We start from the raw sequence: 72,089 nt of genomic DNA, 5'->3' as shown, positions 1-72,089 counted from the left end.
AAGAACTGTATGTGAACGGCATGCTGTTAAAGAGGGGTGAAAGATATACCAGCAAGAGGATTAAGAGAAAAAATGGTGGATTTAGCTCAAGAAGGCCATCAGGGGATCATGAAGATGAAGCAATGGATAATGAATGACTATTGGTGGTCGGCTGTGAAATGCAAATTGAATGGAGCGTGAGAGAGTGTATTATTTGCAAAGAGGGTAGGAAAGTTTGTGCGGGACATAAATGTCCAATAACAGTGATTGAGATTCCTAATATGTCATGGCAAAAGTTTGGCCATGGTATACTTGGCCAAATACATACAGAGGGTTGTATCATGTTTTGCATTGTGATTATTGTACCGCTGACAAGATGGGCAGAAGTGTTAATAACCACAGACATAAGTACGACAAATATCATAAGATTTTCGGATGAGACATTTCAGAGGAAGAGGAACCCTGGTGGGAAATTTTCAAACAATGGGGTACAATTCACATCAAAAGAAATGGAGAGTTACCTGAAGTGTAATACTGTTGAACATTGCACCAATGCAATATACCACCCTCAGACCAATGGGATGGTGGAAAGAATCAATAGGATTATAATGGAGACTATAAGATGGGCAATGGCCAACCAGAGAGAACGGAATACAGCAGTGCAAGAGGTGGTTGTAGGACGTGGATTTAAGCCACACACGATGACAGGGCTTTCACCATTATAATTCATCAAGGGAATGAAGCCCAATACTAAATGAACACCTCCATAGCTGCAAAGAGCTAGACTGGTGGACGCCAATAAGGAAAGGGTAACTAGCAAAATAAGAGAAATAAGAAGGCATATGACAGGACAGGAGTACAACAGCTCTCATATCCGGAGATGGGGGGATGGCTGCGAATTAGGCTACCAGCGCACTTAGGAAGGATATGTTGAAATGGTCAGAACCAACACAAGTAGTGAAGGTGTTGCACAATGCTGTGGGATTGTCAGATGGCAGGATACGGAACACGGAGAGGGTGATGACATGCAAAAGTAGACATATGACAGGTATGGGCAGAAGAGATGAGCCTGTGCCATTATCCTTAATGAATGCAACATCATTGGAAGGAGATGCTGAATGGAGTAACGTGAGACCAGATGGATGTAAGAAGAGAGGATCAGATGACATAGCTGTGCAGGAGCGAAGGATCATAATGAGGTCAGGGAGGCAACTAAGCAGACCAGGCTATTTGCAGGACTATGTGAAGTGATGAGATGAAGTAGCTGGTTGAAGGAAGAGAGATGTGTGAGATCTGGTGGAATTGCATGACAGAAAAGGATCATGAAAGGTGTCCAGGGGTTCGAGGAACAGCGGTTGGTGGATAGAATAGAGCAGTAGGTGGTGGCAAAGCCATAAAGTACAAGTAGCCCTCAACAAACCGAAGGCCCTTTTGATCTTGTTCAATCTCTCTCCTCTCCTGAGAACAGTAGGGCCCTGGTCCCTCCGTCGCAGGGTCTATGTGACTCTCTTTCGGTATTCTTTATGGAAAAAAATCTCTCTTATTCGCGACCACATAAAGGATGGCTTGCCACTGCTCACAGCTGCTACAATTGCTACTGTCTGCTCTCTGTCAAACTCCTCCTGGTCCTCTTTCCCACAGTTCTATAATTCTGATGAATTGCTGGCTATTTCGAAATTGAAATCTGCATCTCCTGATGATGCTATACCCCTTGCCCTTTAAAAGGAGGCATCTGTCGATCTGATTAAGCATATTACCACTGCTGCTAATATCTCTTTCTCTAGTGGAGTCATTCCCCCTTCTCCTAAGCATGCTCTGGTAGTTCCTCTTCTTAAGAAGCCTTCTCTTGACCCCAATGTACTGTCCAACTATCGTCCTATCTCTCTTCTCCCCTTCCTCATGAAGCTGATGGAAGCACTGGTGTCCCCCCGTCTCTCTAACTTTCTCGAGTCCTCCCACTTCTTTGATTCATTTCAGTCTGGTAGGGGCACTGAATCTATCCTTCATTCGGTACTCGACGACTTGGCATGTCTGGTAGACAAGGGTGGTGTTGGAGCAGTCCTATTTTTAGATCTGTCGGCTGCTTTCAACACGGTTGATCACTCCATCCTGCTCTCTCGTCTTTCTGATGATGGCCTCTCCGGCCTAGTTCTCGACTGGTTCACTTCTTTCCTGTCCGACTGCTCCCAGTCTATTTCTCTTCCTCCTTTTCATTCAGGCTTGGTCACACTTCTTTGTGGTGTCCCCCAGGGTTCTGCACTGTACCCTATTTTATTTAATGTCTGTATCAACCCCTTCTGTTTCTTATGCAGGTGCATGGGTTCCGTTACTATTCCTATGTGGACGATACACAGATCCTCGTTCGCCTCGACCTTACTCAAGCCAACACTGCGGCTCGGCTCAAGCGCTGCCTGGGGGATCTGGGGCGATGGATGATGAGCAACTGGCTAAAGCTTAACAGCAGTAAGACCGAGTTCCTGGTTGTGGGCACTACATCTCCCTAACTATTATGTACCTCACAATTCTGGCCATCAAGTTTGGGCCCTCTCCCCCTCCCGGTCCAATCGGTCCGGAATCTGGGCGTAAAAATCTCTGCCTCTCTTGCCTTTGATGACCAGGTGGCCAGTGTATGCAGGGCCGGGCATTTCAAACTCTTCATTCTGCGGAAAGTCCTGCGCTTCATTCCCGCCGAATGCCAGGCACCGGTGGTGACAGCTCTGGTTCTAAGCACTCTTGATTATTGTAATTCCCTTTATTTGGCTCAACTACTCTACTTGATTAATAGGCTTCAACCACTGCAGAATGCGGCCGCTCGCTCAATACTTCACCCTCCTTTTGGATCCCACCTTTCCCCTCTGCTAAATAAACAGCACTGGCTTCCTGTTGCCAGCCGGATCTTGATTAAATCCTTGTGTTTGGTGCACCATGCCTTTTATGGCATGGCTGCCGAGTACCTTCAAACCAAGTTTGCTCACTACATCCCGACCCGTTTGTTGAGATCTCAATCTGCGCTTCTTGTCGCAGTCCCCCGCTACCGTCTGTCGCGTAAGGGAAGTTGAGCCTTTTCTGTGGTTGCTGCAACAGCTTGGAATGATCTTCCTATTGTTCTTCGTGCTACTGAAGATCACCTCACCTTCCGCAGTCTTTTGAAAACTACTCTCTTTTAGCTGGGTTTTCTGACGTGGTTATGTTACTTGTACGTGCGCTTTATTAAGTTTCTATAAATATAACAGAGCTCTATATTCCCAATGGACATAAATAAATAGATAAAGACAAATACTCACGAGTCTGCCCACTCATTACACAAACCCACCCCCTCACTCATGGAGATCCCAAAGCTCCACGAGATGATCCAAATAGCAGTGGAATACAGTGTAAAATTAAATAACATAACACGAAAATGTTATCAAACTATGTTGCAATGATTTTTCACTATATGCTATAGTACTCTATGCTGTGTTTGTTTTGCAATGCTACCGTATGCTATATTGTTTTACTAATCTATTGTTTGCTATTCTAAATCATGCTCTGATATGCCACTCTCTATCAGATTATGTTTTGATACGCTATGCTATTTAGTTAAGCTACACTAGTGTATTGTGTGACTACGACAAATTGGGTTCTGCTCCACGGGTGTACAAGGATACGTAGGGGTAAAATGGCTCACTCAGACCTCACACTTCTACAAACCAAAACATAGCGCAATCATAAAGGTAAAACAGGGACAGTTAAGAGATATACCTCCTTCCCCTTTTGTGGTAACATGGGATGAGGGACGGCTATCCTCTTAAAATGGGTGTGAAGTTGAACCAGTAGTGACCCAACTAACACAGTGGGCCTCTTTATCACCTTGCAGGTCCAGAAACAAGGGTGCCAGTAAGCTTACTGGCACCTTTGTTTCCAGACTGGAAAATTACAGGTTTACCTGCTGGAGCCTCTGTGCCTGACAGGTTTTACCCTGCCGGGCGCAGCGGTCATGGTAAGCAGACTAATCACTGAAGCACTAGCACTGTTAATAACAGTGCCAATGCTTCCGTGAACCCAATTCCAATGGAGTGGGGACTCCACGGGAATGGGGAACAACATTTACCAGCACCTAGCTTGCCGGTTCGACGGGACTTGTAATGTCCCAGTGGCACTGGCAAACTAGTTTCTGGTAAAATGTCGCAAGTCTGGTGGCAACCCGCCGGAAGCACCGGTAGGGTTACCGCTGGACTCGTAATGAGGTCCAGTATCACAGTCCAAAATAAAGGAAATGCCCAATCAGGTTCTATACAGATATAAACACTTTAATTAAACACACCATCTGCACATAGAATGAATAGGAAATACTGTACAAAAATTCACCCCAAAGGAAGAACAGAGAATGAAAGGGTCTCCTAGAGGACCCTGACGTCTATGGAAACAAGGCGGGTCACTACACACGATAGAGAAGCCAGGCACAAGGTTGTATTCCTAAAGCTAGGGTTTTATTGCAAAGCAAAAGTCTCAGTTGGCCAACTCGGTCTCACGCCACGCGACGTGTATCTCTATACCTCGAGGGACGCAAGAGAGTGAATTACGTACATCAGTTACATATATACAAAATGCATATCAAACAATCAGCTATGACATGTTTAACACCCCCCTTTATTGGGTTTCTTTGAACTTGGTGTGATGGTGGACATCTCCGACCACTATGGCACCTTCAAACATCTATTCTAGTAACAATTTGCAATTTGTGAGTGCAAAGGCATCTTTCGGTTATTGAATAGAACACGGCGCTTCTATTCTTGGAAGCGAACTACATACAGGGGGGAGTTGCATTCCGGACCTTGCTATCTATCAGGTGCTATTTGCGTCCTGGGAGCCGACATGCTCTAGCGGGCTCAGCAAAGGGGGGGCCATTAGAAAAGCATAATTCAAGCCTTTAGCGTTATTATGCTAACATATTCTACCATATAACGATACTGGCTGGCAGCTGTGAAATGATTAAATGCCCTGAAGCTCTGCTTCAAGGCTACATTAAGGAGGGAGCCGGGTATTCTTCCTGGCGCTGCCTACGTTTGTGTTTCAGCGAACTCTTGTTATCCTCATGGCCCTGCGGCCTTGTCCTTTTCACATACAGACAACAATGTTCCACAGTCGAGCAGTGTAAGTGGAAAATATACTGCGAAGCAATAGGAACAGAAAGCAATGAGCAATGGTTAGAAAACAAAATGGCGATTCTTGTTACATCAAAATGGTCGTTCATTGGCAAACTCGAAAACCTATATTCTATCATATCGTGCATGAGCTGGTTGGCCCACGGCCACCGAAATGCGTTTGCGGTCTCAAAGTAGAGGTATCCGTATTTCTAGACTGACAAACCCTCCTTTGGCCGTATGCCAAACGTCTCATCTATTTATTAAAACCTCCTCTAGTGATGATGAATCTGAAGTACTTATGTCTGAGTCTTGCATGCTAATGTGGACATCATTGTTGTCTTCATCAATATCTATTGCCATCAACTCTTTTACTGCTCTCATCTCATTTGGGTCTGGGCTAGTTCGATCATGAGGTTGTTTTTTCTTTGTTATCATATGCATGCATCCTTCCGTACATCCCTCAGTTACCTCTGCGCAAACTATGGGTAAACAATGTATACAACAACAGCATGTTAGGAATATTCCGAACACCACTACTAATATTGAGATCAACTTCCATCCCCAAGATCGTCGTATTCCCCAACACCAAGATCCTATTCCCCAGCTCCCTTCTCCAGTGGGTAGTTCCGAACTTAGAATGTGCATTTTCTTTTTTTTTTTTTATTTATTTATTTATTGTTTGGCTGTATGAAACAACCTTTCAATAATTACAAAGATGAATAAAAACATATCATAACATATTACAATTCAATTCATCAATATATAACACGTTTCAATATTTTACGCCTGGCACCCAATGTATATAAAACCTTAATAGCAGCATTTTTTTTCTTCTTTTTTCCTTCCTTTTTCTTTCTTTCCTTCCCTTCCATCACCGTCCCCTCATAAAAGCATTCACAATTACTTTGGGTATAATTCATTTAAAAAACCTGTTGTTGCTAATCTAATTGACATTCTCTTTGCACCAAAAATCAGTAGCCATAATTCTTCCATATCGGTTACAACTTGCGATTTAAAGCAATGGAGATAGTATTTACGACGTATAGCATATAATGCAGGACAGTAGGCGATGACATGTTTCAACGTTTCTGCGGTTTCAGGATCCTTACAAAATCGACAGATGTTCTCACTGGCATCTATTAGTTTTCGCCTAAATAAAATATCCTTTGTATGCCACAAATTTAGACGAAAACGAATATAGTCATCTCTAAATTTTGGAGATGGATATTTTAAGATATAAGATTCTACAACTCTAAATTTTTTGTGGCCAAACTGGGCAGTGTTCCAGTCTTTAGATTGGGAACATTTTTCCAAGGTATATATCCAATCTTGCCGATACAGTTTAATTTTAGCTTGCGTTGGATTATGGATTAAAGTATCTAAAGAGATGTCCGCATCAGAAAGGATATTTATAGCTGTATTTAACCAGCATTTTGGGTATTGATGATCTGAATATAGTAAATATTTACCCAAGATACAGGATATATCTACACATTGTAATGACAGGATGCATTTTCTCAACAGAGCTATCAATTTCCATGCAATAGTACTGTATAACGATAGCAGCCCTAATTCAAAACGAATCATTGCAATGGGGACACAGGTAGGCAAATTAAGAATTGAGCGCCAGTATTTACCCTCTAATCGATCCCACACTAAACGGGGCAACATCGATACAGCTTCAGAGCCATACGAGATAATGGGTTTTGCTTTCATGGAATAAAATGATATTATATGATTGCACGTAAACTTTCCAAACTTATATAAAATAACCCTAGATTGGGAGATTAGGGTTTGCAGTTTCAATTCAAGTTCTTTTTGAAACACTTTATCACTGTTACCCTGGCTGATCATAATACCCAAGTATCTATATATTGAAGTTGAGAAAATGTGCTCCTTTTTTATATACCACTTGAATTGAGAGTATTTTGTCATTTTACGATTTTGGCACATCATAATTTGAGTTTTCGTTAAGTTTATAGTCATGGCATTTTCTACAGTATACTCCGATAACCCATTAATCAAACGTTGCAAACCTGCTGGAGTTTTTGACAATAGAACAAGATCGTCTGCATAAAGGATCCATGGTATCTGTTCTTGGTCTAGTTTGGGAGCATCAGAGTTAACATTCTGAAATGTTTCACCCATATCAAGGATAAATAGGTTAAATAGAGTAGCTGCCAGGATGCATCCCTGCTTCAGTCCTCGATATGTTAAGATGGGAGGAGTTAGCATCCCATCGCGAGTAAAACGGATCTGAACTGATGTATTTTCATGAAAGATAGAGATTAACTTGACCAATGAATAAGGGCAGCCCAATAGCAGCATTTTTTGCAGCATTAGATTGCGGTCTATAGAATCGAATGCTTCCTTGAAGTCTACAAAGGCAATGAATAACGGTTGCCTTTGCTGACAGCAGAGAGCCTTGATTGCAGTCAAGGAGACGATATTTATAGCCGTTCCCTTACCAGCCACAAATCCTGTCTGAAACCTATCTCTCATGTTCGATGAGTTGATCCATTGTTGGAGATCTCTTAGAATTAGTGAAGCAAAGATTTTCCCTGGAACATCTAATAAGGCGATTGGCCTATAATTTGCGGGGTTTTGTCTATCGCCTTTTTTATAAATGGGTACGATCAATGAAGTACACCACGATTTAGGGATCTTTTGGGTAATTAAAACTTGAGAGAAGATTTCAAACAGGATGGGAGCCCATAAATCCAGAAATTCTTTTAGCATGGCATTAGAAAGCCCATCAGGGCCTGGAGCGCGGGATCTACTAGCTTTGTGGATAAGATAAAGAATATCGTCCATTGTAAAATCTATTGAGAAGGATCCCTCAAGTTTTACAGAAGGTACGCAATTAGTAGAAGGGAGAAGAGCATAAAGACCAGCAAAATGGGAAATCCATATGGAAGAAGCAACATCATTAGTCTGCATTTGACATTGAGTGGTGTTATATGTGTCTGTTATTAATGACCAACATCCTGCAGAGTTTTTTGTCAACACTTTAACCAACATTGCCTCACCATCTTTTTGATATAATAGTGAACGATAAGTTCTTCTCCAATTCCTATGTTTGGTTTTAATTGCTTTAAGAGCAGCCCAGCGCTGATCAACTGGTAGAGATTGGACCGCTTTCTTATTTTTTCGAAATAGAGCTTTCGCTTTCTGCACATCTTGATTATAAGAATGTGCTGCAACTGAAGATCTTGTTATCTTAGTAGAACCGGCAAATTGATACATTAGTTTTGTGTAATCAATGTCAGAATTCCAATAATTTAGCGAGGTTTTACATGATATTTTAAGACAATCTGTAAAATGCAATGGTTTGGTACTGGTCCATCGTAAGCGGTTTCGACCAGGATTTACATCAATAGTACCTTCCATTGTTATAGAAGACACAAGTGGAGCAGTTCCTTGGTCACCAGAGTTCAGTGGCCAGTGGAGATGTAGCATATTATGATCACTAACCGAAGATGGCAGAACCTGAAACCCCTTTAGGAGATAGAACAATGAGCGGCTAACATAAATGAAGTCAATAGTAGCCACAGAACTACCCCTTTTCCATGTCGGGTGGGGAGGAGAGTCCTCAGGAAATGATCCATTTACCATGAACATATCCTTCGACTGTATAAACGCATTCCAGCTTCGTACTCTATCGTCAGATAATACTTTACTATTATTTAAACAATGGAGATTTAAATCTCCCGCTAAAATTATGTGCATTTGTTTCTTGTATCGGTATATTTTTTCCCATAAGCGCTCAAGAGAGCGCAAGTAGGAATCGGTGGAGAAAGCAGCTGGATTCCAATATGTATTAATCAGAGAATACTGACAATCGTCAATAGATAGTTGAGCTAACTGGATATACGGGGTCAAGATTTCATGTGAGATAACACTCATGGATGGAGTTGTTTTTAACATCATCAACAGACCAGACATTGGGCGACCTTTAATAGCAGAAATAGCAGGATTTAGGATGGGATAATAACCATCCCACGACGGGCAGTTAGTTAGCCATGTTTCCTGTAATAATATAAAGCTGTATTCTCTTAGTTTAATGGCAGCATCAGAAAGAAGATGTTTGAAGCCTCTAGTATTCCAGCTTAATAATGAAAGTTGCTTACTAGGGGAAACGTTAAGCTTGAGAGGTAAAACACCGACATTTACACTGTTGTTTGCATTGTGAACCACTCAAATCCGCTTTAGTGGAGGCGCCCAATGTTACTTGTGCATCTTTACATGGAACTGAGATAGCAGAGCTTCTTTGATGGTCAATAGCTAGCTCAAAACCCAGATCCCACAAGGCTGCACGAGCGGCCCAAAGAGTATTTAAAACCACTCTTGAGCGGAGCCAGAGTCGCACTAAAGACAGGTCGTTATTATTTAAGAATTCAACTTTTTCAATATCACCCGAATTAATACCTTCCAATGCATATATATCACCAAAAATGGCTAAAAGGCTAGCACGATTCAAATCATATGAATGATACGGCAAAGGCCTACATTTAATAATTAGTGAATGGAGATTTTTTTTTGCATCTGGTTTTTTCTGTCTATTTTGAGTACTTTCTGAATTCGTAGTGGGTATCGCATGGGAGCTTACCTGTTCAGTAAGGCCAAACGGAATTTGCTTTACATTAGAAGCAGCAAATACAGTTTGGTTTAGATTCGCAGTACCAATAGATGAAGGTAATTTCTGCCCGCCTTCATCACATGTAACAGCACTATTACCAGAAGTCTGGTGATATTTTAACATGTATTGTTCAATGGCTGAAGCTATGATACAATCTAAGGTTGGAAGCATGGAGGATAAATTACATTGATCCATTTTATTCGCAACTGCCAAGGAAGGAAGGGAAGGCAGCTGTGATACAGATTTTATTGTAGAAGGTAATCTAAGTTGAGATGGCTTATTTGCTCCAATTTGAGAAAGAGAACTATCTTTAATTTTAGATCCATCAATGATATTAGATTCAGCTAGAGGAAGGTTAAGGCTTTTAGCATCTAGATAAAGGTCTATTTCTTTGCGTAGCTCTGAACGTTTTAAACACAATTCAGTATCCAATAGATCCTTCACTCTGGGAGCAGTAATTAATATCGGGTGATTATCAATTACAGCAGATTCATTGTCAATCAAGGCCACAATGTTATTTAAGGGCGAGTGTTCAACTGAAAGTTGTACATTTGCAAGCCCTTTTAGGCTTTTCTCGGCAGCGATTTTTGCATATTTATCCCGTACTACTTTAGCAGCTATGGTCATTTTATTTTTGGCAGGTAGCTTTAGCCCTTTCAAGAATGATTTGGCGATCAAGGAGGGAATATGCTGCTTTGGTCTATTTTTTGTTTTCTTTCTTAAGGGGCTTGTATGAGTCTGTTTAGCAGAGATAACACCCGAAAAAATTGTGAATAGTTCTTTAGAAGATTGTAATACATTCACTGATGGTGAAGGCAACACAGTATTAGTTAATGGACATACAGGAGCACACTTCTCAACAGGGGAATGAAGTTCTCGAATAATATGTGGGAATGTAGGTAGGGTAAATTGGGCAGATGTAGCCGTATTTTCCATGGCCAATTTCGGTTTCTCTAATTGATTAAATGGAGAATCCTTGGTTGCTTTCTGCTGTAATAATTTAGCAGGAGATAACTTTGATTTTTTAGGAGAAATGAGAGCAATGTCATTTAATGATTTCAACTGTTGTAGGCGTAACTGTGATTGCCATCTAATTAATTTAGAAAGTTGTTTATCCTGGATTTTAAGTTTTTCATCCAAGGTCTCACATAGTTTAAACAATGATGATATAGCCAGATTCATAGCATGCAAGGTGGTTTCAATTAGTATTGTGGAAGACAAACATGCAGTAGATGGAGGGGGCAAAGAAGGCAGGGGCATGGAAGGAGAAAGGATGAATTTCGGTATGATATGAGACCGTCTGGGAGTAGGCGCGATATATGAGGATACTGACATATGTTTCTCGTCATCAGAATAAATGTGGGAGATTTCTGGTAATTCGTAGTTTGCCTCAGGCGCCACATTATTATCAATAAAGGATGAATTAGAACAGTGATCAAGTTCGTCTTGATCCTTTTTAAACTCGTCAGCCAATACTATAACCGTAGGATTAAAAGATGTACCACACATAGAAGGAATACACGAAGCAGCAGGAGTAAATAAACAATTTGACCCAGGTATAACTAAAGGCTTGCTAGTGGACATAAAATTATCACTCCGTGGCAACAGTGTGCTCACTTCTTTTGTTACCTGTGTATCTTTGTCACATGGTAATTTTCTCAGATCAGTATTGGAATCCGGCAAAAGGGCCGGTTGTATTGGAATTTCGCTATCCTTCAACATTGTTATATCTGAAATAGAGCACTTGGATTTAGGCTGCATTATGGTAGATGGAATATCAGGCATAGCACAATTACCGGGCAAATCACTGTTACATACCCTTTTGTCTTTGCCCATAGTGGCGAGCATCTCCTGTATATCGCGCGACACTACTGTTGCTTTAGATCTTGCGATTTTAGGAACTCGGGAAGCTGAAGCCGCTTGCGAACGCGGCGTACTGCCCATTACTTTTCTTTTCTGAGGAGCAAGAGGTGGGGAAGTAGATGGAGCTGCCGCCAGTTTGTTTGATCTAAGATAGTAAAAGCGTCGGCGCATTTAATACGCCACCCAAAAAAGCACTTGGATTAATATTTCAGTTAGGAAGGGTGGATTTGTTAATACATTTTTTTTTCTTCCTTTAAAGGAAGATAGAGTGAAAATAAAAAAAAAATAAAAAACTAAAAAAATAAAAAAAGGCAAACTTTGGCGCCACACGCAAAGTGCTACACAGACTAATACCAGATGTATTAAAAGCTTAAATTAATAGTATTCTTTAGTCAATACGCAGTTATGTAAATTCCTTTTTTTTTTTAGAAGTGGTGTCATTCATCCGAATAGTCTAAGACAGCTGTTCAGTTTTCAGGGAAGGGAACGCCCGACAGCTTGTGGAGCTGCCAGAGTCCGACTCTCCACCCCAAACCCTGAGAGCTAATGGAATACGTGTCAGTAAAGTTAGCAGCTGAAGGCTTCAATCCAGATTACTCACAGAACACAGCCAAACAGCATAACAGCGGCTCCAGCCCTTACTTCCTCCAGGGCTTAACGCCGCAAGGGTGGATATACCGGCAATTTATGCTGGGATAGAGTCACGTGACCACTCACGTGTGCACGATAGGCCCCGCCTCCTCGAGGAAGCAGGAAAGGCAGCAAGAGCTCGGCTCGCAGTGCTGCTAGGCTCAGAGTCAATTGCAGGCAAATTCAAACGCTCGGTACATAAAGCGCACCTTCCAGTTAAACAAACACATGCCGCTCGGGCGGATATACCGGCAATTTATGCTGGGATAGAGTCACGTGACCACTCACGTGTGCACCATAGGCCCCGCCTCCTCCAGGAAGCAGGGAAGGCAGCAAGAGCTCGGCTCGCAGTGCTGCTAGGCTCAGACTCAATTGCAGGCAAATTCAAACGCTCGGTACATAAAGCGCACCTTCCAGTTAAACAAACACACGCCGCTCGGGCGGATATACCGGCAATTTATGCTGGGATAGAGTCACGTGACCACTCACGTGTGCACGATAGGCCCCGCCTCCTCCAGGAAGCAGGGAAGGCAGCAAGAGCTCGGCTCGCAGTGCTGCTAGGCTCAGAGTCAATTGCAGGCAAATTCAAACGCTCGGTACATAAAGCGCACCTTCCAGTTAAACAAACACACGCCGCTCGGGCGGATATACCGGCAATTTATGCTAGGATAGAGTCACGTGACCACTCACGTGTGCACGATAGGCCCCGCCTCCTCCAGGAAGCAGGGAAGTCAGCAAGAGCTCGGCTCGCAGTGCTGCTAGGCTCAGAGTCAATTGCAGGCAAATTCAAACGCTCGGTACATAAAGCGCACCTTCCAGTTAAACAAACACACGCCGCTCGGTCGGATATACCAGCAATTTATGCTGGGATAGAGTCACGTGACCACTCACGTGTGCACGATAGGCCCCGCCTCCTCCAGGAAGCAGTGAAGGCAGCAAGAGCTCGGCTCGCAATGCTGCTAGGCTCAGAGTCAATTGCAGGCAAATTCAAACGCTCGGTACATAAAGCGCACCTTCCAGTTAAACAAACACACGCCGCTCGGGCGGATATACCGGCAATTTATGCTGGGATAGAGTCACGTGACCACTCACGTGTGCATGATAGGCCCCGCCTCCTCCAGGAAGCAGGGAAGGCAGCAAGAGCTCGGCTCGCAGTGCTGCTAGGCTCAGAGTCAATTGCAGGCAAATTCAAACGCTCGGTAAATAAAGCGCACCTTCCAGTTAAACAAACACACCACATGCATTTTCTTTATTGCTTCAAAGATCGTGGGGAAATAGTCATCGACATAAACGCAACATGCTGATCCCACTATTTTGCAAATTCCCCCACGGTCAACCAGGATTACATTGAGACCCATTCTTTTTTGCAGCGTCATTAACCTTATTCCTCTTTCTTCCAACGTCATGTTAAATAATATATCTGTTGTTGTGTTTATTGTATTCTTTAGGATTCTGGACAGTTGCCTTATATTATAGGAGTTCACTATCTGTCCTAAGAGTGGAATGGATGATTTTGCTACATCAGTTGCTATTAAATCACCTTCGTCAGTCCTTTTGACTCTAGTTTTGGATAATCTGGCCATGGCTGCTGTTTCTAAGAGGATTACTCCTGGGAACAGTAGCCCTAGGTAACATGTACCTCCCCAGTTTCTGGGCAACCAAGGGTATGCTTTCTCTCCACATATAAAATAAACTGGATCACCTACGTATACTGGTTCTATTTCCCATTTTAGTACCACTGTATTCATACAACCAGTATATGTTCCGACTGAAAAAGAGCCTTTCTTTTTTAGGCAAAGAGGGACAGTTCTTGGGCTATAATTCACCGTGTAAAATGGGGGAATTGCATCTTTGTCCCCTTCTGTTCTTACACGAAACGTTATTACAGATGTTTTTTCTGGCAGGGACAATCTATCTCATCTATTTTGTCGTGTTATCTTCCGTGTACTTTTCCTCGTGGGCTCTGGGGCTATTACTTGTGCTTTATGGAAAATGGAACAACCCACAGGCTTCATTATTATCTCCTCAAACTCATTCATGTTGGTTCTGTCTAATTGACCCGTATTACTCTCATTCCATTTCCCATAGAACATTGCACCTAAAGATGCACTACATGCAGAATTTAATGGTAATGGCTGCACATAGCACCCTATTCCTTTTCCGGCATGCTGTGGTAAATGGGCACATACCCAGCAGTTTGTTTTCTTCAGGATTGCATGTGTCATGTTCATTATCAGCAGTAAGGTGTTATTTCCAAAACCTTCCCTGTGCTTTTCTTCCATTGCGGGTAGGGTATAAGTGATCACCTGAACCGGGCTTTCAGTAGTGGATATATTAATTATTGGTAAAAACATTTCTAATGGGTGTATTGTTTCTACCCACCATAATATTAGGGCTGTCGATATTGGTGCTACCACGCTCATAAAGCACATTATTATCGTTAGTGCCAGCATACAATTTGTTTTACCATGCGTTTTTCTTAAACTTATAGTCTTTATAACTGACTCATTCTCAGCGGTGGTGGTGCAGGAGGAGGCTGGAACTGGTCCCGGCATGTTTCTCGTCGTCCTTCTTCTTCCTTATCACAGTTCGTTGTTGATATCTCTCTTCGTCGCGCTTGCTCTGATGTCTATAAGTTCAATGGAATTCTTTGTCACAGTTCAGTTCTGCCTGTCCTTTTTAGCCTGGATTCGATTATTCGTTTTTAGGCGAGATCACTTGTCCCCTCTTTCACTGCTCAGAGGACCTTTGATCAGTTATCGCCTCAGTATCATGTGCGCCCAGCTTGTCCGCTCTGGTTCCGGACACATGTACTTTTTATGATCGCACCAAGGAGCCGCGAGTCTTGAATTGTCCGATTTGCACAATTGTCACGCTTATCTCCTCTACACCTCTGGTTCCTTCTCCGTCCATGAGCTGAACCAGAGGTTGACATAAACACCAAAAAAGACTGCAGATCACTTTGTCTTCCGAGGCCGCAGGTTGTATCGCCTTGCTCCTGGTATTGTATGATCCGTGAACAGTGCCGGTGCACTTTCAGATTCAGGCTTGAAGTCAGCCTGTGGCGCTACTGCAGGTGCTGGTGTGCGCCGCGCCAATGATGCAGATCCGTATTTTGGCGTGCTGGCAAGTGCTGGTGAGCGCCAAAGGGGTACACGATTTGGTTTTGCTGGTATCGGCAAGGCAGATTTCACGTCGGTCAGCAGTGATGTCGATTCTGCTGGGCTACGTTGGGGCACTCTTTGCCCTTCCCCCTCTTTGGCAATCGTCTCAGGCTTTGTTTCGAGTTTCACTTCTCGTTTTGGCAGATTAGGTGGCTGCTCACTGGCAACAGTTTCTTTCATTTCTGGGAACGCTGTCTCTTTCTGGTCATCAGTGTCAGGCAAGACTTTCAGTGCAGTTGGAATCTTTTTGGCATTGGTGGCATGGATCCACGACTTCCTTCCATCCACCCGTATTGCCATCTGCGTCGCCAAAAGTACTTGATGGGGCCCACGCCAATTGGGTGCTTATGCAAAGTTTTTTAGCAGCACCCAGTCTCCTGGCTCCAGCGCGTGCCCCGGACCGGTGTATCTCACTGGTAATGCCTCCTGCACCTGCTGATGAATCAAACGCAATTTCTGCATTAAAAGGCCACAATAAGTACTAAGCACAGGATGTTCTATCTTACTAAGTCGTTTTGCCTGGGGTGCGCACCAAACATTTGCCGGCCTCCCCATTACGATTTTGTATGGGGAGAGCCCAGTTTTAGCCTGTACAGACGTACGCATGCATAATAGTGCTATTGGTAATGCATCCACCCAACTCAACTTGCTTCCCGCACAAATCTTGCTAATCTTTGATTTAAGAATCCCGTTGTGCCTCTCCACAAGACCGGCAGAACTCGGATGCCTTGAACTATGTAATCTCTTATCAATCTGGGGACCAGCACATATCTGTAATACCACTGCACCCACAAAATGCGGTCCATTATCAGACCATAGGACCCGCGGCAAGCCAAATCTGGAAAAATACTCCTTCAACATTACTTTTGCCGTACTCATTGCTGTGCAATCTTTTAAAGGCTATGCCTCCACCCACTTACTGAATGCACAGATCACCACCAAGACGTATTTTAAGTTTTGACATCTCTCCATCTCTATGAAATCAAAATGAACTACCTCAAACGACATGGAGGGCGGGCCAAAACTGCCTGTTGGAGTCACTGTACCCTTTCCTACATTGTGTTGTAAACATGTGATACAGTTCTGCACCAACCTCTCTGCATTCTTTTTTATGTTTACATTCTGCCATACTGTAGAAAGGTGCTGTATCATTTTCTTTGCACAGATGTGCTTAGGGCTGTGGGCCATTGTGACCATTGCAGTCACATACGAGTTTGGCAACATCCAGTTCCTAGTTCCCTTGTCCACCCAACAACCCTCCAAATCCAACTCAGCAGATCCCTCTGCCCATCCCTGTATTTCATTGGCCGTAGCCTCGGCCTGCATTTCTTTGACAGTCGCAACTCCATCTTCTATCATACAGGGTACTTCCTCTGTCTGAACCGTCATCATCTTGGTATTCAAATCAGTGGCAGTTTGTTTCGCAATTCTGTCTGCAAACGCGTTTCCCTCTCCTATTTTGCATGTTACTTTTTTATGTGCCTCGCATTTCACTATTGCTAGGCGCTTTGGAAACGTGAGTGCAGACAGCAATCGTACAATCAAAGGGCCATGTTGAATTCTGGTACCATGTGATGTCAGAAACCCTCTCTCAGCCCAGAGTCGACCAAAGTTATGAACCACTCCAAAAGTATACTGACTATCAGTATATATATTGTCAAGGGTTTTGACCCATGTTGAATTATTAGACGGGGTAGATGTGGGGATGAGCTGTCGCCACCCATCATTCTATCCAAGAACAAAACTAAATCAATAGACTGGGTGGATGTGGGGATGAGCTGTCGCCGCACATCATTCCATCCCAGAACCAGAAAAACCGCGCGGTTGTGCACACAACAAAATGGTTGTCTAACCTGCCACCCACCAGTGCCAGCATGATGGACCGGAAGCGCCAGGGGTGAAAGGTGGTGTCAAAGGAAAAATAACAGTGTTGTTAGATTAAAAGCGCCTTAAAATCACCTTTGTTTTCCTGAATGCAAGCTCAAAGTGCCTATTTCGAACATTGCAGGATATTCAAAAATCTTACTGAACACCAGCAGACATCTGGCAGAATGAAGTGTTGTGTGCATACAAAATCTGGGAAGATGAAGAGCCCAAAACAATGTTTATAACAAAACTGGCTGAGCTGTGGATATCAGCAGCTTAATTGAAATTGGATTTAAAACCACTAAAATCGAAATGTTTAAATTAAATGCGTAATCAACCTACTCTTGAGTGTCACATAGTTTGCAACTGTTAAATGTCATGGTTTTGAACTTAGAATCAGCATTCTAGCTGCAGGTGTAAACATTGTAAGTTTGATTTAAACTGGGAACAAACAGGACATTTAGCTGAAGCTTGGCTTAAAGAAATTAAATTCTGCCTGACAACTACCCCCGACAGGAGTTGAACTGGCTCAACAACTCTTCCCAGGCCTGGCTGCATCCTGCTGCCCCCACCAAAAGGAGATCACACCTCTCTGATTGAATTAAGGGAGGGGTACCTGCAAACTGCAGGAGGTTGAACAAAGCCCTGTCCTGGGCTCAGGCAAATGTTATATTTGGGGGGGGGGTCGTAAAATGGCTTCCTCTTGGGAGAAACTGGGAGGGGCAGTGCCTGTGAGAGCCAGCTGAGCTTGGGGGAAGTGGATAAACCAGTTATTCCACCATGTGATGTGGGAAGCCACACCCCTTTTTGACCAGGGCATAATTTTAAAAAGATAGATAACTCATAGTGCGGACTGGTCAAAATTATATAAATAATAATATTATTCTTGGGATTTTTCCGTGCACATTTTAAAAGGCAGAACCCCGCTATTTATTGATATTGCAGACACTGTGTTTAAGCTAGACAAATGAAAATTTACTGGTATGTGTGTAGAAGAGGGGTGTACAGTTGTGTCAAATCTGGAAAGGTTTAAAGGTTGTTATCTGGATGAAAAGGGGCAGAATTCTGTCAAAAGTGGACACGACATCGTACAAAGACAGGGATCGGATGGTTTGGTACTACAGTAAATATGTTAACTGGACTTATAATATTAGAAAAATGGTACATAGATAAATGTGTGTTTGGATCAAATATAGATTTGTGTGCAATTTGACAGGGGAAGGATCCTCGGGCCATAAAACCTACAGCATCACTCTGACTCACATTTCCTTCCCCCAATCAAGGGAGAGAGGAGGAATTGGCCAATGATAAGCGAGAGGGGCAGGTTTAGTTATGACCAACGCACACACCCACTTTCTAAAGACATAAAAAGGACCACTGAAAGACAGGCAGAACATTCACTTTCCACTTTCTTGCGGGACGCTTTGCCGGGAGACTCCAGACTTCAAATCCATCAACCTCCAGAGACCAGAGATCCAGAGAGACCAGAACTGTGCAGTGCTGAGAGCAGAACCAGAGACCAGACCGCTGTGAAGAACCGCTAGCAGAAGTCCAGCCAATCCTGACCCGATCGGTGACGAAGCCATTCCTGTCCAAAAGATAGTGTGAGTACTCTAGGACTGTGCCAGACTAATCTCTTAGTTTAAAATAATCTAATTAAAACTATTTTAACCTATTTAGAACTACCTCATAGGAATCGTGTGTGTCATTCTGTCCTTTTTAAAGCTGAAAACTGTCACCTGTCATTTTGAACTTTTAAATTTCAAATCCGAAAAACTACCTTCACAAAATCGTCCGTATCTCCGGAACCATTTGTGCTAGGAGCGAAATTTGCCGCGATTTGACATTTTGCACAATTTCAGCCACGTGTAAAAATCAGCAGCTCCTTGCTTTCCTTTGCTAAAATTCGTTTTAACCTGCTAGTTACTCATAGAGCATTGCTAAAGTGAGCCAGAACTAATATAAACTAGATATCACCCACCCTGAACCTCTAGAGGGAATTAAAAGCATTTTTAGCACATTTCTCACTTCATTGTCATCACATTCAAAGCATTTTGGGCCTGTGTTTCAAACTTCTACCTGTTTTCCTCTAAGCTTGCTGGGGGGAACTGAATTTCGTATTGTATTTGATTGCATTCCTGAGAACTGTGTGCTCCTCTTCCCATCTCCTTATATTGCATAAAGGGGGGGAGTGAATTGTCAAGGAAAAGTGATTACATTGTCTTTTGTTGAAGCCATATCAAGTTATTTTCTGTACTGCATTTCATTCATCATTGCATTTCCTTGAACCATATAAAGTATTCTCTGCCACCTTTTTCTTCTTTCCCTATTCATAAGTAACCAAGAACTGTGCTAATGTAGGGTTACCTATTGCTGATTACTGCTCATATTCACAAGTGTGCTATCCATTATCAATTTATTTATAGAAGTGTGATATATATATATATATATATTGTTTAATTTTTCAAATAAACCTTTTAAATTTGCAAAACAAGCCTACTTCTTGGCTCAGTGGGGTCAAGGGGGATTCTAAAAGAGGGGTGTTATACAAGGGTTCATCATCCAGATTATAACTTGCCATAAAAATACATAAATAAGGGCTTCCCTTGGGCATCCCAGACAAGGCACTGACTTAGTGGGATTGCTTGATTGGAGTCACTTACAAAGTGGGGGCTCGTAGCCGGGGATTCTGGATTAGATTTACCACTTGTGCAGCTTAATACAGTGTGCCAACTGACCGGATACACATATCCGGTTAGATCACCACGCTGTTTTACACTGTGAAAGCACTCCTCAAAGGAACGCTCTAAGGAAATGGTCTGTTTTGCAAAATAAAATACAAACTTCTGTAAGTCAGGAAGGAACTCAAATTCCAGAATGACGACCTTGGTAGATATGAAGATAGCTAGGGAGCACCTCTTACATAAACAGTGAGAGGTGAATGGTCTGAACAGGACCAAAATGTATGGTTGCAGGCGATCACACAACAGGTCACTACAACTGGGGCAGATATGTGGAGAGATCAGGGTCCCTAACATGTGGTCCTGAGTGAACTATATATGGCCCCTAAGGCCAAGGATGAGCACAACAAGATTGCCAGGGTAGCGGCATATTTATATTTACATATGGGAGCCATGCAGGACAAATGTGCTGAAGGCCAAGAACTGGCAAATAGGCAACAGATGGCGTTAGAAAAGGCCCAATCTGAACTGGTCTCTTCTGAGCAGAGGCTGCACAGAAGCCAGGAGTCAGAAAACGAGAGTAGACAATACATCATTAAAATGAAGGAGGATATGGATATCCTGCAACAGGAAAAGGCTGACCAGGATACCAGAATTCTGGCTTTGCAGAAGGAGCACCAAGACAGTTTGGACTCCTTACTGCAGAGCCAGAAAAAGCTGGAGCAACAGACAGATTTCAACAGGGCATGCACAAAGCAGGTAGCCACCCTGCAAAGCCAATTGGATAGAGAAAAAGAGGAGAGCAATAAACTGATTCTGAAAGATATGGACACCCAGACAGAATTTCAGGAAGAGCGCCAGAAAGCTGGTGCCTTTCAAAGGCAGAGGGACGACCTGGCGGCACAGATGCAGGCTCTTAGTCAGGAAAGGGAGGCCTTAGGCCAGGAAGTCTGCCAACTAAAAGAAAAAATTGAAGAAAATCACATGGCCCTCCAGGGGCTGGGTGACCTCCAAAAAGAGCATCACGACTTGCTAGAGCACACCAGGAGGGTGGAAGATGCTCTGGCAAGAAAGGAGCAGGCCAGTAGGGATGGGACTCAGGAGGTAACCCTCCTGCAGCAAAGACTGGCCCAGTTTTCCAGGACCAATCAGGAGGCACAGAGAGAGAATGAGGCTCTCTGTCAGCACAATGATAGGCTCCAGCAACAGGTAGCCATGCAGGAGAGACTGATAGAGTCTAGTAAGGCCTTAACCGAGGAACTGAAAGCGCAGGCTCTTGCATTGCAACAGGGAGCAGAGGCTGACTGAGATGAAGTTCGCTGGGAAAGGGAAACACCTGAGCATAACCTCAGAAGCCCTAGTACCAGAGGCCTTCATCTCTCTCAGTCCCTGGACTCTGCCACCCCCATGTCCCTTGGCGCACATGAGCACAGGGCCACAGGGATGGCAGATTGCTATCCAGCCAAAAGTATGGGGCTCATAGGCCAGTACCACCCAGGAATGGAGGGGAGGGTATCCGGGTATGGGCACCCAAGCACAGTGCAATTTAGTGGGGAACGCCAGGAGAGTAGGCCCATTAAGGGCATCCTGAAAACCTCTGCCCAGTTAGGCAGTGGGGGGGGTACCCATCAAATCCTAGCAGCAAGGAGGGATCTGAAGACTCCTCTGAGCGTTACAGGACACAGGAGACCAGGTCCCCACATTCTGCCAGCCATTCCCAGGCTCGCAGAATCTGGGAAAACCTGGAAGATCAGACGGGCACCTCTGGGAGCAGTGCTTCGGAGTCAGAGGATGAATGGACCAGGGTTACCCGAACCAAAAAGGCCAATAAGGCAAAAAGGGCCTTGCTTAAGGACCCATTGAAACAAATAAAGGCAATAAGGAGTGTCATCACGCCTTATCATAAGAACGCCAAGTATTCTGTTTAAGAACACTTGGAGCTCTATGAGCAAATGATGGAGACTTTCCATTTGAAGGACAGCAGTAGCTGCATCCAGTACGTCAAATGGACATTCTCCCCAGAATACTCCAGTTTCTTTGCAGGGCTGGAGGACCAAAACCATTCAAGATGGTCCGCATATAGGGCGGCCATCTTGAAACATTTTTCTGTTCATAGAAATCCTCAAGAGGCTCGCAAGGCAGCCTACAATTTGCAATGTGGGGAGGATCAGGCCCCACAAGAATTCATGCAAGAATTGAAGCGTGCCTTTGCACAGACCACCAGAAGGGTGCGCACGGACAGCAGAGAATTTGTCAATACTTTTTTCAATGCCTTGCCCAAATACATCATGACCCAGCTAGTGAGAGATTTTCAGGAGAAGAGGTCACTAGACTGGGTCATTGAACAGGCTACCCGGATCTATGAGGTGCAGAAGCCCATAGAAAATAAAAGTAATGCGCAGAAAACCCCCAAAACCAACAGCACCCCTGCTGCTGCCAAGGTGGCGGAGGTAAAGGTTGCCCCCGTTTTAGATTTGGAGATGGGGGGGCCTAAAAACCTGCCTGCACCAAATAATTCACAGCCCAGAAGGCCCTCGGGCCAGTCACAGACAGGGAGTCGAGGAGGTAGTCCCACAAATGGGGTCCCCCGCTCCCCTGATTATGTAAGTCCCCGCTACAAGGGAAACCGACCCATCCTGGGTTATGTGTGGTCTCCTCCAGCCCAAGGGGGGGATCCAGCCAAGCACCTGACCCAGGGAACTTCCCTCCTAACTTCCCCCAGGAGGGCAGAAATTCACCAAATCCTGGGCAGAACTTTTTTCCCAGGTATCCACCCAATTTCCAGCCCCAAAATCATCCATCCTTCTTTCCCCAATTCCCTGACCCCAGGCAATCTAATCCGGGAGAGGGGAGGCCAAGGGTGAGGGGGAACCAAATCTTCCCAATCCGGGGTAATACCAGAGAAGGGTTAGCTACCCTTCCCGGGATCAGCCCAGGGGAGAAAATAGAGCACCGTATCAGCCTGAGCAGGTTTCACAACTTGAGCGCCAGGTCCAAAATATGGCACGGGATCTGGGTCACATACTGAGTGCTCAACAGAACCCTCAGATGAGCATGTCACTGCAGAGTGCCCCAAACTCTGGGCCTGGTGCTCCAGAACAATGACGGGGGCAGCACCCCGATAACCCACCGGTTCCCAGGGAGGAGGCACAAAGGGAAGGGGGGTGTAAAGCCTTGGAGGAAACTTCCTTCCCAACTTGTAAACAGACTGTGGAAAACCAGGAACCGGAAACAAAATCTCCTACCCCTGAAAGTCTGCCACCCAAAGAGCAAAGAGGAGGTAGGAGAAACAAAGGACCCAAACAGACCCATTTTGTGGAGGAGGTACAGGTCTTCCAATTTGAGGGAGAGGGATCCTCAGAGGACGCTGGGAAAAGGATCTTCTCCTTCAAAGATGGGGGAACTCCTCCCAAAGAAAAATGGGTCCCAAGGGATTCCAATCCAGACTGGGGAGATATGGAGACTGAGCTACCGCCGCCCATCATCTCATCCTAGAACCCACAATACCGAAATCCCCTGGTTCAAACCCATCCTGGTGACTGCCTCCAAAAAGGGGGGGTGCCCAGAACTGGAACCAGGGGAACCCACAATGGCTCTGATCTCCAGTTGCCAACTTTTTCTTTCAGATTCCCCAGGCTCTCCACAGAAATCTGCCCAAATCTCTTCGCTAGCAATGTCCAAAACCAGAAAATTAGCCCACCAGTTGTCCAAAAATGTGCATTATTTGTGCCCCCTTGAGGAGAAGGAGGGAAGATACTATGCCCCGGTACGAGTACAGGGGCAGGGTACAATTTTGGCACTGGTGGACACTGGATTCAAAGCGACCCTTCTGTCCAAAAGGGCCTTTGATGATCTAAATGCAGGAAGGGGGGAGAATTACCGTATTCCTCTCACCTCTCTTCCTGGACAACTGCAGAACTTTGACGGGAAGGAAATTCCTGTCGAGGGGACTGCAGATTTGGACATTAAAATTGGGTGACACAAGGTGAAACACCCGGTCATAGTAGTGACTCCAGAGGGCACCCCTTGTTTACTAGGGAACGACCTCCTGAGAAGGTTGTCACCCCTAATAGATTGTGTAAACAAGGTCCTCTGGACCCAGACTAGCCGACCAATAAAATTAAAACAGAGTGTCAACCATGTTAGTTTAAATGGCGCCAGCCGCATGGTTGAACAAAAATCTGACCAAGTAGAATTTCACTTCCAGAACAACCAAATTCCAGACGTGACAGTAATAGCAGTAGGACAACAGACTGGTGATGGGGGGTCCTCTCTATTTCTGAAAATCAACCTTCCTTCCAGTTTAAGGTGGTATTCCACACTGGAAGGAAACACTCTGAAATTCTTTACTAATCCACAATCAGAAACTCCCACTCCTATAGTCCAGAAAGATGTGAAATCAGCTCAGAGCCTGGCTGATATTCAGCAAATGGGAGATCAGTTGTTCATCCCTGTTCAGTTAAATGATGGGAAGGACTCTGTTCTCGCTCGAGTGTGTGTGAACAACGGTAAGAGCTTTATCAGCGAAGCCATGTTCCGCCAACTCACAAAAGATCCAGCCATTCCCACATTCAAACTGATAGACAAATGGGAAATGGACCTGGAAGCACCCAATTCGAAACATCTCCTGCCAAGCAGGTGTATGCTCAAAATCTCCATTGGCAACAAGAGCATAGTCCATAATTGTTGGGTCGTGCGAGACGTCACTGCCGCCTTTTGCTTAGGCAGTGACGTTCTCAATCGCTTCGCCATTAGTTTGGACCTAATAAACTTCAAAGCTTGGTCCTGATTAGCGGATAATCCCATGGGCTTTGATGATCCAGAAAAAGCATTCAGGTCAGCTCAATTGCTACCTTATGCAGTTGAAATTCAGATTAAAGAGGAAGTCACCATCCCGGAAAGGACCCGACAATTCTCCCTGGATGTGAAAGTTAAAAGAGGACAAACATTGAAAAACCCTGATGCTTATATTCATCTAAATGCTTCTCTCCAACAACAAGGGTTAGGGGTAAACCCAACACCATTAGTCAACATAGAACATGACACCATTCCAATAGAGGTGGATAACAGTGACTTACAGAGTATTACTCTAGCCGCAGGCACCATCATTGGAATGGCGGTTGATGACCGACATTTCTCCATTGATTTAGGAAATGAACTGTTAGGACCGATCCCCAAGGACTGTTTTGACAGTGACAGTGAGGACAAAACAACACCAGACAGGATTTTCACCCGGCATGGGGGGAACTTCCTGGTGTACACTTCTTGCCCTTATCGTAAGGAAGATGTGACTTGTGACTTCAGAGGGAATGAGGTGATTTTCCAGGTCCATGAGGGCTGCCTTTCCCACCTGAAGCCTCCGGTCCAAATCAGCACTCTGACCAGGGACTTCTCCACCCAGCTGGAGGAGGCCGCTCAGATAGCAAAACCAGAAGTCTTTCCAGGCTTCAGGCAGATGGTGGAAGAGAGAGTCAACCTAGCTGATGCATGTGTGACTCTGGATCAGAAGCAAAAGTTGAAACAAGTTTTCTTGGATTTCCAAGATCTCTTTGCGGTAGACTCATCTGACTGTGGTCGCACCGACATCCACACAACAACAATTCCTACGGACCCTGGCATGACTCCAGTGTTTGTGAAGCAATATCGTTTGCCTCTTGCATCCATGGAGTCCCTTACTGAAATAATTAAGAACCTTGAGTCCCGGGGAATAATCCGTCCAGTACACAGCACCTTCAATAATCCAGTGCTGGGAATATTGAAGCCAAATGGCCAGTGGAGACTCTGCACCGACCTTAGGGAGCTCAACAAACGGGTCCATACTTCCCGATGGCCTCTTCCCTACATTGACCAAGGGCTGGCCCAGATCCAGGGGTCACAGGTATTCACAGCAATAGACCTGACCAATAGATACTGGACCGTGCCTGTCAGTAGGGAGGACCAATACAAACTGGCTTTCACCTTTGGGGGCCAGCAGTACACATGGAGCCGGACTCCCTTCGGAAACCTCAACTCCGGCAATGAATTCAACATTTTCCTACATAAGGTCATGCCCGACCTGGGTGCGAGGGGTAACCTGGCTTATGTAGATGATGTCCTCATCAAAAGTTAATCTGTGGAGGAACACATAGCAGAGATCTGTTATGTTCTGACACAGTTGAGAGCCACCGGAGCAAAACTTTCCTTTCAGAAAGCACACTGGTGTAGAACCCGTGTTAATTTCTTGGGGCATGAGATTACTCCTCAGGGTCTCTATCCCCAGGAAAAGAAAGTGGAAGCACTACAGAAACTGAAGGATCCCACAACTCTGCGGGAACTAAGGAGCCACCTTGGACTGACTAATTACAGCAGAAAGTTCATTGAAGGCTACGCAGAGATCACTAGACCCCTGATTCATCTCTTGAAGGGGGGGTCAAGTGGGAATGGGGTCCAGAACAATCCGAGGCAGTAAGACAACTCAAAAGAAGCCTCTCACAAGCGCCTTGCCTAGCTTACCCTGTCAGAAACAAGGAGTTCTTCCTGGAGACAGGGTTCTCTAAGACGTGCTTGACGGCAGTATTATACCAAAAGTAATCTCCTATGCGAGCAAAACTTTATCCTCTGTGGAGGAAAAATTCAACGATTGTGACAAGGCACTCCTGGCAACGGTGTGGGCATTGAAGAATTACCGCCCGTTTATCCAGGGGGAACACATCATAGTGGAGACTCCACACCAGCCTCTGCAATATCTCCAAAGTGACAGAATCCGGGCCGGAAATGTGAGTAATTACCGAATTACTTCCTGGATTCTGTCAATGCAAGGTTTTCCTGTGGAGGTCAGATATGGCCAAAACAAGAAGAGTCCCCTCGCGCAAGGCCTGCCTGACTTGCATGATTGTGCCAGAGAAAACTGTCTCGAGGAAGAAAGTCTAAAAATCAAGGACAACATGGAGGCATACCTTAATTCCCCACACAAAGTCTTTGAAGAAGACAAGTGTGAGGGAATGCCCACTGTCTATGTGGATGGATGCTCTTACCATGTTGACAACAACAGGGAAAAAGAACTTGTGGCTGGCGTAGGGAACGCATGGGTGAATGAGTCCCCAGAACCCTCTTCTGGATACAAAATTGGTCCCCGAAGTAGTCAGGTGGCAGAGTTGATGGCTGTGCATCAGGCCATCCTCACTGCTGTCCAACATCAACTCCACGAACTGGTCATAATCACAGATTCAGATTATGTACGGAATGGGTTCATGGAGCACCTGGTTAATTGGAAAACCAGAGGCATGTTATGTGCTAATAACAAACCCCTGAAACATGGGAAGTTAATCCAAAATATTGATGATCTGGTCACATAGAATGGGATGACCATCTACTGGAAAAAGATCAAGGGTTATTCCAAAGTAGAGGGACCAGACAAAACTGGAAATGACTTAGCGGATCAGCTGGCCAAAAACGGGGCCAACCAAGGGGATCTAATCGAAATAGAGTCCCGGTTGGGGGAAATCCAGGTCACTGCTATCACTAGGTCCCAGACAAATGCTGACAATGATCTTTCAACTGCACAATGGAGTAAGGAGACCCCTGATGCTGATTTGATTACAGCTCAGAAGGGGGATCCAATAATTGGTAGGTTTTACCAACACATTGAGGACCCTGAGAACTTTCCCCTGACGGATACCGATTACTTTGGGAAGGAGGACCTAAGAGTGTTGATGAAATGTCCAAAAAGGTTCCGAATCCAAGATGGTTTGTTGGTAAGGAAATCCCAAGCTGGCCATGATCAGTGGGTGGTCCCTACCTCATTCCGAAGCCTGATGTTAAGTCACGCCCATGATGCGGCCACCGCTGGTCATAGGGGGTTTCACACAACACTGGAAATCTTAAGAGAGGTTGCATACTGGCCTCACATGGGGCAGGACCTCGACCAATACTTGAAGGGGTGTCTTGTGTGTGCACAATTTCAGCCAACATCCCTCACACACCGGGCGCCTCTCCAAAAGAGGGGAATGACACTGCCATGGTCAGATTTACAAATCGACTTTGTAGGACCCGTGATTCGCTCCGCTAGGGGGAATAAGTACATGTTGACGGTCACATGCTTGTTTACCAAGTGGGTGGAATGTCTCCCAGCCCTAAATTGCCAGGCAGAAACAGCAGCTTCCCTGATGATTAACCACATCTTTTCCCGTTTTGTTCTACCTCAAAGGATTGAGTCAGACAGGGGTAGCTACTTCACCAGTGAAGTAATGACAAAGATGTGGGAGATACTGGGGATCAAAAGGAAGCTACATATTGCTTACAGGCCAGCTTCTTCGGGGGCAGTAGAACGCTACAACCGGACAATTGTGAGCATATTAAAAAAGTTTGTGGCAGATTCTGGGCCAAGTTGGGATATCCGATTACCTCTGGTCCTAATGGCCATCAGATCTACCCCTTCATCTGCAACTAAAATGTCACCATTTGAGTTGATGACTGGACGCAAGATGGTGCTTCCTCAGCATTTGCTCTACAGGACCCAAGAGCAGACACTGATAAATGCCTCCACAACTCATGAGTATGTGGAAAATGTAAGGAAACACCTCCAACATGCTTTTGCCTATGCTCAGCAGAATCTAGAAAGATCAGCTGATAGCATGAAGACCCACTACAACCTGAAAACCACCAGGAAAGTATACGAGGTGGGGGACCGGGTCTATCTATACAATTTCCAAAGAAACCAGGCCAAACAGCGAAAATGTTTGCCTACGTGGAAGGGACCCTTTGAAATTATAGACAAGATCTCCCCTGTTGCCTACAAAATCCGCATCCCCAAAGGTAATTTGGCAGAAGGGGAAGATAAGTGGGTCCATATTAATCAGCTGAAGTGTTGCCATCCCAGGCACACTCTGCAACAACTGGAGGAATCCACTGGAATCCCAGAGGGGGCCGCTCCAGAGTAATTCAGTTCCAACCCTAAAATATTCCACATATAGCATATAAAATTCTGTGATTCTTGAATATATATGTTCTTGTCTCCTAATTAAAAAAAATAAAATGTATATGTTCATATCTTCTGATTTATAAAATGTATATGTTCGCCACACCATTAATAGTGGTGGAAAAATGTCTAGGAATGTGTATTGCCGCTTTGCTTTATCATCCTAGGAGAGATGAAACCATGGAGACTGACCAAGGAGACCGGGAGCAAAGATCCGAGGGGCCCGAGGTACCGCCCAATATTCCCATCAGGACAGGCGAGGAGAACCGATCGATCCAACCGGATGGAGGAAAAGATGCAGAACTGTGCCATCTACAGAATTGGGAGAAGATGATGCGGACATACCAGCGTGTGGATCAAAACATTCCTTGCACCCGACTCCCCCTCGACTCAAATTCAAAGTGCAGTCAGGCAGGGGGGTTTGTCAAGGGTTTAGACCCATGTTGAATTATTAGACGGGGTAGATGTGGGGATGAGCTGTCGCCGCCCATCATTCTATCCCAGAACAAAACTAAATCAATAGACTGGGTGGATGTGGGGATGAGCTGTCGCCGCCCATCATTCCATCCCAGAACCAGGAAAACCACGCGGTTGTGCGCACACCAAAATGGTTGTCTAACCTGCCACCCACCAGTGCCAGCATGATGGACCAGAAGCGCCAGGGGTGAAAGGTGGTGTCAAAGGAAAAATAACAGTGTTGTTAGATTAAAAGAGCCTTAAAATCACCTTTGTTTTCCTGAATGCAAGCTCAAAGTGCCTATTTCGAACATTGCAGGATATTCAAAAATCTTACTGAACACCAGCAGACATCTGGCAGAATGAAGTGTTGTGTGCATACAAAATCTTGGAAGGTGAAGAGCCCAAAACAATGTTTATAACAAAACTGGCTGAGCTGTGGATGTCAGCAGCTTAATTGAAATTGGATTTAAAACCACTAAAATCGAAATGTTTAAATTAAATGAGTGACCTACTCTTGAGTGTCACATAGTTTGCAACTGTTAAATGTCATGGTTTTGAACTTAGGATCAGCATTCTAGCTGCAGGTGTAAAAATTGTAAGTTTGATTTAAACTGGGAGCAAACAGGACATTTAGCTGAAGCTTGGCTTAAAGAAATCAAATTCTGCCTGACAACTACCCCCGACAGGAGTTGGACTGGCTCAACAACTCTTCCCAGGCCTGGCTGCATCCTGCTGCCCCCACCAAAAGGATATCACACCTCTCTGATTGAATTAAGGGAGGGGTACCTGCAGACTGCAGGAGGTTGAACAAAGCCCTGTCCTGGGCTCAGGCAAATGTGATATTGGGGGGGTCGTAAAATGGCTTCCTCTTGGGAGAAACTGGGAGGGGCAGTGCCTGTGAGAGCCAGCTGAGCTTGGGGGAAGTGGATAAACCAGTTATTCCACCATGTGATGTGGGAAGCCACACCCCTTTTTGACCAGGGCATAATTTTAAAAAGATAGATAACTCATAGTGCGGACTGGTCAAAATTATATAAATAATATCATTATTCTTGGGATTTTTCCGTGCACATTTTAAAAGGCGTTAGGACTCTGTACCATGTTCTGAGGCAGAACCCCGCTATTTATTGATATTGCAGACACTGTGTTTAAGCTAGACAAATGAAAATGTACTGGTATGTGTGTAGAAGGGGGGTGTACAGTTGTGTCAAATCTGGAAAGGTTTAAAGGTCGGTATCTGGATGAAATGGGGCAGAATTCTGTCAAAAGTGGACACGACATCGTACAAAGACAGGGATCGGATGGTTTGGTACTACAGAAAATATGTTAACTGGACCTATAATATTAGAAAAATGGTACATAGATAAATGTGTGTTTGGATCAAATATAGATGTGTGTGCAATTTGACAGGGGAAGGATCCTCGGACCATAAAACCTACAGCATCACTCTGACTCACATTTCCTTCTCCCAATCAAGGGAGAGAGGAGGAATTGGCCAATGATAAGTGAGAGGGGCAGGTTTAGTTATGACCAACGCACACACCCACTTTCTAAAGACATAAAAAGGACGACTGAAAGAGAGGCAGGACATTCACTTTCCACTTTCTTGTGGGACGCTTTGCCGGGAGACTCCAGACTTCAAATCCATCAACCTCCAGAGACCAGAGATCCAGAGAGACCAGAACTGTGCAGTGCTGAGAGCAGAACCAGAGACCAGACCACTGTGAAGAACCGCTAGCAGAAGTCCAGCCAATCCTGACCCGATCGGTGACGAAGCCATTCCTGTCCAAAAGATAGTGTGAGTACTCTAGGACTGTGCCAGACTAATCTCTTAGTTTAAAATAATCTAATTACAACTATTTTAACGTATTTAGAACTACCTCATAGGAATCGTGTGTGTCATTCTGTCCTTTTTAAAGCTGCAAACTGTCACCTGTCATTTTGAACTTTTAAATTTCAAATCCGAAAAACTACCTTCACAAAATCGTCCGTATCTCCGGAACCGTTTGTGCCAGGAGCGAAATTTAACTTTTATCTTAAAGCTAAGATTCTAGGCTTTCCAACCTAGAACCGACCTGCTACTCCTTATAGGGCCTCCATAATTACGCTCGATGCACGCGATTACATTTGCCGCGATTTGACATTTTGCACAATTTCAGCCACGTGTAAAAATCAGCAGCTCCTTGCTTTCCTTTGCTAAAATTCGTTTTAACCTGCTAGTTACTCATAGAGCATTGCTAAAGTGAGCCTGAACTAATATAAACTAGATATCACCCACCCTGAACCTCTAGAGGGAATTAAAAGCATTTTTAGCACATTTCTCACTTCATTGTCATCACATTCAAAGCATTTTGGGCATGTGTTTCAAACTTCTACCTGTTTTCCTCTAAGCTTGCTGGGGGGAACTGAATTTCGTATTGTATTTGATTGCATTCCTGAGAACTGTGTGCTCCTCTTCCCATCTCCTTATATTGCTTAAAGGGGGGGAGTGAATTGTCAAGGAAAAGTGATTACATTGGCCCTCATTACGACCCTGGCGGAAAGTAACTGACCTGACCGCCATAGCGTAAATAGCGTTTCCGCCATTGCACGATGGAGGAAAGTGCGGCTAATTCCGACCCATCGGGCACGAGCATTACGCCATGGCGGAAGTGCAAAGTCCGCGATGGCGGAAATGTCCCCAAAACGCCCCTCACCGCCGTCGTACGGCGCCCTAGGTGCAATTCCGCCACCCATCATAGCGGTCACCGTAATGAGCGGTAATCGCAAAATACGGTGACCGTAAATATACGGAAACGGAAGTAAAAACATGGGGCCGGAACGGGAAACAGCACGCCGTACACCTATAAAATCAGAATCCCAACACAACCATTAAAAATCCGACCCTGAGACACATCCCAACCCGTTAGCCACCCTAGTTAAAACAATCGAAATGGGAAAAGTTGCCAAAAAAGCGTGCGACCGCAAGCGGCAGGTCCACTTCTCCCATGAGGAACTCACCGTGCTCACAGAGACCCTCCAGGAGAATGCTGCCGTCGTCTTCTCAACGCAAATGACCAGGACGGCACTTGCGAACAAGAAGGCCATATGGGCCCTGGTGGCACAGCGGGTAAGTGCGGTGGGGACCGCACCCCGCAACCCACAGCAATGCAGAAAGCGATGGGACGACTTGCGGATACGCGTACGGAGCATACTATCAGCCAACCGTAACATTGCCACAGCTACCGGGGGAGGATCGGAATCACCCATCAAGTTGACCCCCTGGGAAGAAATCTGTGCCTCCACCATTGGAATGGAGAGTATAGAGGGAGTCGGAGGGATGGAGAAAGGAGTGCAGACATCCGAAGAATCAGGTAGGTGGGCCAAATAAAACAATGCTAAATCCACAATGTCCAATCATGTGAAGTACCATGTGTCCACATAGTGCAACAGAAACACATGTCCAGGAGAACGTCCACATACATTGGCCTGATAGCGCACTTTAAAAGTCACATTATATACATAAATAATTAAAAATCCTAAAAATACTCTCTACACGTGCAGCATGCACACCCTAACTGCAGGCTGCAAAACAACTGCATCCTCAATCCACACAAAAATGAAACCACCTCCAAGGCCCTGACCCAAATCACCCTCAGGTACCACCCCAATGCATGTGATACATTGCCATTCCAATTTCCACAGACCCATAAATAACGCTCGCCCTCCTTTACTCCACCACAGGGTCCGATTCAAACGACGAGCTCCAGGACACCCCTACCAGCACACCTGCAAAGAGGGCCAAGACCAACGGCCAAAGACCCTCCACCTCAGCTGCACGGATCAAGACACGGCAGCAGCACAAATCAAGTGGCAGCACACAGGAGGGGACTCCAACAGGCACCCCAGCAGCCAGCATGCCCACAACAGCAGCACCACAGGTCCCCCCAATGGATGCCACAGAAGGCACTGCTTCTGGTGGCAGCAGCACCATAGGTGACACTGCATTAATGGCAGCATGCTCCGACACAGAAAACGGTGCTGTCGATGTAGGACCCATCCATGACCTGTCTCAATCCCCCTGTTTGTTTCATCCCGCACACCATGAGGATACCACGCAGGGGCACCCACAAGACGACGACTGGCCATCCCCCACAAGCCCTGTGGCAAGGCAACATGAGGTCATCAGCCCCTCTGTGACACCACCGCAAATGGCCATGGCCCAGCAGAGGCAACAGTCCCTCGACCAGGTGATCGTGCAACAGCAGCAACTGGCCACGCTCCTCAAGAAACATCTACTGAGACACTTAGGGCACAAATGGAGAGAAGTACAGAGACACTAAGGGTACAAATGGAGAGAAGCACCAAGAGCCTGAGGGTACAAATGGAGAGAAGCACCGGGAGCCTGAGGGGGGAACTGCATGCAACGTCCAAAGACGTATGTGGTGAACTTGCCGCTGTGCGCCGTGTGCTCACTGAGCTCTCACAAACCCTTAGGGACATGCATGGACGTGAGCAGGCAGAGACATCATCCGTTGCAAGTTCCGTCCAGGGCAGCCCCCAACGTAGATCTGGGAGGAACCTGCGCTCCACAGGCAGGGGTGCCCCTGATACCCGGAGAGGGGGCTTGCAATAGCGTCTGCCCACTGACAATGAGCATCTTTGGACACTGGTGTTCGGGGGGGAGGTAGGAGGGTGGAGGGGGGGTGTTGGGCTTTATTGGGTGGCGGGTCGATGGGGTGTGTAATATAATTTCACATATGCTATAAACATTACATAATCACCCAATGAGATGTGTGGACATTGATCTTTGTGTACGAGGCCTTTATAGGCGTACATTCCACATTGTGCATGTTCCAGACACACACAGTGCCACAAGTCCCGTGTCCATGTATCAGCCACCAGGCGTGAGTGCTAGAAGCATGAATCTATGATATTCTGACGAATTTCACGGCCCTCCTGTGCCTCGCGGACTCCTTGAGGTGCTGCCACATCCCCACCCTCATCATGACCATCTTCAGGTGCTTGTAGTTCTGCGTCAGGGGGCATGGGCACATTTCTACGTACGCACATGTTGTGTAGCATGACACATGCCATGACCATCTTTGCAACCTTCTCATGGCGGTACAGGAGTGCCCCGCCAGACCTGCTGAGGCAGCGGAAACGAGCCTTCAGTAGGCCGAATGCCTGTTCAATGACTACACGGGTACGTGAGTGGGCATGGTTGTAGTCCTCCTCATGCTGGTTCTGTGGGTTCCGGAGTGGTGTAAGGAGCCATCTCTTCAGTGGATACCCGGCATCACCTGTATGTGGACAATAAAGGATGTTTGTGGAATGACATTGCTACGTACGCATCCCCCCCCCCACCTGCCAGGTCATTTCCGCATCACATACCCCACATTATCATGCATGAAATGAGACTCACCGAGTAGCCAGGATCTGTTCCCTGCGTGTCGCTCCATGTAGCGTGGTATTGTAGAGTTCCTCAAGACCATAGAATCATGGGTTGATCCAGGAAATCGGGCACAACAATGTGTAAAGATCCTGTTGGAGTCACACACCATCTGTACATTAAGAGAATGATATTGTTTCCGGTTGCGGTACTGGGCCTCCATGGCATGTGGGACAACCAATTCCACATGGGTGCAGTCGATGGCACCAATGCAACCCGGTATGCCGGCCAGTGCATGGAATCCAACTTTTGTGTTAGTAATGTCATGCTCCGAGCGTGGTACAGAGATGTAGTCGTCTGCGTGCTTCAGGAGGGCATCGAGCACTTGCTATAGTGTCCGTGAGAACAGTGGCTGTGAAATGCCATGCAACTGTCCGACTGTGTGCTGGTAGGTGCCTGTGGCCAGGAAGTGGAGTACAGACACCACCTTCAGTAGGGGTGGGATGGCGGTTGGGCTATCTATCATGCTGACAAGGTCAGCGTGTGTCATGTTCACAATGGCGGTTATGGTGTCCCCGTCCAAACGGTAGAGGGTGTGGATCTGCTCAGCAGTGAGGTTGAACGGATGAGCTCGGAGGCGTGGGATTGCGGGCTGCCTGCGTGGTGGTAGTGGCTGTGCTGGTGGCCCTTGCTGGCCCAGCCTTGCCCTCCTCCTCCTCCTGCGTCTCCTCTGTGCGGCTGGTTGTTGTAGTAGTTGGTGTTCGTCTTCTTCTTGAAGTTGGAGTACTTGCAGTGCTATCAGGTCCCCCAGGGCCAACATCGCTAGTCCTGCCGGTAGCATTTTGGAGTGGGTGTGGTTGTGGGAGGGGGTTGGGTGTGCAATTTATGTGTTTTCAGGCTGTATAGCCTCCACCTGTGGTGATTCATTCCACCTGTGCCAGCTGCAATCCCCTTTGGGCGAGCACTGTACCGAGGTTCACCGACGGGCGGGGCGTCCCATTTGTGAGTGAAGCCAGTTGCCATTTTCACACACTGCCGCACTACATGGATGAATTTGTGATTTCAAGCGGTCACAGATGCCTTATCGACGTGATGTTGCAAATGAGGAATTCGAAGGACAGCGCTTTCGGTTTTCAGCTAGCGGCGAGGAGACGCCCACAAGTCTGACTGCAAATATAACGTTCTATTGTTTAATGTCCTTGGGACAGGGGCCATGGCGAGAATGCAATGATTGATATGAATAGTATGGGATGCGCAATAGCGTAGTGGACGATAAGGCAGGACGTTCCCAAATACATGTTACTTCACAACACTAGGATTCCGGGCTGGAGCACAGTGGATTTTGCAGACTGCATTACGCACAGACTCAATGGAAGTTTCAAATGTGATGTGAGTAAATAATCAGGCGTTTTCATACCGGGATGAGGGAATGATGTATGGATGCATGGACAGATGATTTAATTGAGAGTTTGCCATGTACATGGCTTTTCGGGATCTATCCCCTTCCCCTGCGCTATGTGATGCAGAGCTGCCATAGTGGGACCATCGTCTATCTGCCCTTGTTGAACCCTCCCTGTCTCGACGCGCCTTCAAACACTTGTGTCTATGCACGTTACGAATCCCATCTAATGGATTCTGTCTTAACAGACGCATGCACACAAACACTCGTTTGTAATAGTGTTTTCACCTCGATTTATATAGTTATGATTCGCAAGTGATTTTTGGGTGGAAATAATCCTTTTGAGTGGGCTAGCATGCATATGGCTGTGGATTTAGTGTGATCATTGAAGTGAGTAATACAAATGAAGTTCTGATGCCCATGCTATTCTTTTTCATTTCATTTGGGTGACAGGTATCTCCTCCCCTTTTGCCGCTGCCATCTGTATGCCACTCCTGCAAATGGCTTTTACTCCCGACACCTGCTGCTTCGAGTTAATCAGTGGAGCACCATTACGATCTTATGGGACGATCGCCAATGGGCCACATGCCCTTATGCAGTACTAGTGGCTAGGAGCTACATATCAACCTTTCAGCTGGACTAGTGCCTACCTAATGGGACGGCCCTGCGGTTCTCGGCGCTTCCATGTTGCCTTTTTGAACGTGAATGTAGCCCCTGTGTACCATGAAGGAACAGGGCGTCACACAAGGAGAAGCTGGTCATTTATTGCGGATGCAGCCCACAGTAATGAAAAAGATTTTGGAGTTTATGACCTAATAGCTGTATGGGCTTGGTGAATTTGATGTGCATTAAAATTTGATTCTGATTTCAACCGTGTAGCGTTATTCTTTGCAAGTAATGTAGCATATTCCTATTTGTGGAGCGGTGTATTGTGAGGAGATCTGCATTGGGTTCCGGCTTCTGAGTATAGTTGCGTGGTACTGTACTGGCCGCGTTTGCCTACGAAGCACAGTAAGGTCAGGGATGGGGCCTGCCATTATGACTGTTTTAATGATGTCATGCTCAGGGGCGGGGGATTAGCTTTTGTGTAACAGATGCCGGTCAGCCAGGTGGATTGGTGGAATGATGTGATTATCAGAAAATGGCTGGTCACAGGTGCCTGTGTTTGCGTGCGTTTCTTGGAGGGAGACTGAGGTCATGTCCATTGGAATAGCTTCTGTATTCGTGCCATCTGTGCCCTGCAGCTCCCATTGGCCCCTCTTGAGATGAGCCTGGCTGCTCAGTCACTCTGCCAACTTGTGTGGTACATGCTTATGCTGATGGTTGGTTTGTTTACTGGCATGAGTACAGGGCTGGTGCAGTCTCCCTCAGGATACTGCTTTGAATGTTGCCTTACACTGGTGTCAAGCGATGGGGGCCTGTTGTTGTTTTGTCTCATGTTTCAGTTCATATTGCTGTACTTGAACCTTCACGTGCCTGTGCTGCATCAGTACGGCAATGGTGCCATGCCAAATATGGATGGCCACTCACAAGGCACTTGGAGCCCCTACATTCATTTGTTCGTTGGCATGCATGGGTGACTTGTGCATTTCACTGGTTGCATTGTGTAACTTCATTGCACCTACGAGGTGTTGTGCAATGTGGGCAGGGAGTGGTGTACAGGCACTCAGTAGGGCCATTTACGGTTGGTTCGCGATGGCGTAATTCTCACCATGGCGGAATGGTACTTTCCGCCATGCTTGATGGCGTTAAGTGAATGTCCGCTAGGGTCAGCATTCGCGTACCGTTGCGCCATGGTGGTAATTACGGTTTTGCATGGCGCGCGTGCGTGTACTTGGTGCAGTTTGCGTTGGCGTTCACTACGGTGTCGCTGATGGCATCGTACTTTACGGTGACGGGTCATAATCGCACCGAGCGGTATTCGATGGCGGTGTTGCATTTCCGCCATCGTTTTTCGATTTCCGCCAGGGTCGTAATGAGGGCCATTGACTTTTGTTGAAGCCATATCAAGTTATTTTCTGTACTGCATTTCATTCATCATTGCATTTCCTTGAACCATATAAAGCATTCTCTACCACCCTATTCTTCTTTTCCTATTCATAAGTAACCAAGAACTGTGCTACTATAGGGTTACCTATTGCTGATTACTGCTCATATTCACAAGTGTGCTATCCATTATCAATTTATTTATAGAAGTGTGATATATATATATTGTTTAATTTTTCAAATAAACCTTTTAAATTTGCAAAACAAGCCTACTTCTTGGCTCAGTGGGGTCAAGGGGGATTCTAAGAGAGGAGTGGTATACAAGGGTTCATCATCCAGATTATAACTTGCCATAAAAATACATAAATAAGGGCTTCCCTTGGGCATCCCAGACAAGGCACTGACTTAGTGGGATTGCTTGATTGGAGTCACTTACAATATATTCACATTAAAATTTTCAGAAATCTTGAAGGCTCTGGTCAATGCTATTATTTCTGCGGCTTGTGCTGAATTATAGGGGATTCTTTTACTTTCTACAACACTCTCTAGGGTAGTGATAGCGTATGCGGCAGTTGTCGTGCCATCTGGTAATTTAAAACATGAGCCGTCACAAAATAACTCTCCATCCGGCTCTTTCTGTGGAATATCACTTAAATCAACTCTTCCCTTGGTTTCTTCCTCAGTGGCCATTAAGCAATCGTGGGGGGGGGGGGGGTGTGATTCATTCTTCCCAATTTCTTTTAAGGTCAGTGGCATTAATTCTGCAGGATTCAAAGCGCTACACCTCATAATTTGGATATGGGGCGCGAACAAGATAATCTCATGTCTTGTCAATCTAGCAGAGGTGAGGTGTTGCGTCTGTGTCCTATTTAATAGAACGCCTATGGCATGTGGCACCATCAGAATTAAAGTGTGCCCCAATACCATCCCTTCCGTTTGTTTCACTGACGCAGCAGCCGCCGCGACAGATCGCAAACATCGTGGTAGTGCGCGCGCTACAGGGTCCAGCACAGAAGAAAAATAGCCGCATTGCCTATTTCTCCACCTTGTTCCTGTGTCAAAACCGCCAATGCACATCCTTCACTTTGACACACAAATAGTCTAAAAATGTTCTCATAGTTCGGCGTACCCAAAACTGGAGCCGAGCATAATGCAGTTTTACATCCATCAAATGCTCTTTGACATTCCTCATCCCACTGCAAAGGCATAACCACATCCTTTCTTGTTAAATTCACTAATGGTTTCACAATTAACGCAAAATTACCAATCCATTGTCGGCAATATGAAGCCATGCCTATTATGGCTCTGACTCCTTTTTGTGTCTTTGGAATAGGCATACAAGAAATACTTTCTATGTGTTCTGGCGTTAGTCTTCTCCCTCCTTTTGAAAGTAGGTAGCCCAAATAAGCCACCTCCTTTCGATTATAATGACATTTCTTCAAACTAGCTTTATGGCCATGTGCCGCTAGTTGTGACAGTAGTAATACAGTGCTTTCTTTACAAATCTCCTCTGTGTCTGCAGCTAGCAATAAATCGTCTATGTATTGCAAAAGTATCCAACCCATGGGTAATTCCAGCATGTCTAGCTGTTCTTTTAATGCTCTACTGTAAATACTTGGACTTTCCGTATAACCTTGCGGAATCCGCGTAAATGTAAATGATCGTCCTCCTAATGTGAACGCAAACAAATATCTACTGTCCTTGTCCACTGGAATACTAAAGAATGCGTTTTTCAAATCTATTACACTAAAATATTCTGCTGAAACAGGTATCATTGTCAATATTGTAGTGACATCTGGCACTAGAGGAAATTGCGGATCTACTAACTTATTCAATGCGCGTAGATCAATTATGAAACGGTATGGTACCTCATTACCTCCTTTTTTATAAACCGGAAGAATCGGGCTGTTGTACTGCCTGTGATTCCTCTATTACCCCTAATTTCACCAAATCGGTAACAATACTCTTCAATCCTTTCTCACCTTCAACCGAAATTTTATATTGGGGTATTCGCGGTATGGTAACACCTTCTTTCAAAATAATCTTTACTGGCTCTATCTTTAAACATCCACACATCGTTGTCATGCATTGCCCATGTACAGGTTGGTACTTTACTTAGTTCCCCTGGTAACGCTTCAGACATGAATTCTGACACAGGGGCATTGTGTGGCCATATCGTTAAAAACACTCCGTCTGCCGTGCAATGTATAACAGAACCTAGTTTTTTCAACAAATTTAATCCCAACAAATTTTCTCCACAATTTTCTGTTACAAGAAAAGGACAATGTTCGGTAAATGGTCCTATGGTAACTGGGACTGGTTTGGACACTGGGTTTATGACTGGTGTACCTGCGAACCCTACGGAAATATTCTTTTGCCCTGACAGTGGTATATTCGGAACCAAGTGATGGTCTATTGAACACTTCTGTGCTCCTGTATCTACAAGAAAGCGGTGCTCCTCATTCCCGACTCTCATTTCTACGCAGGCTCCTCTTTGATTCACAGGAATAGACACTGGTTCCGACTCCTGTCCTGGGCTGTCCTATTGGGGAAATAACACATCGTCCGATGTGTAATCATTACTATTACTGTAATGCGTGTTTGGCTGTGTATCGAAAACATTTCCACTCTTCCCTCTATTTCCCCCACTCTGATTTCCATATTGTTGATTTTGCTGTCCCTGACTCTGGTTTGGGGCAATTTGGTTTTGGCCTTGGTTTTGATTACCTCCGTTATTATGATGCTGCTGCATACTATTCCTATTTGGTCCATTCGCTCCTGCGTGTCCTCTATGCTGTCTCCTCTGACCAGACCCATTTCTATTCTGTAGATGCGGGCATTGCGCTCGCCAATGTCCTTCCTCTTTGCAATATGCACACTGATTCGGCCCCACTGTTCCCCCATGCATATTGGAACTACTCCTTCCTTGTGCGTTTCCTCGCCCTCTATTATGTCCTACTACTTGCTGCATTAGTACTCCTGTCTTTAGATTTACCCTATCCCTCTCTTCTTTTTCTTTTCCTGCAGTCACTCTGCGCTCATAATATTGGGCCATATGCAGTACTTCGCCCAACGTTTTTGCTTGCCATGCACTCTCTGATGTAATTATTAGATCCTGAATTGGAAGTTTTAACCCCCTCACATATTTGTCAACAAATAACCTCTTTCCTGCTTCTGAACCCACATCCTGCCCGCTGAAGTCTGTGAATACTTCTTCAAATCTATTAAAATAATCTGTAGCCAACTCATCTTTGCCTTGTACACATGCAGTCAATTTGTCCCATTGATTCTTTTCTCTGGGACAATTGTTTTTAACTTCTGTACTATACGTGCTGGTAAACCACCAGGTTCGCTCCTGGTGTCCCTCCAACCGCTTTATTTCTATCTTCTATTATCAAGTCCGCCCATGTGGCGCCAAAGGCTGTTGTGTCATCTACCTTCCTTAATTGTTTCCATATGTCTGCTGGCAGGATCACCGGGAATATTAGGTCTATATCACCCATGGTAAGCACGGATGATTGTAGGCAGGACTCTACTTCTTTGTAAAACCCTGCAGGATTCTTTCTTATATCAGGAATCGTCTGCTTTATATTGTTCACCTCCTGTCTGGAAAAGGGGACATGCACATATTGGGCGGTGTAATGGGCTGGTGTCACCTGCGCCGCTGCACCGCCCACTGCGGGAACCTCCACTTTGGGCACAAAGGTAGGGGGGACCTCTCTCATAGGAAATGCCCCACTTACCATCCCTCCCCCTTCTCTTAGATGTAACAATATTCCCAGATCCAATGATAGGGCTGTTTCTCCTGTCCCTCGCTCTAATGCTCTTCTATATACTGCCATTATTTCGGGCGGGCTGGCCTTATCGTTTTTTATATCTTTATCTAATAAATGTTTAACCATCGATTGTAGCGCTTTTCTTTTCATAGGCATGGAATATTCATCAAATATCTCGTGTATCTCCAGTGTGGGAATACTAGGATCCGACAATCCATCTAAACACTTCGCGCATACATACTTTTAACTTTTCGCCCCTTTGTACTGACGACATCGAATGTCGTTGTTGTATATATGGCTCTACAGTTTCCTTCCTATTTCTCCCGATATCTCTAATCCTGTATCCAGGTGCAGTGAACATTTTGGCATAATCATTATCTAATTCATCTTTAAGCTCAAAAAGTCTATACACATGTTCTCTCACTTCTTCATCCCTCTCCCTACAGCGTGCTAATGCATTCAAATCTAACAATCCCTGCGGTGGTAATTTCCCAATTAGCTGTTTCCATTTCTCCACCAAATATTCACCCATGCATTCCAACACTACCTGTCTTTCGCTGCTTCTACGGAAGTCATATATCGAAGCCAATGTTGCCGTCCCATCATTCCCATCTATATACATCTCTGCCTGTTGCTGCAATTCCACCTTCCTTTCTTTGCTGATTGCGCTGCGGGTTACCCTCGTGCACTCCCTTTGGTCAGTCCCGCCTCTTGCCCCCGCGGTTTCAACTTCAACCCCGGGAGGAACGGACGGTACCGAGTCTGTGTCTAAGGCGGGAGGTGCGGATGGGACAATGGGAACAGGGAGTGTCTCTTGTGGGCCTGGTTGGCTAATAGGAAGTGTTACATGCACGGTCTGTGGCTGTGGGAGGGCTTGAGCTACCGGAGGGGGAGCTTGGGCTACGGGTGGGGTCTGGGCAATAGCTACTGACGTGTCTGGTCTTACTTCTGATCTTGGGCCTTGTTTTGTATGGGTCAATATATTTTCTATCAATTCATCTGCTATGTGTAATTCTCGTTGTGGGTATATCTTTTCTATATTCAACTGGTCACGCCTGCCTGCCCTTCTTAGACTCTCAGTCCACTCCTCCTCTTCTTTTTCTTCCGCTACCTCACCTTTTGATTTATGCCTGCGCGCATGCTTTGCTCTGCTTTTAAATCGGAGCATTGCTTCCTTTCTCCAGTCTTTAATAGTCTCAAATGCTGCAGAACGCGCTTTCTTTCTTATCAACACCCTTTCCAAGTTATCTATCCTCGCCATCTCAAAACTACCATTAATCGGCCACTAATGGTCTTGTTGCTTTCTGGTTTGCCTATGCCAAGTCTCACAGAATATTATCGCACCCACTCCATACTTCACATACATCTCATACGCCGGCGTTCCCCCAGGTGGTACAATTTGGCCATCTTCCAAAGATTGTCTACCACAGCGGAAAAACCCTGCTAGGGTGGACAATACCCCAGGCATGTTTCAACCTTTCCCCTGGTTAATCAACCTTACCTAGGGCGTTTGATTTTGCAAAGTCAACTCTCAACCAATATCAGGATGCTTTGAATCGGGGAATGACTCACCTGATGAATCAAGTCGTCTGTATACCGACGCACCAAAGGACGCTGTGTCTGCGTTTCTTGGCTTCCGCCTCATTTCGGGACCCTCGCCTCCTTGTTCTCTAGCAAGGCACGTCGATCAGGGATCAGATGTGTGCAGATCTGCAAAGGAGTCTCTCATCACTTTTACAGGGTGCCCCGAACACTTCTTCATCCCGGCTCGATTGTCCCGTCCTCGCCGTTCTCAGCTTTTCTCAATTACAACGTTACGCGAAGGAACAAGCGGGGGAGGGTCCCTATTCGGGCGCCATCCTGAAAGGGGCCACTAGGGGACCCTGACGTCTATGGAAACAAGGCGGGTCACCACACACGATAGAGACGCCAGACACAAGGTTGTATTCCCAAAGCTGGGGTTTTATTGCAAAGCAAAAGTCTCAGTTGACCAACTCGGTCTCACGCCCCGCGACATGTATCTCGCGGGACGCAAGAGAGTGAATTACGTACATCAGTTACATATATACAAAATGCATATCAAACAATCAGCTATGACATGTTTAACACCCCCCTTTATTGGGTTTCTTTGAACTTGGTGTGATGATGGACATCTCCGGCCACTATGACACCTTCAAACATCTATTCTAGTAACAATTTGCAATTTGTGAGTGCGAAGGCATCTTTCGGTTATTGAATAGAACACGGCGCTTCTGTTCTTGGAAGCGAACTACATACGGGGGGAGTTGCATTCCGGACCTTGCAATCTATCAGGTGCTATTTGCGTCCTGGGAGCTGACATGCTCTAGCCGGCTCAGCAAAGGGGGGCCGTTAGAAAAGCATAATTCAAGCCTTTAGCGGTATTATTCTAACATATTCTACCATATAACGAGACTGGCTGGCAGCTGTGAAATGATTAAATGCCCTGCAGCTCTGTTTCAAGGCTACATTAAGGAGGGAGCCGGGCATTCTTCCTGGCGCTGCCTACGTTTGTGTTTCAGCGAACTCTTGTTATCCTCACGGCCCTGCGGCCTTGTCCTTTTCACATACAGACAACAATGTTCCACAGTCGAGCAGTGTAAGCGGAAAATATACTGCGAAGCAATAGGAACAGAAAGCAATGAGCAATGGTTAAAAAACAAAATGGCGATTCTTGTTACATCAAAATGGTCGCTCATTGGCAAACTCGAAAACCTATATTCTGTCATATCGTGCATGAGACGGTTGGCCCACGGCCACTGAAATGCGTTTGCGGTCTCAAAGTAGAGGTATCCGTATTTCTAGACTGAAAAGAAGATGCGAAAGACTGGAGAAAGTAGTACTCTGAGCGTGGTTTCAGGGTTGGTAGGTAAAGTACTTACCACAAAAAGGATATCTTGGTGAAAACAGGAGTGATTGTGACCCAATCATTCTCTATGGTCCAAGTGAGCTGTGGGGGCAGTTCAGAGTGAACAGTACCTGGATTAAGTTCTTGGTGGACTGATGCAGTCAAACCTGGAGTTGAATATAGATGCAAACTGATGAGGCTCAGTTCAGGCACATCGGATTGTGGCGGCCCTAGCAGTAAGGGGGCATTGAGTAGGGCCAAATGCAGGTGCTCTGTGAGGTAGAAGGGCAGCTCTCAAAGATGCAGGTCGAGCGGTTGTTACATATCGGCCCCGTCCTGCAGTTCTTCCCGTTTCTTGTGGCCACATACGGGGGCAAGCGTGTTCCAGAACTTTGTTGTAGCTTTGGTATCGGTTGCCATGGCGTCTGGCCGTACAGCAGAGAACGTTGCATCAGCTGAGACGTCCCATGCGCAGAGAACGCATAAGGAGGCTCCGCCCCCCTGCACCATAGCAGACATGGTTCATCCCGGTGAAGCCAACAGTGGTTAAACCGAAAAAAAAGATGTTTCTGGTATGCAGGTACTGCAGGTTATCAACCAGGAAGAAACCTAAGATCGAGCAAAGACGTCCAAATAGAAACAAAACACTACGAGAAAAGGAAATTTGGAGGAACTGCATTCTCCTATTTGATAGCCAAACTATGGAACTCGGCACTGAACAAAATAAGAATGATTGTCAGACCACCTAACTTTCAGAAAACAACTGAAAACCTGGCTATTCAATGCACAGAGACCCCACAAACCATGCTCTGGGACCAATGCAAACATGCGACAATACAAATCGAAGAACCAACAACAAAACAACCACACACCCAGAGCCAATCAGAAGCCAACTAACCACCCCTCCTCTTTTTCACACCGGCATACCTCTCACGTACTTCTACACACCCAAATGGGCCAGCAAAACTACACTCAAAAACACACAAGCTACACACCACAGCTAACCACGCCATAAGACCAAACAGTTGCAAACAACAAACAAGCCAGAAACTGGATGCTTCCCCTCCGGACACAACAAGGCCAGCTTACACAACAACGCAAACCCAAAATGCTGACACGCACAGAAGTCAGATTCTCCTGGTTCTGCAAGTAACCACAGAAGCACAACTTCTAGCCTATCCCTCTTCCCTCACTAACCAACCCCAACACCTTTTCTTACACAGCCATGTGAGTGCCTGGAGACCATGCAAATGGCCACGGTGCATGGTAGAAATCATCAAAACATAACAAAACAGCATTAAAATGGAAGACAGTGCTCTGAGCAGAGTCCCTCTTCTGATTGCATGATCTGAGGACAACGCGCCAGCGTGCCATCGGAGGAAGTTGAGGGTGGCAGGCGTCTGCAACTATGGCTCACTAACCCCCTGGACATGATGGTACAGAGGAGGTAGGCTGAGGGAATAGGGGTGGTCAGGGTCAGTGTCCAGACGAGGTTGGTGGGACAAGGGTGAGAGTAATGCATCAGATTCATGGAGCTCTCAGCTCATTTGGAAAATGGGCTTGGTTTGTTATTTTCAGCCCACGAACCAAGCAAACGTATTGGTTCATGCAACCGCCCAGGAAGCTAATTAAACTATAATACAGCAATGATATAATGAACACATATTTATGATATAAGACTTGATGCCTACCGGGATGTGCTTTCCTTATTGGATTATACTAATCAGGATTATGACATGTAATCTGGGCCTCATTACGATCCTGCCGATCCGGAAACAAGGGTGCTGGTAAGCTTACCGGCACCCTTGTTTTCGGGACCAGCAAATTACAAGTTTGTCTGCCGGAGCCACTGTGCCCGACAGGTCTGATCCTGTCAGGCACAGTGGTCAGGGTAGGCAGACTGATCACGGAAGCACCGGCACCGGTGCTTCCGTGAACCAATTCACATGGAGTTCTATGGGACTCCACGCTAATGGGGAACAACATTTACCGGCACCTAGTTTGCTGGTCCGGTGGGACTTGCAATGTCCTGGTGGCACCGGCAAGCTTGGTGCCGGTAAAATGACACGAGTTCGGCAGCAACCCGCCGGTAGCACCGGCAGGGTTACGGACTCGTAATGAGGCCCAATGTATTTGTTTTAGTGTTCACTTCCATTCTCCCTACAGCATTGAAAACCCTCTGTAACTGTGAACAGCTGTACGCATTATTCCTTCTTTGAATATCAAAGATCTGATCTTTCGTGTGCTGTGAATATGCCGTGAGCGAGCAACGCAATTTCAACGTAGCAGGCATGTGCTCTGCAACGCCATTGCGCAAGGAGAGGGGCACTTGCTTCCCGCCCCCCTGTCTCCTGTCCTTGTCTTACGCCTGCCCACGTCTCTGCACTCGTGTTCTGAGCTCGCTTGCGTGACGTTCACGCTGCTACATCAATTCCAGAGCCTGGCTAAATGCAGCAGACGCTCACAGTTCGCTGGAGCTGTCGATACTGAGAATAATAACATCCGAGCACGGAGGTATGAAAAGGCCCAGCAAGAACAGTAAGAGCCGAGGAGAATAGGAATTAAAAAACAAATAAACGTGCAGTAATAAAAATATATCATTCAATGAAAAAAAAAGTATCCAAGGCCATAAGATTACCAACAAGGGAACAATATGAAGTTGCCCTTACATTTATTTCATATATATTTACAGGCCTCAACGTTTGCATTCCGCCGAGTTTGAGCCAAGCTGTAGAAATGACTCTGTCTCCGCCTCATTACAATATCATTTTAACAGAGCAACGGATCCTCATTTATTACAGGCGCTTTTGGGTGTACTTTCCCATTTAAAAGAAAAAGAAAAAAAGCCTTGCATTTCGTTATTGCCCTGCAGCCATGTGTCCACTGGAAGTAGCTGGCACACTGCAATGAGAAAACATGTAATTTGCTGCTGAAAATGAGATTTTGAGGCTAGGAATGACTTTAATTACTTTTAAGTTGAGTTCTTGCTTGGCAAAGCATGCTCGCTGGCACTAATAGGCATCCATTTCAATCACGGCCTAGCAGTAAAATAGATAACATGATTCCCAGTTGCTCGGATTAGCAGGCAAATTGAATCCACGGAAGGCAAAAAAGGAGACTTACAAATGTTCATGTTTTCCCCTCATTATAGCAGTAGATTTTACAGCTATGTTGCCTGATGCTTCAATCTGTTTATTTCTTCAACAAATAAAATCGTTTACTTCATTGAATAAAAATCACAAAGGTGCAGTGGCACGTGCACAGAAATAAAGGGAGAACCTTAATAACTGAGAGAAAAAGAAGTACATGATTTGTTCAAATTTCATTAACCCCTTAAATGCCAGGCTATTATGCAAGTCTATGCAAAAAGGACGAGCATACTCGTCCTTGGCACTTATATTCATTCCATAATAAGATTTACAGTCGAAAACTTGTTTTGAAGATCTTTAAAAATTCACACATGACAATTGTGGGGGAGATCACACTCTCAATAGGCCCACAATATGCTTTCTGACCACAACCATGGAAATAATATACCTGTTGCGTATAATAGTTCAAACTCGTATAACCCTTGAAGCTCAGCCATCATAAATTGCATTATTCACATAAAGATATCCTACTTTACATCCAATAGCATCCTGAATTTAATCAGATCGGTTAATTGACCGCCAAAGAGTTTGAACACTTTCTGTGACTTTACGGGGTCATCCACAAGTGTATCACTCCCTGCTGGCCACAAACCAACTGGATATGGCGCGCTTCATGAGAATATTCATCAAACCATTCTGAATAATTAATTAAAAAGGCCAACCACTACAGGTAGCATTGACACCCTTCTTGATGGCCTATCACACCACTCTGTTTCAACAAATAAGAAAGGATTCCTTTTGTGCTTACTGCGCGCTCAACGCAAGTCACTACCTCTCCCTAAAAAGAAAGTATCTACTGATCCTCAGTGGCATGTCTATCCCTAGGCAGCGGTGGTGTGCCGCCTATCTAGGAAAGGTGATACCGGGAGAGACTCACCCTGGCTCTTGCTTTTCATCAAGGGTTAAGCAGCCTACTTAATATTGATTCAACAAATCTAAAATGGAAATTGGAAGCTAAGATGAGTCTCCAGACTTTATTCTGACCCAATTTAGTGCAATCCTAAAAAAGGCTAATACCTTACTGTCCCTATCCAAGGCCCCCTTCCCGATGGCATATTACACTTCTCCATGAACCACCACAGGGTTTGACCCAGCAGAAGCTTTCTAGAGTCATGAAGTACACTCTCTGGACCAAGAACACATATTGAGAGAACTCAAAAGAATCTACCAACAAGCACTGTGGCAAAAGCAGCATGCTCACACCCTGCAGGGGAAAGCAGCTTGACAAACCGGCGTTGGCCGTGAAGGAGCCATCTGAAGGGCACACAAAAAAGAAGGAGAGGCCCACACTGTGAGATGGCTGGGCGAGTACACAGCCCTGCCCATTTTCATCCCCATCGTCCCAGTGGCGGTACCACCACGTGACACAACTGCTGGAAGGACACTATCAAAGGAAGAAAATACACAAGAGATACTCTGCAACCACGCTGCCAGTCCAGCAAGAACCATCGGGTGGCCTCTTTTCCAAAAGCCACATACCACACTCGAGGTGAGGAGGAAACCCCAACATGTCGGGGATGAAGGAAATCTCATGGTGCCCATCACACCACCTTCAAATTTGCTGTCTCGACTACAGGACAGCCTGGTCCCCAACTGCGCACGCACTTCGACCTCACTGAGACCAGCAGTCTAGGCACGAGGTGGAAGCGATCGGTGAGGGATTTCAAAGTATACAAGAAGGCCATAGGACCACTAGATGAAGAAAGGATGCACAGCCTGCTTACCCTCTCCATTGGCCACAATGTGAGAGACATAGTGGACGAACTACCCAGCGGGTCCAATGATACCTACACCAATTTGAAAACAGCACTCACCAATTATTTTACGCCTCACACCAATGTGGATTACAAATGCCACATGTTCCACACAACAAAGCAAATCAAGGGCAAATCCATGGACACATATGTGATGCGCCTGCGCATCCGGCTCAAATACTGTGACTTCCACAACTACTCGAATGATGAGGCATTGAGGTCCCAGACCATTGGAGGATGCGAATGTGCAGACTTTAGAAAACAGCAACTCCAGAAACTGCAATAACTAGAAGAGATCCTTTGCCTGGCAAGAACAGACGCGATGGAAGGCTTCAATGACATCAATATTTTACGAGGAAAATCAAAGATTGTCCACAAATAGACGCTATGCCACCACACAAAGGCAATGGGGAACCATTCTGCTATCGCTGCGCCTAACAATTCCCTCACAAAGTCAGTTGCCCTGCCATTGGCCAACAATGCTCAGCCTGCGGGGGGACAACCATTTCAAGGCCATATGCCACCTGTACTGCGGCAAAGGGGGGAGTGGCAGACCAACACAAAGCAGGGATAAACTGACCCAAAGTCCTCCAAGGGCTGCAAGCCAATACTACGAGCCACCTCATCGAAGAGACAGAGAGAGAGGGGAAGAGGGATGTACACCAGAAAGAATGCCAGCAGAATGTTGCTCAAGTAAGAAAACAAGCTTGAAGCCCAGAGGGCGATCCAGAAAGTATGTCCGCTACTTGGTAGAACAATCACAGACAGACAGCAGGTCCAGTGCATCATTGGAAGAAGACTCGAGAAGGAGAGAGCCCAGGCGTGAAAAACCCAAACAAAAGGGCTATATTTATGCACTCAGGGAACCCCACAGCGACTGAACTAAGTCCAACTCTACCCCTCCAAGGGAACAACAAGGCAGCTGAATTCTTAGCCGACACAGGAGCCACAGTAAATGTCATCAGCAAGGAAGTGGACAATAACCTTCCGCAGGCTCCACGACTCCGACCCGCTAAGTGAACATTTATCCCTATGGGTCGAAAACAGTGTTGCCATGTAAAGGATACTTCATGGCACACTGTAAATATTAAATCAAGGAAAAAAGAATACCCATGAATGTGCTGGAAGCCACGAAAGACAGCGGATGCATACTAAGCTTCAAGGCTGCAATAGATATGGTTCTCATACACGTACTTTACTGACTCATGGGGAACAAATACATCGACCAGTCAACCAAAACAGAAAAACTCTTTCCCACCCTGTTCAAAGATCTGGGCAAACTCAAAAATCGGCAGATCAGACTACACATATATACACAGATATCTCCCGTAGCCCAACACTACCGGGGCATCCCAGTGTACATTCAAATGCAAGTGGAGGAAGAACTGCAGAAACTGATGGCCGCAGACATTATCGAACCGGTGAAGGGACCCACTCTATGCGTATCCCCAATTACTCCCATCCCCAAGAGAGACTCACAAGACATCAGGCTATATGTGGACATAGGGTGACCCAATAAAGCCATTCTGAGAGAACGTCATCATGCCCTGCGGATAACGGACATGGTCCACCTACTGAATGGCGCCACCGTATTTTTAATACTAACCTAAAGAAAGGATACCACCAGCTCGAACTGAGTGAGGAGTCAGGTACATAACAACATTTGTTACTTATCTAGGGCTCTACCGTTATAAGCGGCTCAGTTTTAGAGTCTCTTCAGCCGCTGAAACCTTCCAGGCCGAAATACATAACATCATCAAACATATTCCCAACTGCCTAAATTATAGCAACGACATCCTGGTGTTTGGGAAAGATCAAGAACAGCATGATAACAGAGTAACGAAAACTATGCATGGCCGTGGAAGAGCCCCACCTCACCTTCAACAGGGACAAGTGTGAGTTCAGGAAGCACAAGCTCCGGTTCTTTGGTCACGTATTCTCGGCTCAGGGCATGACACCAGACCCCGAGAAGGTAGCTGATCTCACCGAGGCTGATCCACCCACCAATGTATGGGACCTCCGGTCTTTCTTAGGACTCGCCGGCTATTATACCCGGTACATCAAAGACTTTCCATCTGTAAGTGAGCCACTGAGAGCCCTCACGAAACAACAAGCAATGTTTGAATTGTCGGAAATGTGCCAACAAGCATTTGAAATCATTCGACAACAGATAGCCGATGCCAAAAAACATGGCATATTTCAACACCGTGAGAGAGAAACTGAGTTGGTGGTGGACGCCAGCTCTGTAGGTTTGGGAGCCATACTCACACAAATTGACCCAGTGGAGTGTGGAAAGCGTCAGAACAGAGCAAGCCTACCCGCAAGCAGAAAAAGACAGACTAGCGGTGGTATGGGCGTGCAAGCACTTTCACTTATTTCTTTATGGGAAACCATTTACTGTAGTCACAGACCATCATGTTCCTACATGGCAAACCCCCCATGAAATTGTCCCCGAGAATTGCAAGGTGGGGGCCTAAGACTCCAAGACTACAGCTTCTGCATCATTCCCCACTCAGGAAAGGAGGGCAACCCAGACATTTTTTCTGTCTAAGCATCCGTGCAAGAGTTCCATGTCACCACCCGCTATAGCGGATAAATATATACATTACATCATACAAGCAGTCGCACCAACTGGCGTAGACATGACCCGCATTGCGCAAGAGACTGAAAATGATCAAACCATTGAGATCATTTTCAAGTGCATTGAATCGAGCTGATGAAAACAGGCCAGACAGATGGTAGAATGCACAAGTGCAGATACAAAATAGGACCTCAGGAGACTGATGGCAGTAAGGGAGGAGCTGGCCAGGTCAGAAGATGGACTGCTACTCAAGGGCACCAAGCGTCATCCCTAGGATGCTGCAAAGGAAGGTTCTCAAACTCGCACACGAAAGACACAGGGCAATCGTATCCACCAAGAGGATGCTACAGCAGAAGGTCTGGTTTCCGTAGTTGGACATGCAAGTAAAAAGGCTCCTCAAACAGTGTGCCACATGCGCGATTATTGGGCCCCCGACTAGAACTGTTACAAATGACAGACTTACCTGAAAGGGAATGGCATGAGATAGCAATTGACTTCTTCAGGCCCATTGAAGGAGGAGAGTATATACTGGTGGCAATGGATGAGTACTCGAGGTTCTTAGACGTGCAGTTAGTACCCTCCACAGCAGCATAGCACACCATACCAACAATGGACAGAATGTTTGCTGCTTATGAAATACCCAGAGTAGTCAAGTCAAACAATGGGCCTCCTTTCACAGGGCAAGACTTCAAAGCCTTCATAGAATACATGGGGTTCACACAATGACGGATCACCCCGCTGTGGCCTCAGGCCAATGGGATTGTAGAAAGATTCATGAGCAACATAAAAAGGAATGTTCAGATTACACGTCTGACGGGAGAACCCGTAGAAAAGATATTATATCAACTCTTGCAGAACTACTTTTTTTTGCCTGTGAAGCTGTGTGTGCCCCCTAGAACCTCCTTGGTTGCCTGTGATGCTGTGTGTGCCCCCCACACTCCCTGATCGCCTGTGATGCTGCGTGTGCCCCCTACACCCCACTTGTCACCTGTGATGCTGTGTGTGCCCCCAGCATCTTTCTTGCCCCTTTCAGCCCGATAGTGCCCCCTGCTTCTGTCCTGTAACTTGGGGTAGGCACCATGTATTTGCCCATTGCTGGACTTTGGGAACTGTGTGCTGCTGCCACCCTGCACCATGGGGTAGGCACCGTGTATTGGCCCATTGTTGACTTTTGCATCTGTGTGCTGCTGCTACTCTGAAACATGGGGTAGGCACCATGTATTTGCCCATTGCTGACATTCGCATCTCTGTGCAGCTGCTGTCCTGCAACATGGGGTAGGCACCATGTATTTGCCCTTTGTTTGACTTTCGGATTTGTGTGCTGCTGCCACCCTGCAACTTGGGGTAGGCACCATGTATTTGCCCTTTGGTTGACTTTCGGATTTGTGTGCTGCTGCTGTCCTGTAACTTGGGGTAGGCACCATGTATCTGTCCATTGCTGGACCTTCGCATCTGTGTGCTGCTGCCACCCTGCAACATGGGGTGGGCACCATGTGTTTGCTCATTGCTGGACTTTCGCATCTGCATACTGCTGTCTCCCTGTAACTTGGGGTAGGCACCATGTATTTGCCCACTCATTTGACTTTTGCATTTGTGTGCTGTTGCCGCCCTGCAACATGGGGTCAGGCTCAAGGGATATGATCACGATTTACTTCTCTTTGCACTTTGCGTATGATGTATCTCTTTTGCACGTTCTATAATGTTGTAATTCACTTCTTACTCTTCCTTTTTCTGTAACCTGAAGCACTGAAACCAATCTCTTAAGTTTATAAGCGCCTAGATACCTCAGGGTTTTGCGTGCTATATAAGTAAAAAAATAATAAATAAAATAATAAATAAGTCCCAGGAAGCCAAAGGTGAGCGAGACGGGAAGACCTCAAATGGCCAGAATGCGAACACAGAGACTCATAGAAGAAATGGTTAAAGTAACGTTTCGTTAAGAAAGGGGGTGGCTGTGGTTTTGTTGGCTTCGGCCGTGCCACGTGACAGGCGAGTCAAGGGAAGTGACGACAAGAAAGGGTGGGGGCAGAAGGGGCATGGGGTTGAGAGGGTTGGCAGTTGGAGTAACGGTATGGTAGAATAAAGTTCACCGTTCATATCGCTCTGGGTCGGGGAGCCGTGTGGGGGTCAGCGCTGGCAAGCGTATGCTGTCATCCCTTGAGGGACACTAAACGTGGTAACAGTGGAAAAGGGAGAATCCTCGTTAAACTGAAAGTGAAGCTGGTCCCAGAGATTCCATGGCAGCACTCACCAGGCTTCCAGTCACTGAAAGTGAAGAGGACTATGATCATGAAAACACATACACACCTCCATATCTGCCTGAGGTTGCTGAATCATGTGAGAAGTGCCTGGGTTACGAGGAGGTATCAAAGCCGGGAATCCCAGCTCCAGAACAGAGTCCCAGGTATCTTCGCCAAGTGACCAGGAGGCCACCAAGCCATCTGAGAGGAGGAGTCAAGAATCGCGAGAGTTATTCAGCATTCTGTCATGCTGATTAAAAGTTTGGTAAATGCTGACAGGGATGTTGTGGCATAGCATGTCCCGGAGCACTGAAGCGTCCTACTCAAGAGTGCAAAGAAAAGTTAATAATAAGGGAAGCCTTGCATATGCGAGAGCAGTCCCATAATCACATCACAGTGTGGGCGTGGTTATTGATATGAGGTGCAACATGGCCTGAATCCGACTTTATGGCTGACTCTCCTTGCCCCGACAATCCAAGGAGTGGCTCTACATTCGAATCCATGCTCTATGCCTTGTTTGACTCTCCCAGTGCAGGGGTTAGTGTCAGCACATCCTCACTCACATTTTCATGCAGAGGGCGGCTCGGGGTACACCGATGTTGTTTCTTGCTTTGGCACTAATGCTGCCATCTCACACATCTTCATTAAATCCGAAAGTGCTTGTGCTGTTTGTGTTGACTCCTGTCTTTACCATTCTCCTCTGCTCGTGAGTTAGGCGTGTGCCCTCCGCTTGTAAAATAAAAGGCCTGTATCCTAGGGCATATGGTTACCCTGCATTAAAGCTGTCGCCCATGCTCTGACAATTACAATGAACCCAAACCATTCATTGGACCCCATTGGGGCCTGTGCCAGGTGGGAGATTTCCTCTTAGCATTGACATCCCACACTTTACCTTCGCTTAGCAAATCATAGACCAGACAACTAAGAAAACTCATTGGCTCAAAAGCGATAGACAAGCAGTAGTGGCACACAGATGACCCAACATGGGATGTTGATTTCAGGCTTTATTCACAGATCACATTAAGTAGGGATGTTGCATTTCCAAGGGGGTAAGTTAAATCTCTCAAGCAGCCACAGCAGTTGCTTCACGGTTGTCACTGTTGTGGCATCAATGGGGAAGAATACATTTTCTAAATGTCTTAATGCAGGCCTGAGCACAGGAGGAGCGCCGGCGAGCATCCACTTTACCTCCCGGTCCACTCTCTTCTTCACGGTCTCCCGAGCAGCGCGCATGTGCAATTGTGATCTCACAAGGCTGCTTCTCCACAAACGCACTCTACTCCACCCTGGAGGGCTCGCTGACCAGCCTTCTGTGCCACCCCAAACTAAACTGCAACTCTCTGTTATGAAATAAGTGACAAAGATAATGTAGTGTGGCAAAAAGGACCCTCAGCCTTTTTATTGGCAGGAGTTAACTCACAGGTGCATACATCCCAACCATCCCGATTAAGGTGGGAGACTCCCGACTTTTCAGTGAAAAATATTGCTATTTTTCAAGTTCTCCCGCCTAAAATAATTGTTGCTCCAATACATTCCTATGGGAAAATGTACATTTCCTGATGTCTTTGATGAAATCTCCCTTCCAGGTGCATCATAATGTTGTCATGTATGCAGGCGCTCCATAAATAATGTCACAGATTCAAAATTCCATGTCAAGATGATGTTTTGGCTATACCCTGGGAAGGATCAGTTAATTCTCTAAGGTCACTCAGGAGGGTTCGTAGAGCCGGAGAGGTGTGGTCTCTTGGACCCAGGGCAAGGAGCAGCTTAGCAGCAGCGTTGTGCACTCTTTGGAGTTTGTTAAGGTGGTATGCTGGGACTTCTAGGCATAGGGAGTTGGCATAATCCAGTCTCGACATTACAATTGACATAACAGTGGCAAGTCTGTTCAGGAAGGAGAGGTAGGGGAAGATGCGTTTGAGAAGTTTGAGATGGTAGTGGCAGCATTTAGACACATTGTTCATCTGTCGGAAGAGGGTAAAGCCAGAGTCCATAGTGCAGCCTAGGTTTTTTGATGTGTTGGAGGGGTGGAGGGGATTGGCCCAGGGAAGAGGGCCAAGGGAGAGGATGTGGTAGAAGCGCAGTGTTGCTGCACACCATGATTTTGGTTTTTGTGGGGTTTAAGAGGAGGTGGTTTATTGTCATCCATCGATCGATATCGAGGAGGGTTGGGGGTTGGTGTCTGAATTGTGGATTTTAAGGATGATTTGGGTGTCGTCAGCGTAGTTTTAGCATGAGATGTTGTGAGGGGGGATGATTCCAGGAAGGGTGGACATATGGAGGTTGAATAAGAGGGCAGATAGACATGCGCCTTGCGGTACTCCAGTATTAACAGAGCGAGCGTCTGAGAAAAAAGGGGAGAGCAGGTTTATTTGTTTCCTGTTGTTGAGGAAGCAGGCAATCCACTTGAGAGCGGTGCCACAGATTCCAAGGGAGTGGAGACAGACGGTCAAGGAGGATTGAGTGGTTAATCGTGTCAAAGTCTGCAGAGAAGTCGAGGAGAATTAGTGCAGCGCATCCTTCAGAGTCTGCAGTGACCTTAAGATCATCCAAGATCAAAGTCAACATGGTTTCAGTTCCATGCCGTGTTCTGAAGCCTGATTGTGTGGGGTTGAGGAGGTTTTTGGATTCAACAAAGGTGTTTAGCTGGGAGTGCGCTGTTCGGTCGATGATCTTTGCAAAGAATCTGGTGTTTGAGGTGGGTCTGTAGTTTTTAGGGTTGAGGGGGTTTAGGGATGGCTTTTTAAGAAGATGCTTGACATGCACAATTTTGAAGGCATCGGGGAAGATGCCGGAGTTGAGAGAATCATTCAGTATGGTTGTTGCGTGTTCTCCTGCGCAGGTGGATGAGAATATTTCTTTTAGTACAGAGGGTGGGCACGGGTCAAGGGGGGAGCCGGACAGTTTTCGAGCAGATAGTAGGTCAAGAAACTCATCTCTGGAGATTGGTCTGAACGAGGTGAAGTTGGGAGGATCGGGGATTGGGGTGGAGGAGGGTCGAGGGGTTGTAAGGTTGCTTGGGACAGTTTGTTGTTAAGGGCAGTTGTCCTGTCGAGAGTGGTGGTGTAGAAGTGTAGCGATAGTGAGTCACAGAGCAATTGTGACGGGCAGATTGGGTAGAGGTGCAAGTGGGTTTGACGAATTCAGAAATTATTCTATGGAGTTCTTTGCTGCTGTTTCCACAGTTCAGAATTTGTTTGCTGTAATAGGCTTTTTTGGCATTCTGGATTTTGGCTTTGCAGTTACGATGGTGTAAGGAGAACTGTTTTTGATGCTCACCATTTGCGTTCCAGGAGTTTGTTTTGTTTTTTGGCATTCCTTAGTTCGGGCGTAAACTCTTTTGGAAATGGGCCATTGCGTGAGGAAGCGGGGCTTGAGGGGGTGAGAGGAATTAGTGATTCATTGTGCCAAGAGTCAAGGAGTCGATAGTTAGGGATCTGTCTGGTGGGGGCATTGTAGTGGATCTAAGAAGTAGGGCTTCGGCAAGGTCAGGAATCTTTATTTTGTTCCAGCATTTGAGGTCTCTGGGGAGGCCAGGGGGCTGTAGGGTGAGGGATGGGGGAGAGCATGAAGAAAGGGATGACAAAGTGGTCGGACCAGATGAGGGGTGGGGGGGTAGATTTATCAGGTTGTGGCAGCTGAAGATTGCATCTAGGGTGTGCCCCATAGAGTGGATTTGACCTTTCATATGAAGGGAGAGGTTGAGTGCATCAGGGCTGTCGACCAGTGGATGGGTCATGGGGTTGGTGGGAATGTCCACCCAGATATTGAAGTCTCCTAGGAGAGTAAGAGAGGGGTGATTTACTTGAATGGTGGCTACAGAATCACAGAGGTTGTTTGAGAAATGTCTTTCGTAACCGGGAGGCCTGTAGATGAGTAGGAAGCTGTGGGAGAAAGTCAGAGGTAGCGAGAGTTTCACTAGAAGGGATTTGCATGCTGGAATGCATGTCTGTGAATTAACAAGTGAGACAGAGATGTGAGATTTGAAGAGGACTGCCACACCGCCTCCTCTGGAAGGTCTGTTGAGCGGGATGAGTGAGTAATCGGGGGGAGTGCGTCATGTGCAACAGGGGCAAAGTCATTGGAGAACCAGGTTTTAGTGATAAAGACTAAGGGCCTCATTACACGGTAGGCGGTTACAATGGCGCTATTAGCGCCATGGTTGCCGCCGGTATTTTACCGTGTCCACCTTGGTGGATGTGGAATTACCGCCCTACTCCAAGGTGAGCGGGGGTGGTAATTCCCCATTCACCAAGGCACTTCCCCATTTCCATTTTTGCCCCCATAGAGCTCAATGGGAATGGGGAAGGCGCTAATTATGGTACCGCAAATTGTGGTACCGTAATTAGCTCCAAGGTCCCTTTGCGGCACCCTAATTTTAACGGCTGGTAAAACCAGCCGTTAAGGTCGGGTCCCGCAAAGGGAACTCGTAGTAAGGTGGTAAGGGTTTACCGGTACCGGTGCCCTTACCGGTAACTGTAAACCCTTACCGCCTACCGTGTAATGAGGCCCTAGGTATGGTGTGTCAGAGGAGAAGAGGTTGTAGATGCTATGTCTGTTTTTCGCTACAGATTTGGCATTAAAAAGGATGCAGTTGACTACGGCGTAGGTTGTGGTCATGGAGGAGGTCATCGGGAGGTGAGCAGTAGCAGCATGGGGTGGTGGAGGAGGGGAGGAGGGTGGTGGGACAATCTGGCTTGTTGAGACTGGGAAAGGAGGGGAAGTGAGATGGTAGAGTGCAAGCAGATTTTGAGCGGTGGACCATGGGGTTAGATCAGTTACATCGGCGGAGGCTGGGAAGAGTAGGCAGGCGGAGGAGGATATGTGAGGGGTGTGGGTAGAGTTGAAGAGGGGCAGGCGAGTGGACAGATGGTCTGTGGGTGTGAGGCCGATTCGGGGGTTAGGAATTGGAGTGAGTCTCAAAGCGATTGGGGGGTCTGGTGATCAGGGAGAGAAGTCGAGAGAGAGGGGGTGAAACAGGGCGAGGGCAGGGGGATTGTGATGGGGTAGGCGATGGAGAGATTAGCAGGTGTTGTTGGGGCAGAAGTGGTGAGGAGTAAACAGTTGCAGATGGGGACCAGGCTTGTTTTCTACTTTTCATGGGCTTTGGTGCAGTGGGGGTGTGAGAGAGGGTAGGGGGTCAGAGGGAGATGGAGATGAAGCTACTGTTCTTGCGAGGGCGAGATGTGCTGGTTTTAGAGAGGGGAAGGGATATGGAGGGGTTGTTGGCAGGGATCAAGGGTGGGTAGTTCTGAGGTGCGTTAGGGGAGAGGGAATTGGGAGTAATGGGGGACGAAAGGGAGAGAGGGGTGTTCGTTGGGGGTGGAAGGAGGGAATGGAAGAGGATGAGGGTTTGAGCTGGTTGGAGCCCTAGCGGGCTCCTCTGCTTTGGGAGTATGATAGGCGGTGAGGTGCCTTGGCGTCGGGTATTAGGGAGTTCTCAATAGTGGTCAGACGGAGGAAGGGGGGCGATGAGTTTGGGTGGGAAGGGTGTAGGGGAACAGGCTTCTGCAGAGGGAGGTGCTTGGCACGCCAGAGTGCACCTCTGATTTTAGAGTTCGATGCAGGGTGGTGGTAGGAGAGTGTGTGAGTGGTGTTAGGCTGCAGTAAGGGGCACATGCAGGTTTCACCGGTTGTGCTCAGGACGGGAATAGTGCGGGGGTTTGAGAAGGTGGGTGCTAGAGTGCGGGCCAGGGGCCGAGGGGGATGAGTGAGGAGGGGAGGGAGCGGAGGATTCTAGGAGTCAGGACGAGTGCAAGAGGGAGATTCTTGCGAGCTGGAGTCTCCATTTGGTGTTGTGGAGCTGGGATGGATGAGCTGGTAGTGGTGGATGAGCCTAAATCTCCTAATCAAGAAGTGGGATAGGCTAATAAGATCAATTTATAGATAGGTGTTTTTAAACTGGTGGAATACAATACAGCGATCTCTTGGCCACACTCTCTAGATGCGGGAGATGCTTACATGAACAGTTTGTGAGTGTTTTCGACCGGCAGAATATCACACAGTACTAGCTGAGGAGCAGCAGTTCTAAGTGTGAGTGAGAGGTAGAAACAACAAAATAATCTCTTGGATTTACTATCTATGTGTGGAACCGGCTAAGGGGGTAGACTGGCAGAATATAACACAGTAGTAGCTAAGGAGCAGCAGTTCTAAGTGGGAGTGATAGATGGAAACAACACGATAATCTTTTGGATTTACTATCTAGGTATGGAACAGGCTAAGGGGGTAGACTGGCAGAATACAACAGAGTAATCTTGAGCGCACTATCTAGATGTGACACAGGCTAAGAGGGCAGAATGCAACACAGTAATCTCTGAGTGCACAATCTAGATGTGAGACAAGCTGAAGGGCAGAATATAACACAATACTCTTTGAGTGAACAATCTAGGTGTGAGACAGGCTAAGAGGGCAGAATACAACACAGTCATCTTTGAGTGCACAATCTAGATGGGAGACAGGCTAAGAGGGCAGATAAAACGCAGTAATCTTTGAGCGCACAATCTAGATGTGAGACAGGCTAAGAGGGCAGGATACAACAGAGTAGTTTTTGAGCACACAATCTAGATGTGAGACAGGCTAAAGAACAGAATACAACACAGTAATCTTTGAGCGCTCAATCTAGATGTGAGACAGTCTAAGAGGGCAGAATACAACACAGCAATCTTTGAGCGCACAATCTAGATGTGAGACAGGCTAAGAGGGCAGAATACAACACAGTGCTCTTTGAACACACTATCTGGATGAGAGACATATTTAAGAGGTTAGAATACAACACAGTAATCTTTGAGCGCACAATCTAAATATGAGACAGGCTAAGAGGGCAAGTTCTAGGAGTCTTATGATATATTATATTTTAACATAGGTAGGTCTGAAATGCGCACTAAGGTTTGACGTAGACTAACACATGGTTTGAAGTACACTAACACATAACAAGATTGTACATTTTGTAAGGGGGTGCCGTCTTGGCTACACTTGCCTTGTTGCTTGTTGCTGCTTGACGGCTGGCCCCTGGCGACAACTGCAGACACAATCTGGAGCCGCCTCTGCAGCAGCCGCCCTTTGCCTCGGGTCCTTAGCCGCAGGGGCTGCACAGGCAGAGTGCTGCCCTGCAGTGGTCACTAATGACCTTCAGGGGCGGTGGGCGCGATGGGAGGCAGGCGGTAAAGGCAATCAGGAAGTGGGCAGACACTGAGGGGGTGCAGGGGCCTGGAGGCTCTAAAAACTATTTTTTGGGCAAATGCAGGTCGGATTAGCACACACAACACTCACCTGCTTCTTGGAAAAAGGAGGCAGGCAAGGCTACTATGGGTCGCTGAACCCACACCACGGGCAGGTTAAATCAATCAGGGGTGGTGGGCGGGATGGGCGGTGGGAGGCAAAGGCAATCAGGAAGCGAGCAAACAGCGAGGGGATGCAGGGGCCTGTGGGCTCTAAAAACTTTTTTTGGGGGCAAATGCAGGTCGGATTAGCACACACAACACTCACCTGCTTCTCGGAAAAAGGAGGCAGGCAAGGCTACTACGGGTTGCTAGACCCGCACCATGGGCAGGTTAAACCAATCAGGGGAGGTGGGAGCTAAAGGCAATCAGGAAGCGGGCAAAAACGGAGGGGATGCGGGAGCCTGGGGACTCTAAAAACATGTTTTGGGCAAATGCAGGTCTGATTAGCACCCACAACACTCACCTGCTTCTTGGAAAAAGGAGGCAGGCAAGGCTACTATGGGTCGCTGAACCCACACCACGGGCAGGTTAAATCAATCAGGGGTGGTGGGCGGGATGGGCGGTGGGAGGCAAAGGCAATCAGGAAGCGGGCAAACAGTGAGGGGATGCAGGGGCCTGTGGGCTCTAAAAACTTTTTTTGGGGGCAAATGCAGTAATCTTTGAGCGCACAACCTAGATTTGAGACAGGCTAAGAGGGCAGGATACAACACAGTAGTTTTTGAGCACACAATCTAGATGTGAGACAGGCCAAAGGACAGAATACAACACAGCATTGAGCGCACAATCTAGAGGTGAGACAGGCTAAGATGGCAGAATACAACACAGTGCTCTTTGAACACACTATCTGGATGAGAGAGATATTTAAGAGGGCAGAATACAACACAGTAATCTTTGATCGCACAATCTAAATGTGAGACAGGCTAAGAGGGCAGGTTCTAGGAGTCTTATGATATATTATATTTTAACATAGGTAGGTCTGAAATGCGCACTAAGGTTTGACGTAGACTAACACATGGTTTGACGTAGACTAACACATAACAAGATTGTACATTTTGTAAGGGGGTGCCGTCTTGGCTACACTTGCCTTGTTGCTTGTTGCTGCTTGACGGCTGGCCCCTGGCGACAACTGCAGACACAATCTGGAGCCGCCTCTGCAGTAGCCGCCCTTTGCCTCGGGTCCTTAGCCGCATGGGCTGCACGGGCAGAGGGCTGCCCTGCAGTGGTCACTAATGACCTTCAGGGGCAGTGGGCGGGATGGGAGGCAGGCGGTAAAGGCAATCAGGAAGTGGGCAGACACTGAGGGGGTGTGGGGGCCTGGAGGTTCTAAAAACTATTTTTTGGGCAAATGCAGGCCAGATTAGCACACACAACACTCACCTGCTTCTTGGAAAAAAGAGGCAGGCAAGGCTACTATGGGTCGCTGAAACCACACCACGGGCAGGTTAAATCAATCAGGGGTGGTGGGCGGGATGGGCGGTGGGAGGCAAAGGCAATCAGGAAGTGGGCAAACAGCAAGGGGATGCAGGGGCCTGTGGGCTCTAAAAACCTTTTTGGGGGGCAAATGCAGGTCGGATTAGCACACACAACACTCACCTGCTTCTTGGAAAAAGGAGGCAGGCAAGGCTACTACTGGTTGCTACACCCTCACCATGGGCAGGTTAAACCAATCAGGGGAGGTGGGAGGTAAAGGCAATCAGGAAGCGGGCAAACACTGAGGGGATGTGGGAGCCTGGGGACTCTAAAAACATGTTTTGGGCAAATGCAGGTCTGATTAGCACCCACAACACTCACCTGCTTCTTGGAAAAAGGAGGCAGGCAAGGCTACTATGGGTAGCTAGACCCACACCACGGGCAGGTTAAACCAATCAAGGGTGGTGGGTGGGATGGGAGGCGGTAGGTAAAGGCAATCAGGAAGCGGGCAAACACCAAGGGGATGTGGGGGCATGGGGGCTCTAAAAACATTGTGGGGGCAAATGCAGGTCAGATTAGCACACACAACACTCACCTGCTTCTTGGAAAAAGGAGGCAGGCAAGGCTGCTACAGGTCACTAGACCCACACCACGGGCAGGTTAAACCAGTCGGGGCTGTGGGTGGGATGGGAGGTGGGAGGTAAAGGCAATCAGAAGCGGGTAAACACTGAGGGGATGCAGGGGACTACGGGCTCTAAAAACCTTTTTTTGGGCAAATGCAGGTCGGATTAGCACACACAACACTCACCTGCTTCTTGGAAAAAACTATGTAGTATGTGCACTACAAACATCAATGCAGCTGGGCTAGCTCTTGTGGAGGTGTGTGAGGTCTGCTGGTGACCGGTTGGTCTTTTGCAATCCTGATAGTTTTGTACAAGGACCCCATGAATCATTTGGCATCTCCATTCACGTGTGGCCAGCGTGAGGGGATTTTCTGATGCTTGATGTTGAGGTTGGAAAGGAACTGCCGTAGCTCATGACTGGTAAAAGGGGGCCAATTGTCTCTCTTTATCTTTCGCGGTATGCCATGCACAGCGAATACTTTTTCTACGGCCGTTATCACAGATAGAGCGTCAGTGAACTTGACATGCTCAACCTCTGGGTATATGCTGAATTCGTCAATCAGGAGAAACAGGTATCCCTCTCTAGCGATGGTGCAGAACTCTTCGCTAACTGACTCCCATCGCGTGGTGCTTCTGGGTGCACTTGTGATGGGTTCTGGCGCTGTGTATCTCCGTGAGGACTGTTATGCTGTGCAACTCTCTACTAGTTCTGTTACTCGGTTCTGTATCCTGAGCATCCACACTTTCGACTTCAGGTATGCCTGTGTTTTCACGATACCCTGGTGCCCCTAGTGCGCCAGCCATGTGGCCATTTCTTCTGGTGTCTCGGGTAGAACAATTTGATGCCCTTTCAGTATAAGTCCCTCTTTGGATATGGTGAGCTTGTGTCTGATTCCAAACAGGGCTTGTAACTTCTCCTGTGCCATTTCCTTGTGATGTGCCACTGCCGATAGAAAGTTTTCCAGTCTCCCAAATGAATGGTGTGTTTCATGCGTTGCAGGCAAGAATCCGTCTCTGTCACTTCTGCTATCTCCTGTAGGGTCATTGCCTTTGGCCGAGCGCATGCTAACACATGGCATACATGATCTTTTGTTTCAATTGCATGTTCTTTCTCCTGGGTAGTGGCCAGTCAAGGGTGGCGGGAAAGGTAATCTGCTGGGTTGTCTCCGCCGGCTCTGTACAGCACCTCAGGGTTGAAAGGTTGGAGCTGCAAAATCTACTTTTTCAGGCATGCCGGAGGATGTGGAGCAGATCACCAGATGTCCCGGGAGGTAGACTTGGAAATGGCAGCACCACCACAGTATTGCCAAGTCTCTTTCTCAATGTGGGCATAGTTCAGTTATGCCTTGGTCAGTGCTCGGCTTGGGAATGCGACCGGGTACAACGTGCCTTCTTGGTCGATCAGGGTCAGTAGTGCCTGAATCCCACTGGGCTCACGTCCACTAGAAGTTCTGTGGCGTGACTTGTGTCGAGAAACACCATTCTGGTGGTGCTCGATAGGGAGCCTTTGATTCGCAGGAAGGTGTCCTGGTGTTGTTCAGACCATTCCCACTGTGTTTCTTTCTGGGTTAGCCTTCGTAGGGGTGCTGCGATGGTGGCCAGGTCTGGAATGAATCTTGCACAGTAGGTAGCCATCCCAATAAAGCTCCTCACTTCTGAGGCTGACGTTGGGGCTTTGGCTTCTTTGATGTCGGAAACCTTTGTGGGTTCAGGTGAAGCCCTTTCTGCATTGAAAACTTATCCAAAAATGTTCAGTTTACTCTTGCCAAACTCACATTTCTCTGCATGCAAGGTGAGGCCAGACTCTTCTAGGTGTTGTAGAACTGCTGCTAGTCATTCATGGTGTTCTTCAGTATTTGTGCCGTAGACCAGGATATCATCACTGATGTTGGTGGTACCCGCTAGGCCATTCAATACGTTGTATTTTGTTTTGGAAAATGTCAGCAGCCAATGATATCCCGAAGTTGAGTCTCTTGTATCTCCCGAGTCCCAGGTGGAAAGAGAAGGTCATTATGTAGCGTGACCCGTGGACCAGGCGTATTTGATGATAACCAGAGCGGAAATCTAACTTATTGAAGATCTTAGCCCATGTGAGATCTACAATCAGCTCATCTATTATCAGCGTCAGATGTGGTTCTCGGCCTATGGCCACATTGGGCAAACGCATGTTGATGCAGATCCTCACGGCATTGGGTTGACATGGTTTTTGTGCTACAACCATGGGCGATACTCATGGTATTGGTCCGGATGTCTTTTCGATAATTCTTTGTTGCTCCTGTTTTTCTAGTTTCTTCTCAACTGCTTCCCGCATGTGGAAGGGAGCTCCGGGGTGTCTCACAGCTTTAGGCTCAATTGTTGGGTCGATATGTAGCTTCACTGTTCTTCCTCTCAGGCATCCAATTCCTTGGAATACTTGTCTATGCTTTGTTATGATGTCGTCAATGTTAGGTGTGTTAATGCTGAACACAAAGTGGACTAATTTCAGTCTTTCTACTCTGGGGCAGCTTACTAGCGTCTCCAGATCCACTACATATGTCATTGTTCGACGCGTTGTTCCTCTGTATGTTAGGTTGGAGCGGAAAGATCCTGTCATGGGTAGTGGCTTTTTACATACATACGCAAATAGTTGTAACCATTTGTTTTTGAGTTGTGGCCTTAGTTCAATTTTTTTAATTCTCGCAGGGGCATGACGTTCACCGTTGCTCAGGTGTCTACGACAACTTGGGTGGGTGTTCCGTCTGCTAGGATGGTGCATGAGGGTCGTTTTGATGTTTCATTTTTACGATTGCTCATCCTTGGCTTGATGGCAGAGATCATGTGGACCCATTCACTGTTCTTTTTATGTCTCCTGCGGCATGTTTCTGGGGGCGTCACTCGCTCTGAGGAGTCCTCGGTGTCGCTGCTGCTGGGTGATCGTCATGCAGAGGCGATGGCTCTTGCTTTGTCTTTTCCTTTCCGCCTGTGTTTTGGTGCTTCTAGTTGTTCAGTTCCTTTCAGAGGGGGCGGGTTGAGGCAAACTGTTGTGAAGTGGTTCAGCCTCTTGCACTTTCTACACGTAAAGCCTAAGCCTGGGCATGGCTCACTTCTGAGCCAGGGCCCTCCACACCACTTACAGGATTCCCAGCACTTTGGTGCTTGCCTTGCCACAGTTTTAGTAGGTCATCTCCTTTCTGGTCTACCTCTGACTGCAGCAACTTCTTCATCCTTTTGCACGTTGTCAAGCGGAAGTTGTTGCATGGTGGCTTCCATGACACTTGGTCGTCTGTATGTTCTTGTAATCTGCCCATGGCCAGGATGCGGTCTAAAGGGATGTTTTGTTCTGACAGCACTGCCCTGCATAGTTTGGCTGACGACATTCAGTTGATGATCTGCAGGCAGATGGCAAACTCTTCATCTGGGAATTTGCAGCCTTGAGCTAGTTCTTTGAGTCGAGAGTGAAAGTCATCAATGTTTTCTTTTGCCCTCTGCCTGGACATGCAGAACTGGAACCGTTCATAATCGGGGTTCAATTCTGGTTTAAATTGGTTGTTAAGTGGCAGTTTTGCAGCATCATAGTTGTCAGTCATTCCTCTATGTGGCAAGATGTTGAACAGCCCTAGCGCAAAGGCACCAATGTTTAGTAGTAGTAGGGTGCGTTGTCTTTTCCCTTCTGTTATTTCTCTGGCCTGTATGTTGAGCTCAAACTGTTGGAGCCATATTTCCCACCTTAGGGTGGCTCCTGAGGCCTATGGGTCAAAGGGCCTCATAAATGTTGCTTGTGCAGCTTCCGGGCTTAGGCCTTCTAGTCCCACTGAGCTGCCTCTGGGACATCTGCTGCTGTTGGCACCCGTCCTTGTTGGGCTGTTCTGAGGGCTTGCCATGGGTGTGGTGTGCCTGCACTGCGTGTTTTCTCATTTTTGCTTTATCTATAAGTAATATTTTCCTTTTCTCCTCTCGCCATGGAAAATCCACTCTAACCTCTGCTTAGCCGTGTGGTGGAGTAACGTTCTGGTGCCTTTTCACTGTTGTTTTGCAGGTTTTTTCTTTTTCCTCACTCTATCTCCCTCGGATGGTCCGTGAGGCACTGACAGCCTGCTGCGGGCCCTGTGAAATCAGCGGACACACACGTGGGCACACTGTATCCTCGTTGCCAGTGTGATATAATGCGATGGTCCTACCTCTAGTTGCTGCCGGGGGTCGTAATTGCATTCGCTTACTTGTCGGCACGCCTTGGGTGACAGAGCGCAAGAAAGACGCGCCAGCCATGATGGTGAATCATCAGGGAATCCCCTTGCGGGCATCCCTCACTTTATTTCCTATCTTTGTCCGTTGTCATGTGAGGCGGGCTCACCCTCGCTCACGTTACTCAGGTGTCTACAAACATCACAACAAGAAGAGACAGGCGTTTTAGCAAAACACAACAATAAACATTAAAAAGTGTGCAGGGCAGGAAGGTGGCCTCCGGATCTAGGCATACAACAATGAGTTCCCACCTTGGTGCCTTTGACATGAGTTGGGGCCATGGCCAACCACGCTCCCAACGTTCCTGCCTTCCACACATGTCCTTCAGCCTTGGTGAGCGACCACAACCCCCTGCTCTCTGTGGCCCGGCCCCTGCTCACACTAGCCTTGTGCCGCCACCTACACCCTGCTTCTGAAGTTTTGAGTGGGCTCTCCATTTGCTGGCATTTCTCCCAACCCCCTTCCTGTGCTAACGTCCTGGCCAAATCCCCCATAGCTGGTAAAAAGAAGGATGCTACAAGCGGTCGGTGTTGCTGCTATCAGCGACGCACCTCGAGCACTGCTTCCAGTCATTATATGTGCCAGCATTCTCAGGAGCCATTGGCTCTGCTCTGTCATATAATACAAGCAAGGCAACCTGTTTACACCTTGCATCCTTCAGGCATTGCCGATCAGCTGGGCTTTCATGTGGCTTGCACTTTGGCATGCTAGCTACTGGGTGCCAGCCACCCTGGCTCCAATTTTCTCATCTTTCATTGCTGCCTGGGGATCACAATGTCAGCCTCCTCAACTGCAGCTAGCATAGTTGTCAACATGATCCATTCCAATATTTAGCTTATTATCCAGTCCTGGTTTTTTAGGTTGCATTATGGGACTTGTAGTCTGAATGCTATAATGGGAAAATTAGAGATACAAATTCGAGATGGCAAACAAAGAAAACAGGACTAGATAAGCACTTATGGATTGGATTGGATCATGTTAACAACTGTGCACTAGGAGGTCCATCAAAGTGCAGCATATCCTGCAAATGTGTGTTCAGTTTGTACACATTAAAATCCTTGTTTACCACCTTACATCATGTAGGATAGCCTCTCCTACTCTATTAATTTGTCTGTGTTAAAGAAGTCTCACTAGCATTCTTGTTTCTCTTGATCAACACTGATGCCTTCTGAAATGAGAGCCCTCTGACAAGTTGACTCTCCATTCTTTTCTCCTCCATGAATATAAGGGGGCAAGCAGCAATTAAAGATTTCAGGTTTATTGTCCTTTGTGGCAAAGAAGGAAAGTGTTGTCGTATATTTCCCTGGGTTGCCAATCCTCAGTCCTTTGGTGGCTCAAGCAGCTTTCTGCCTTCCAGGAAAACATCTGGCAGTTATGTTGTTGTTGAAACATACTGCTTTGGGAGTATGATAGGCGGTGAGGTGCCTTGGCGTCGGGTATTAGGGAGTTCTCAATAGTGGTCAGAGGGAGGAAGGGGGGCGATGAGTTTGGGTGGGAAGGGTGGAGGTGAACAGGCTTCTGCAGAGGGAGGTGCTTGGCACGCCAGAGTGCACCTCTGATTTTAGAGTTGGATGCAGGGTGGTGGTAGGAGAGTGTGTGAGTGGTGTTAGGATGCAGTAAGGGGCACATGCAGGTTTCGCCGGTTGTGCTCAGGACGGGAATAGTGCGGGGGTTTGAGAAGGTGGGTGCTAGAGTGCGGGCCAGGGGCCGAGGGGGATGAGTGAGGAGGGGAGGGAGCGGAGGATTCTAGGAGTCAGGACGAGTGCAAGAGGGAGATTCTTGCGAGCTGGAGTCTCCATTTGGTGTTGTGGAGCTGGGATGGATGAGCTGGTGGTGGTGGGTCAGCCTAAATCTCCTAATCAAGAAGTGGGATAGGCTAATAAGATCAATTTATAGATAGGTGTTTTTAAACTGGTGGAATACAATACAGCGATCTCTTGGCCACACTGTCTAGATGCGGGAGATGCTTACATGAACAGTTTGTGAGTGTTTTCGACCGGCAGAATATCACACAGTACTAGCTGAGGAGCAGCAGTTCTAAGTGTGTGTGAGAGGTAGAAACAACAAAATAATCTCTTGGATTTACTATCTATGTGTGGAACCGGCTAAGGGGGTAGACTGGCAGAATATAACACAGTAGTAGCTAAGGAGCAGCAGTTCTAAGTGGGAGTGATAGATGGAAACAACACGATAATCTTTTGGATTTACTATCTAGGTATGGAACAGGCTAAGGGGGTAGACTGGCAGAATACAACACAGTAATCTTGAGCGCACTATCTAGATGTGACACAGGCTAAGAGGGCAGAATGCAACACAGTAATCTCTGAGTGCACAATCTAGATGTGAGACAAGCTAAAGGGCAGAATATAACACAATACTCTTTGAGTGAACAATCTAGGTGTGAGACAGGCTAAGAGGGCAGAATACAACAAGGTCATCTTTGAGTGCACAATCTAGATGGGAGACAGGCTAAGAGGGCAGATAAAACGCAGTAATCTTTGAGCGCACAATCTAGATGTGAGACTGGCTAAGAGGGCAGGATACAACACAGTAGTTTTTGAGCACACAATCTAGATGTGAGACAGGCTAAAGGACAGAATACAACACAGTAATCTTTGAGCGCTCAATCTAGATGTGAGACAGTCTAAGAGGGCAGAATACAACACAGCAATCTTTGAGTGCACAATCTAGATGTGAGACAGGCTAAGAGGGCAGAATACAACACAGTGCTCTTTGAACACACTATCTGGATGAGAGACATATTTAAGAGGTTAGAATACAACACAGTAATCTTTGAGCGCACAATCTAAATATGAGACAGGCTAAGAGGGCAAGTTCTAGGAGTCTTATGATATATTATATTTTAACATAGGTAGGTCTGAAATGCGCACTAAGGTTTGACGTAGACTAACACATGGTTTGAAGTAGACTAACACATAACAAGATTGTACATTTTGTAAGGGGGTGCCGTCTTGGCTACACTTGCCTTGTTGCTTGTTGCTGCTTGACGGCTGGCCCCTGGCGACAACTGCAGACACAATCTGGAGCCACCTCTGCAGCAGCCGCCCTTTGCCTCGGGTCCTTAGCCGCAGGGGCTGCACAGGCAGAGTGCTGCCCTGCAGTGGTCACTAATGACCTTCAGGGGCGGTGGGCGCGATGGGAGGCAGGCGGTAAAGGCAATCAGGAAGTGGGCAGACACTGAGGGGGTGCAGGGGCCTGGAGGCTCTAAAAACTATTTTTTGGGCAAATGCAGGTCGGATTAGCACACACAACACTCACCTGCTTCTTGGAAAAAGGAGGCAGGCAAGGCTACTATGGGTCGCTGAACCCACACCACGGGCAGGTTAAATCAATCAGGGGTGGTGGGCGGGATGGGCGGTGGGAGGCAAAGGCAATCAGGAAGCGGGCAAACAGCAAGGGGATGCAGGGGCCTGTGGGCTCTAAAAACTTTTTTTGGGGGCAAATACAGGTCGGATTAGCACACACAACACTCACCTGCTTCTTGGAAAAAGGAGGCAGGCAAGGCTACTACGGGTTGCTAGACCCGCACCATGGGCAGGTTAAACCAATCAGGGGAGGTGGGAGCTAAAGGCAATCAGGAAGCGGGCAAACACTGAGGGGATGCGGGAGCCTGGGGACTCTAAAAACATGTTTTGGGCAAATGCAGGTCTGATTAGCACCCACAACACTCACCTGCTTCTTGGAAAAAGGAGGCAGGCAAGGCTACTATGGGTCGCTGAACCCACACCACGGGCAGGTTAAATCAATCAGGGGTGGTGGGCTCGATGGGCGGTGGGAGGCAAAGGCAATCAGGAAGCGGGCAAACAGCGAGGGGATGCAGGGGCCTGTGGGCTCTAAAAAATTTTTTTGGGGGCAAATGCAGTAATCTTTGAGCGCACAACCTAGATTTGAGACAGGCTAAGAGGGCAGGATACAACACAGTAGTTTTTGAGCACACAATCTAGATGTGAGACAGGCCAAAGGACAGAATACAACACAGCATTGAGCGCACAATCTAGAGGTGAGACAGGCTAAGATGGCAGAATACAACACAGTGCTCTTTGAACACACTATCTGGATGAGAGAGATATTTAAGAGGGCAGAATACAACACAGTAATCTTTGAGCGCA

Source organism: Ambystoma mexicanum, chromosome 7q (genome assembly GCF_040938575.1).
Source record: "Ambystoma mexicanum isolate Mex_15411 chromosome 7q, UKY_AmexF1_1, whole genome shotgun sequence".
NCBI lineage: Eukaryota > Metazoa > Chordata > Amphibia > Caudata > Ambystomatidae > Ambystoma > Ambystoma mexicanum.
The sequence above is the reverse complement of the archived record's forward strand: the minus strand, read 5'-3'. Positions refer to the sequence as shown.